Here is a 71,565-nt window from a genome sequence, read left to right as displayed (position 1 = left end):
ACTCTAAGGAAAAGAAAAGTTTGTACAGTAAAGGACATGTGTTCCAAGCGTACTACACGACATGGCAGTGAATACATTTACATACTTATAAGCAGTGAATACTGACGTAACAAAAAAAAAGTGATCTAATTTTATCAGGATAATAGGCACAAGAGACAGTGTAGGTATGACTAGAGGGGAGTTAAATTTGATTTTCAAGTAAAATACCAATGGTGGATTTTCTTTCTAGGGCTGCCATACAACGGACCACAAACTGAGTGGCTTAAAAACCAAAAATGTATCATCTCACAGATCTGGAAGCTAGAAGTCCAAGATCAAGGTGTCGGCAGGGCCACGCTCCCTCTGAAGGCGCTAGGAAAGGCTCTGTTTCAGGTCTCAGCTTCTGATGGTTCTTTGGCTTGTGCAGCATAACTCCAGTCTTCACATGCTATTCTCCTTGTGTGCGTGTCTGTGTCCAAATTCCCCCCTTTTTATAAGGATACTAGTCACATTGGATTAGGGTCCACCCTAATGACTTCATCTTAACTTGATCATCTGCAAAGACCCTATTTCCAAACAAGGTCACCTTCACAGGTACTGGGGATTAGGGCTTCAGCATCTTTTGGAGGGGACACAATTCAACCGATAAGAGATGGATAACGTCTAGGATTAATATATCAAGAAATAACAGCATCAGTGCGCTATTTAGAAATAAGAAGGTCAATATGAGAAGAAACAGAGTGGAAAGTGGTTCCTTGTGGGTGGCAGAAATTGGGGTGGAGCCAAGTGAGCTGCCGCTTTTTCTTTATAAGCCTGAAAGGACTGCCCGACTATTGAAAACATGCACATTTCTCACCCACCTCGATTATCACACTCATCACGTGTCATTACAATATGATTACTCATCTGGGGTCCACACAGGACCATAAACTCCTGCGGGCTGATACCAATCATAGCCAATATTTACATAATGCTTACTGTGTGCCCCGAACCTCACTATTCTAAACAGCTCACAACAACCCCGTGAAAAGGTACTGTTATTATCCACCATTTCAGATGGCAAAACTGAGGCACAGAGAAGTGAAGTGATTTGCCCAAGGTCACACAGCTAACTGGAAGAGCCTGGATTAGAAAGGCAATGTTACTTCTACTTCCGATTCCTTTTGGCATTCCCTATACTGCTGAGTATGGAATCATACCATAGTACCTCTACCTGTTAGAAGTAGGAAGAAACAGGTGGATGAGCCTCTTTGTCTGCTCATCTTTGATGAGTGTGTGGTTGTCCTCTTTCCTGGGCCAGCCGAGGCTCATTATGTCTGCAACCCATGCTCCCGTCTTTGGGAACCTGTCTGCCCTCACACTCTCCCGTCTGGGTTGCCATATTCTTTTCCATATAGTCCATCCCACCCCATGACTGCAGGTGATTGGGCTAAAAGAGGCCACTGACTCGGGACCAGCCAATCAGAGGCTGCTCTGGGAGCCAGGGCGTGGTGTGGTCCGCTGAGGAGACAACTTGGTCAGTCCAGTTCCTCCTACTGGAAAATGTTTCACCTAGCTGCACAGAGAATCCAAGCCACGCAGCCATGGGCAGAAGGCAGCACCAGTCTGTTCAGGGCTGGTTAAGTTGTGAGAAGCAGAGAATGGCGGACAGGGGGAGAACAGAGAGAAGCAGAACCACGTCACGGCCCCAAGAGAGTGGTAAAGCCAATGCCTGGGGCTCCCTCAGCGCCCATGGACTGTCCAGTTCTGGACCTAGTGTTGCCTCACAACGAAACCCCCTGTTTTTTGAGACACTTGAGTCTCCTCTGATCTTGTAAATAGCTCCCATTGTCTACGATGGCCTGTGTCTTACATCTGGGCATTTCTCCTTTCCAGATGTTTCCCTCTGCATGTCTTCATCTGTTTCTCTCTTCTTACCTCTTTATTGCCATCACTCCCCCTCTAGCGCTCTGGCTAACCAGACATTACATTTTGACTGTGCATTGTTTTTCATGAAGTCATGGACCGTCAGCCCTATAAGGCACCTTTTACATTAATGCTGTCCAATAGAACTTTCTGTGATGATGGAAACGTTCCACATCTGTGCTGTCCAAGACGGTGGCCACCAGATACATGTTGCTATTAAGCACTCGAAAAGGGGCCGTTGTGACTGAGGAGCTAAATATTTTATTTTATTTAATTTTAATCACTTTAAATTTAAATAGCCCCATGTGACTAATGGCTATTAAGTTGGGCAATACCGTTGTTCTATCTTCTGATCCATTACCTCTTTTTACAGACAAGTCTCTCGTTGTGAGTGTAAGAGCTGTGGATCATGTCCTTCCTATTCTGGTGTGTGTCTCCTCAAGTCACCACCCAGCTACGGGACACAGCAGCACAGGGACTGGGGTGACGGGCTCCTACTGAAAGACGAGTAGTTGCACTCTCAAAACAGCAGACCCAGGCAGACCCTCAGAGGCTCTCCATGCAAGGGCCTGTGTGTAGTGGGGGGACAAGTCAGGTGAGGGCTGAAGCAGGACAACATCATAACCTCAAACTCAGGGCCACCTCTCTGATTTAGGGGACCTCATCCGAGGTGGTAGCCCCTGGGACAGAAATGAGCTAGATGATAACAGATGCACACTACTGTAAATAAAATAGGTAAACAACTGAATCACTTTGCCGTACACCTGAAACTAACACAACATTGTAAATTAACTATACTTCAATTAAAAAAGAAAAAAAGGAATGAGCTAGCTGACTCCCAAAAGTGCTTTTGCTGGACTACAGATGTGGCCCAGATGTGGCCATGTGACCTTGTTCTGGCCAATGGCATGTAACCTGAAAAGATGGATGTCACATTCAGATCTGGCCCATAAAAATCTCCCATGTGCTCTTTCCCCTTCCACACCTTAGTACAGATGAGTCCAGCAGAGCTACAGGATGGAAGGAACCTGGATCCCTGAATCACTCCTGAGACGAGAGCCTCCCGTCTTTCAGGGTCACCCATTTTGGACTTTATATCAGTGATAAACAATCCTCCGTTGTGAGCTGTTGCACCTTGGGGGGTGATCTGTTGCAGCAGCCAGCGTTTCCCTGACTGTTACACACCCAGGAAACACACTTCCTCCTGAACATGTCCTTACGTTGTGGGTGGCGGGGACTGGGATGACTCTGGCAGTGAGTGCAGTGAGGGTGATGTGGTCTTGTCAGTTACCATCCAAGATCTCAGAGCACAAGGTGAAGCAGTGGTGCTCGGCACTGACTGAGTCTGGGTGGGGCCTTCCTGTTACTCACAGCCTACCCTCTGTGTAGCTGCGGCCAGACAGACCTGTGCTCCCCTTGGTCTCCTAGGCCGCTGAATGGAGTTTCTAGCGGATGCCCACAAGGGACCAGAATCCCTCTGGGGGAGCAAAGGCCTACAGAAAAACCTCTCTGAGGAGCTGATGGCCTTCACTCTCCACAGGGATAATACACGGGCCACATGGGGCTTCCCTCCTCCACTGTCCTCAGGCTGGGCCAGTGGGCCTCAGTGTGAGGGACAGGGAGCACCTTAGCACCCAAGAGCTCATGTGACTTATTCTACTGTAAGCAGCAAGCAGAAAGTCAAAGAAACTGGAATCACGATTTGAGCGAGGCCCACGGTGGCTATTTCTTGGCAAAGGAATGAGGAACTTGGCCAAAATTCCCTGCCAAAATTTCCCCGGCTCTGAGAGTCACGGATGAAGGGCGCAAACACTTTCTGCCTCATTAACCAAACTAGGGAATACAAGAGGAGGGTCAGGCTTGGGAGGGGAAATGTTGAGACCACTTTGGAGCACACGACGTCTGAGGGGTCGGTGGGGTGCCCACATAGATGCTTCTAGCATCTGGATGGGAATGGGGACCTGAGAGGGTCAGATCAGGGAGCAAGCTTGTGTCTGGAGACAGCTGATGAGGGAAACCACAGGGAAGGAGGGGATTGCAGAGAGAGTCAGAAGAGGAGCTCCTTCTCCCTCTCTCTGAGAGAGGGGTGTGGAAGGAGCCACCATGGGGGGAGAGCGTGAGGGAGGAGGGTGTGGTCAGCCAGGTGGGGCAGCCAGAGGACAGGAGGGCAAGGGCTATGGAAAGGCCATTGCATCTGGTGACATGAGCTCACTGGCGGCCCTCGAGAACAGGAGTTAACCCAGAAGGACACTCACTGGTTGGCAAGGGGAAGTTGGGTGGAGATTTAAAATTTATGGCAGAGTCTGCAAAAAGGATAAATTGCCCCTTAGGGACTGTAAGCTAATTGTATCCCGTGGTGCGCCTGGGGCAGGGACGGTCTAGTGGCACAAAACAGAAGCCCCCTTACACAAGCTTAAGTAAAAAGGGAGAATTTATGGGAAGACCATGAGGCTATCTCCGAGATTCAAGGACAGGAAGTGCAGCCGGCCTTAGGGGGCGGGAACTGGCAACTGGGGAGCCAGCAGGAACCTTGGCAGCTCTGTTCTCTCCTTCTCTATCTCTGCTTTCCTCCCAGATGGCTTCTTTCTTCTCTCTCAGCTTTTTCTGCCACTCTGTGCACATGGTGGAAAATGGCTGCCTCAGGTGGCCTTCCCTGGCCTGTTCACGTCCGTCTTCTCCGGGCTCACACTGCACCTGGCACAAGGCATTCAAACAGCCAACAAAGACTGCCTAGGACCACCAAGGTGTCCCGAGGCCCAGTTCCTGGGAGAGCATCTGATTGGTCCATTTGGGTCAGGTGCCCATCCCTTGTCCAATCAGCTATGGCCAAGGGGAGGGTCTTGTGCCCTCGGGCCCCTCAGTGGGGCCTGGGGAGCAGCATCTTCGGAAAGGCAGCCCAGGCAGGTTCTTGAAGAGGAGACTATGGGGGCTGTCATACTGTCTTGTTCCAGACAAGCCAGACAAGCTGCAGGCCTCCTCTGATCCTCCTGGAACAGAGAGAGGCTCCTGAGGTCAGCCTCCACTTTAAATAAACAATACCACGAAAGCCACGAGGAATGGGGCATGTGCACCCATAGACAAGCGGCAAATGACGCTGTACCGTGTGCCTCCTCTCTCTCGTCCATCTGCACATTCAAGCCCAGGTACACCACCCAAAGCGCTCATCAGGGCCTCTTGCGACATTCAGGAGATTTCCCCAAGCTCAGCTGTCATCTACTTTGTTTCCCTCCGCTCCAGCCTGAAATGGGAAGAGCTAAATTGGAGGGGCCTGCGGGAGAGGGGGCCGCAGTAGTTGCCCTGCTTGGAATGGCCCTGACCCCACAGTATGTGGATCAAGCAGTCTCCACGGGAAGCAGTTAGGCTAGTTTGACAAGTATTTAGGTACAAAGGGGTGATCGACAAAGATGTGGGTGTAGGGGAACCACAGGGATAGCAGAAGCAGAAGCTGTTAGCAGTGGAGATTTTTTTTTTTTTACCACCTCAGATCCAGAGGTGAGGAGAGAAGGCCACCTTAAAAGGAGCAGGGACATTCAGTGGGAGGGTCAGTCAGCCCAAGCCAACTTCACAGGGAGGAAGTTGGGGAATAAACTTCACCTCATTTCTCCTCCTGCCCTCTGAGTTCTTGACACCTGGAAGCCAGAGGGCGGGGGGCCCTTTGAGATGGATGCAGAGGCGTCGTCTTCCTGGGGCACCGTAAACCTGAGGGGGCAAATGGAAAATGTGACCATCTGCTTACACATGGGTCATGTGCTACACTGTGGGCTCCTCCAGGGCAAGCCGCTTGGCTCCTTTCTTTTTGTCGCCAGCACCCAACCCAGTGCACCTCTTAACAACCCTGTAAGGTACCCTGTATTCTTGTCTCAGTTTTACAGACTAGGCTCAGAGAGGTTAGGCGACTTGCCCAAGGTCACCCAGCGGGTTTTGGTGGGATCACAGCTAGGACTTCAAGTCCATTTTGACTATCATTTACAGTCTGCCATCCATTGTCAGAAGGCCTCTAAGGCTCGTTCCTGGCTGTGCAGGCTGTCCAGAATTGGAAACTCTGACTTTCAAGAGGCTGAAAAATTGAGCAGGAACCAGAGCAAAGAGGGGTCAGAATTGGCACTGAGGAACTCAGGGCACGGGGTGGGGGAGGGAGGGTTTCTGCTGCTGTCTCCTGGGTTATTAACACCCTTTACTTCTACCCATTCTTTGCTTCAAATACAAGCAGAACCAGGGAAGAGGGGGGCAGGGGGATGCCCTCCCTACTCATTGCAAAACTGAATACTAATTTTGAAGATTTTAAAATAGAATTCACTTAAAGAGGAAGGAAATTCTGACACATGCTACAACATGGATGAACCTTGAGGACATACTCAGTGAAATAAGCCAGTCACAAAAGGACAAATATTCTATGATTCCAGTTGTTTGAAGAAATCAAAGTAGTCAAATTCATGGAGACAGAAAGTGGAATGGTGGTCACCGGGGCGCTGGGTGGGGAGGAGGGAATAGGGAGTCAGTGTTTAACAGAGACAGAGTTTCAGTTTTGCAAGATGAAAAAAGTTCTGGAGAGGGATGGTGGTGATGGTTGTGCGACAAGGTGAGTGTACTTAGTGCCACTGAGCTGGACGCTTAAAAATTGATTACAATGGTCCGTTTTATGTTATGAGTATTTTGCGCAATTGTAAAAAAACTGAATTTGGTAAACATTTAATGAGCACCTACTGTGTGCTCTGCACGAGGAATTCAAAGCCTTCAAAGCCTTCAAAGCCGTAAAACATCCGCCCTAGTGGCAAGCTCAGCTGCGTTGGGCAAAGTGATGTAAATGAACTTTGTGCTGGGTGGGAAGTACAATAATACAGTGTGGGCGGGACCGAGGGAGCGATGGGGAGGGAGGGTGGGCTCCGCTGCAGTGGGGATGGAGTGAAGCCTTCTCGAAGGAAGTAGTCTCTTAGCTGGGCTTATCCAGAGACTGAGAGGACTTCAAGGGTGAGAAAAAGGTTGGGCAGGAAGTGGAGGAGCGGGGAACACACAGAACTTTCCAAGCAAAGAACTCTTGCACAAGGAAAAATGTAGAGGTGGGAAATAGCATGCTGTTAAGCCTCTTCTCCTTTGTTTGTGGGATGTGACCAAATCCACATCCCCTTATGCTACACTGATAGGTCTACGACAGTGCGTCTCAAACCAGTCCCTCACAGACTGACATGTGGCTCTACTGTATATGACGATTATGGAGTTTATGCCATATGCCACTCACCATGGAAATTTGAACCAATCTATTTCCTGTTCAACAAGAGTCCACTGACAAGCAGCAATGGATGTCACAGCAAGGTCAAGTTGCTTTCAGGTTTCCAGAATGGATACTTTCCATTTCTGTGCTTTTCTTATTGTGGACCAGCACTGGTCCACGGACCACACTTTGAGTAGCGCTGGTCTATAAGACCGTGAGTCCCTTAAAGGGAGGAACCGTTTCTTTTTATTTTGTCCATCCTTCGGACTTGTAGCAGACTACCCCAGAGAAGTCCTCTTCTTTCCCAGAAAGGGATGCCTACCTGTTAATTAGCTAGTGTTTTCCCTGTGTTTTGAATATGGAAAGCTCTGCCAGTATTAAATACTATTATTATTATTAGCCTTGTGTCCACTATAGTGGATGTCATTTAATTAAAACTGCATAATAGGCAAATCTGCCTTAATTGGCTGGGATGTGGCTAGGAAACCATTTCGAGTCTGTGTCTGCATTCTCTGTTCTGTGGCCATCACATCACATTCTCTGGCGATGGGTCATTTTGGAGACCTTGGGCAGGGTTCAGGGAAGGTTATCTGGCTACTGATTAACACTTAATTAGCACCTTTTTCATGTAGCACAGCAGTGACTTTGTAAATTTAAAAATTTCAGGGGACCACTTAATGTGGAATTAAAGTACAAGTGCAATATTTAAGATGCATGAAATTGTTTTACGCATTACAGCATTAACTAGCTCTTAATTTATGCAGTGCATGCCAGCGAAGGGCAATTAAAGTGTAGCAGGGAAAAAAAAATTATAGATCTCTACGTTGTCCTGTCTTTTTGTCTAACAATGCTTCTGAAAGCTTTTGCTACATTCATATCTCAACTCCTATTCTAGATTTAGAAGTAAATGCTAAGTTCTGAAACTTGTTTGCCCGATAGGAATTGGCATTATCTTTAAGCTGAAACTACGTCCAACCACTAAGTCCCTCCAGGGCCCAGAAATCCACCCGGCCTCAGTGATTGGTCCAGGGATAGGTACATAACCCCAATATAGCCAATGAGATGTCAGGAGACATTTGCTGGACTTTAAGGGAAGTGATGCTAAAAGTGTCTTCTTTCATGTCGGAAGGAGTGGTTCTCCTTGCCCCCATCAGTGTGGGGCAAGGATGTGATGTCAGGAACGGTGGCAGCCATTTTGCAAGCAGTCTGCAGCTGCAGGGGGGTCATTGTTTAGAATTTGGTGATGAATCCAACACCATGGGAGGCCATATGGCAAGATGAAGACAGACTCAATCCTTGAAGATACTGTGGGAGACACTTGATTTGGACTAGTCTGAAGGCCATCCAATTTCTGAATTATATTGGAACCTATAAATATGCTGCGTATTCCCAATTCCCTGACTTATTCATGCTGTTCCCTTTGGAAGGCTCTTTCCTTCCTTCTCCATCCTTCAAGACCAAGTCCAAAAGCCATCCTTCTAAGAAGCTTTTCTTGAGCTGAAACATGCTCGGGATGGTCAGAACCATGCCCAGATCCTCTAGGGTGCTAATACCCCTTACTTGAAATTCTCCTTCTGCAAGGAGCACGCGCTTCCCTGAAAAGCGTGAAGCTGCAAATGTGACTCTCCATCTCCCCCGAGAGGACCTAAGCTTTTGCTTTTGTCCCCAGCGTTAGTGTTGCACCTGGCACACTGAGTCCGCAAAATGCTGCAAACCCGTTCCTAGAAAGGAATGTTAGTGATATCAGGATGGTGTAGTCAGAAAAGAAGAAAGCACATACCAGCATATGGTCTTTTTAGCTAGAGCCAGAAGGAAGAAAAAAAAAATACTGGGTAAATGCTGCAGCTGGGTGGATTCCTGGGCCACTGCAGCTGCTGAGAGCAGACGAGGACTTGCAATAAGAAGGGGGAGGAGTCACAGATGCAAGCCAATCAGAGTATTTGTCTGTCCCTCAGTTTGTAACTTACATAGATGGATACAGTGTCTAACTACAAAGTTGAGGGCTAGGAAAGCAAGAGTTTCCCGGTCACCTCCTTGTCCCCATGCCCCGTGTCCTCTTGGCAGACATGGAGCTGTACTGTTCTGATCCCTCTCCAGCCACTCAGAATCTGGTCAGCTGACAGCCTTATGGTCCACCCAGCGCTACTCGGAGTAGTGGCTCTAGCCAACGGTGGCACTCAGGGTTGGCCATTTCCACCCAAATTGGGGCTGCTCCAATAGGCACCATTCGCTGGGAGCTGTTCAGATCTGCATCACTGCCTGCTCGCTCCCTGCCCAATCCTGCTTCTGCCCTTCTCCTTTCAGGGATGCTTCCTCAATAAACCCTTGACACTCCTGACTCTATCTTAGCACCTGCTTCCCAAAGAACCTGCCCCAGACATAAAAACTGCTAACTCATGAGTGTGTATTCTTCCAGACATTTTTCTATTCATTTACATACATGTATGTATGTATACTCCCTAAAGATTTTTTTATAATTCATTTTGTTTTTACATAAATAGGATTGTACTATGTATATGAATTATTCTACAATTCAAATCATTTTAGCACATCTGCATGAACAGTAGGTATCAGTGCACAGAGGGATATCTTTTTTGCTTGCTGTATACTATTCCACAGTATGGCAAGCCCACTGTTACGTAACTTATACTGATGGATATTTGGCTTTTCTATCTCCTATAATTATTAATAATGCTGCTAGGAACATGCTATAAGCAGATTTCAAATAATAATAATAATAAACTGAACATTATTCTAGATAGTTTATAAACCTGAATTAACCAAGCCTTTTTTTTGTGTTCCGATGCTGCTCTGACGTCTAGAGATTTTGCTGACCCTGGAAGGATTGCCCCTCCCAGGATTAGCCAGTTCCTGGAGATAATAAACCAGCAATTTGCCTGGGTGTACCTTTCAAATGCAAACCAACCAATCCAGAGCCCACACCCCTAACCGCCACCTCTGTCTGGCTCTCACACTCCAGGCCCATCCTCCTGCCCTAATCGGACAGCTAGGGGCAGCCCCAGTGCCCCAGAGCCCACTGAGATCATTCAAACCTTGCCCTGCCTTGCCTGTTCCTTTTCACGGAAACCATAATAAAGGTTCTTGCCCACCAGTTTTCCCGCTAGCTCAGCTTGCTGACCAGCTCCAATGCTTCCTTGTGTGCCCTTCCTCCTGGGGCCTAGCGCGGCCCCTCCTCTGGGGATGTGTAAGTATAACCAATTATCTTTTCTGTGGCCATCATCTCCTGATCTGTTGGCATCACCAGACCTGAATAATAATAATAATTATTCAAAACAGGAGGCTCGCATCCGCAAGGTGGAACAAACATTTTCTTTTTCTCCCAATGGTTCCAGAATGCTTTCATTTGTGAACTCTTTCTGGGCAAAGTGAAGTGCTAAATGTGCTGAGTTACTTAGGGCAGACACAAGAAAGAACTTCCTGCTAGTAAGCAAGGCCACCTGAATAATCGTACTCTGGGAGCATCTTTCAAAGAGCGGCGTCAGCGGCCACAGCAACAACCCTGTGAGCCGATTCCCCGCAGAGCAGAGGCAGGGACCGAAGCAAGGCAGGCAGCTCCTGCCAGCTGCAGGCTTCGGGAATTTACCGCCCACCCGGGCACAGCCCCACCCCTTGCTGATGGAGGCAAGGTTCCCTCCGGCCCACCCCGGCAGACAGCTGAGGTTATCCTCACCTGAGGAGGGAGGAGGGCTGGGATTACCGCCTTCTCTGTTGCCCCGGGGCTCTGGGCCCCCGACGCGGGGCATCCTGGCGGAGGTTGGCCTGTGTTCACAGCTGCCTGCCGGGAGCCGGAGCCTGTCAGCTCGAGCGGCGGCGAGGGAAGACGTTTCTGACACAAAACCCCAGGGGAATCCACGGAGGAGCTGGGCTGTCATTACTTATTAACAATAGGCCTGATCCCCAGCCCGGCAGGCCCAGGGAAATAGCCTGCAGGGAGGCCGGCCTCCCCGCTACGAGGTGGTTTAACACTTTCAGGGCAGGAGGAAGCTGTTTGGGGGGTTAATTGTCACATTTTTGCATGTAAGAGGGGCCATTCTTTACATATTCTACACCGGAGCCCTCTTCCTCCTCTTCCCCACCCCCTCTCTGTGTCCGCATTCTTCTCTTCGGTTCTCCTGCCCCCTCAGGTTTTAAGCCGGCAAACCCACAGGATGTGGCAGGCTGTGCTTATAAAGAGGAGAAAGATTTGAGCATGCACGCAGCCAGACACCTGGGACTAATGTCCTCCGAGAGGGCGTGCAGGGAGAGGCGGGGAGGGGAAGAGGCCGATGGAACTGGCAGCTCCTGGTTGCAGACCCGGAAAGGTCAGCAAACTAGCTGGTCGTTAAGGCTGGTTATTGCCTCTTTTCTCCCCTCAAGGGGACCTGGGCTCCAGCGCCAGAACACTGTGTCCCAGCTCCGCCATCTCAGGTGCGCGAAGCCACCCACCCGTGATGTGGCGGGTCGGGTTTCCCGGGGAAGCAGATGCGGAGACGCAGATCAGCATGCAGGCCACCTTTTAGGGAGGACTTCTAGGCTCAGCACCTTAGTCTGGTGTGGATCAGCCCCTGGGTGTGGGCGGCTTCTTTAGCTTGGGGGAAGGGCCAACAGCTGAAGGCCGGCTGCAGGCAGCGCTCCAGCCGCAGAGGGTGAAGTCCTTCCTTGCGGAAGGGGGAGCACGGCCACCACCACCCTGCTTCCCGGAGGACGGCTGAACTGGGAGCTCTCCAAATCGCAGCGGGGGCATTCCTCAGCCTCCCCACCGAGGCCAGCCTGGCCTCCTTTCCTGCTGCATCTCCTCCCGTCCTTCCTGCTCCTCCTCCACCCATCCCTCCTCCCATCCCTCTTTGATTCCCTCTTCCCTGCAGGGGCTATCCCGAGGTTTTCAAAGTTTTTAAAGGCCGTCCAATTCGGTGGGCCAGTGCAAGTTTACGAGGCAGCGGAACTGCCCTAATTGAGGTGGAAGGTCAGGGAGCCCCTCCCTCCGGCCACCGTTGTCTTGCTGTAAAACACTTTGTAATCTGTAAAGAGCTGGCTGGCTGGCTGAATCCAGAGCATTTTTTTCCTCTCTAATTGGGCGGTTCCAAACTTCACCACAGGGGGTGCTAAATTGTCATAGGCTCTTTTATTTGTGTCAACAGGAGCAGGAAGCGTACAGTTGCTATCTGTCTGTGATGTAAATTCCATCTGCTAGGTTCCAGCTACTTTAGGAGAAGGTAGTGGGTCTAATTGGGGACATGCATTTAGGAACAGTCAGTTAGCATTTTATCACAAGTCCACGCTCCAGAGCCCACCATGACCCGAGCTTCCATCAGCACCAGAGGTTTTGTTCATTAGCATAAAAGGGCCTTAGAAATGAGTTCCCACTGGTGGAAGCACTTCGAGGTGGGTGGATGGATCAGGGATAGGAGCGGCACTTCAGCTCTTGCAGGCGCAGACCGGGAGAATCTGGTTCGCTCCGTGGCTGGTCCTCGGAGGGCTGGCACCGTGGGCTTGACTCCAAAGTGGTCCTGCGTGCGCTGAGCGGCTAATTTGGTGGATTTGTGCCCCTGGAGTCGGACTAGAAGGTTAGAGAATCCCGCTGCAAGACTCTCCTAGCATTTGCCTCAGGCAAACTTTCCTGCCTGGCGCTGTTGGAGCTCTTAAAAGGACGGAGGCTTGAACTTCACGGAATTTACAGGACGAGTAATATGGCTGCTTGGCGTAGCTTGTTCAGAACTTGGCCTGAAGACTTCCTTTCACAGTAACCTGGTGGCACGGTAGGGAGAGGGGCCCTACGCCCTTACCCACTTCTAAATACTAAAAACTACAGAGATTTATCAAAAGGAACCTAATCTTTTTTGGGGGAGGGGCAAGACCGAACTGGTTTAGGTCAATTAGCGCCAGCCTAAAACCCCACCCCAGAGCCTCTATAAAACCTTCATCAGCTGTGAATTCCCACCTTCCCACAGCAATAACCACTGTGTACCCCTGTGTTTTCTCACGGGTGTAATAGGGGTCTAATCCTTGTGTCTTCTGTCATAAGGAGTTACAAGGACTAAATGGATTGTTTTGTTAAACCCTTCCAAAACAGGTTGGATTCACAAATTGAAGACTGATGCCTTGAGGTTGGGGGAGGTAAAAAAAAAAAAAAAAAATCAGCGCTCAGAAGTGTTCAGAGCAAGGAGGCCCCTGGTGTTCCTTATCAGCAAAAGTGTTTATTGAGGGCTGGTGTGCATGTGCGCCACGAACTACACTGACACGGGCCCTCGTGTCTCCATGTTTCTAGCGCGTTTCTAGCGCAGGTGAAGCTTGATTAGGAACAGGGTCCATCAACTCACAGATCCTGCACACAAACAGATAATCAGCACAAAACTCCGGTGAGGAGATTAGATTAGATACATTAGATCTGACGGCTCAGAATGCTGGTTGCCTACTGAAGAAGGGAGCCAAGCACTGTGATTTCTCAACTTGGGTTAAATCTCTCCCTGCAGCCTGGCCCTGAGAGGCGGAGTCCAATTCACCAGGAAGGGAAATGGATGGTTCTCAGCCAGCAGTGACCAGCCCACCTGTATGAGGTAAATCCCCGTGCTCAAGACCTCAGAGCACAATTTTGGTTCGGAGTGGCCTCCGGTGCCCTTTAGTGGATAAAGTGTTTTCACTGTCAATATCTGGTTGGAACTTCATAGCTGCGGAAAATGTGAGGGTTGTGGGGCAGACGGCTGCATCTCCTTGAGATTGTTGATAGCTACCTCCCTGGTCCCTTGCTGATGAAGGTCTAGATTTTTCCCGATATTGGATGGCAGTGTGTTGTTCATGGAAGGCGGACTTAACCCCAGGAGATGATTCATATGTACCCTGAGCAAATCATGGTACAAACATTACTTCTTTTTCTTTCTTTTTTTTTTTTCCTTTTTTTTTAATTGAAGTATAGTTGATTTACAGTGATGTGTTAGTTTCTGGTGTACAGCAAAGTGATTCAGTTATACATAGTCTTTTTCATATTCTTTTCCATTATAAGCAATTACAAGGTATTGAGTATAGTTCCCTGTGCTCTACAAAAGGACCTTGTTGTTTATTTTATATATAATAGTATCTGCAAATCCCAAATTCCAAATTTATCCCTCCCCACCCCCTTCCTCTTTGGTAACCATAAGTTTGTTTTCAATGTCTGTGAGTCTATTTCTGTTTTGTAAATAAGTTCATTTGTATCGTTTTTTTAAGATTCCACATATGTAATATTATATGATATTTGTCTTTCTGACTTCACATAGTATGATAATCTCTAGGTTCATTCATGTTCCTGCAAATGGCATTATTTCATTCTTTTTCATGGTTAAGTAGTATTCCATTGTATATATATCACATCTTTATCCATTCATCTGTTGATGGACATTTAGGTTGTTTCCATGTTTTGGCTATTGTAAATAGTGCTGCTATGATCATTGAGGTGCATGTATCTTTTCAAATTAGAGTTTTCACCTTTTCCAGATACATGCCCAGAAGTGGAATTGCTGGACCATATAGTAACTCTATTTTTAGTGGTTTTTTTTTTGTTTTTTTTTTTTACAAACATTACTTCTTGATGATTTAGTTTAGGGACATCCCTGTCCTGGCCTATAGAATCTAAGAGGGATCTTGGTAGGAGGTTTCTGAGAAGTATTTTTCTCCACGAAAAAAAGAGAAATGCTTAAGGGGATTGCTGCCACCATCACCCATCCATGTTATTCTTGCTTTTGAATTCTGTTGTAAGGATATCAGATATTGGAGTAGCAGCAGCCATTTTGTGACCGTGAGGGGATGATTGAACAGAAAGGTAAAAAGAGCCTGGGTCCTTAATGACTTCTTTGGCCATCAAAACAGAGACCACCTGCCTCTGGGCTTCTTATAATATGAAATATTAGTATATCTTTATTGTTTAAAATGCTTTTTATTAGATATGCTGCTGAGAGCATTGTAATGGGTATAATCCCAATTTAATAGTGGAGAAGTCTAGGAGAAATTAAGTCATAGAGTTAATTAGTGGCAGAGAGGGGCCTAGAATCCAAGGGTTCCAGTTTCACCCAGAGTACGCTTCTCTACCTCTGAACTCTACAGAGTCTTAGGGAACCTCGGGAGCCTCCTCAAGGCCAAGGGTGCCAATGTGCCCCTACCTCCCTTCCCCAACCCAAGTCAGAGCAGCATGGCTTTTATCTGATTTATCTTACTGGCTTCCCACTAACATTCTGTTTGAAACAAAAGACTGTGAGGCTTTAACATATTTAAAAACCACTGTCCCACCTCTTATCCTTAACAACAGTGACCAGCTCTTTACCCCACCGCAGCAGAAACTGTAAAGAAAATGTCTTTTCTAAGAGGAAACATCGAGAGTAAGGGTTGTATTTTATTTCCCAGGTGTAAGCCCAGAGATCCCAGCAAACTGTTCACTCACGTGTGTGCACACACACGCTACAGACACACACGTACTTCTGAAGCATATACACGCAGACGCGCTGTTTTGATTTTTCATCCTATTAGCCGCTTTCAGGTTGTGAGGCAGAATGAGGCACAGTGAGGCTAGCACGGATGCTGGCGTTGACGAAGCCCCTGGAGGGCCGACCGAGCAAGAGCTCCTGACTTGGTTTTGGAAACAGCAGCAGCCGAGGCCACACTGATCATCTGGTCTTGTCCTCGACTGTTCCAAACTCCGAGGCCACCTCTATTCTCAAGACCCAGCTTCTCTTGGCTTCTCCCACTTGCTCTCAAACTGCTCAGGATTAGAAACCTTCCCCTGAGCAGATCTGATCGGGTGGGCTCCTCACTGCACCGTGTGGACCCCCCAGCCTCGCTCGGGCCAGACAGAGTTCTCCAGCCAGGGTGCCTCATGCCTTTCCCGGGATGCAGATTCCTGACCCAAACAGTGGTAACAGGGTAACAGAGTTCAGCGACACAAAACACAGGTGGCAGCTTATGCAAAAGGAACCTGGCTCTCCTCAAAATAGGGTTCTGAGCAATGCAAGTGCCTGACGTTTAAGCAGCTCCGATGCAGCCTCCTGAGAACCACTGGGCACTGCCTTCCTTTCTTCCTTCTGCTCCTCTATGTGCCCCTCCCCCGCCTTCCTTTGGTCCCTCATCCAAGAAACATTTCTTCAATGCCTAGGATTCCCATGATCTATTGCTGCTTCATAGACAATTGCAAAACCTAGTGGCTTCTGAAGAAAACCATTTTATCATATCTCACAGCTTTGGGGGTCAGAATCCGGGCAGGGCTTGGCTGGGTGATTCTTTTGCTTCTCTTGGCATCTGCTGTGATCGCTCAGTGGTATTTGCTGGCAGCCTGGCTGGTCTGGACGGTCAAGGTGAACCATGTCGAGCGCCTCAGCAGGAAAGGCTAGAAGGCTTGGGTCACTGGGCTTCGCATCCTCTTTTTACCACTCAGGGTCCTTTCTGTAGATGAGTATGACTCTGTACATGGCAGCTCTAAGAGTGAGTGTTTCAAGAGACAGGAAGTGGAAGCTGCCAGTCTCTTGAGGCCTGGGCACCGAAATTGGCACAGTGTCCCTCCTGCCATATTCTGTTGATCAAGATGTCACATAGCCCACCCAGATTTAACAGTGGGGGGGGGTTTGCAGTCCCTCTCAACGAGAGGAGTGTGAAGGCATTGTTGGCCATCTTTAATCTGATGGGAATTGTGAGAGATGCTGTTAAGTAAAAGATCGAATAACATGAGTACTGCTGTGTCGTTTGTTCCCTTTTTACTTCCTCTGGGTTAAGTCCAGATCTGAGGATAGATTTTCCTGTTTCCCTAAGTTACTGGAAAAACTCCGTTTGATATTGTGATGGGGGTGAGTGGAGCAGAGAGATGAGAGACAGAACCTGGGCAGTGCGGGGCTGCTCTTAGGAAGTCAGGTGGGCTAGGGGTGAGATCCAGGAGAAAAGATGCCGCAGCTGAGTTGATGAGGCTGGGAAGTCTGGGGCAAGGGGAGCAAAGAGGAAGGCACCATTGGCACTTGTCCGGGAAGACAGGACCTTGACATTTTCTGAGTCTGAGTTCCCTGGAAAAGCAGAGCCTGAAAATGAAGACTTGGGCTCAGGTAGTTAATTGGGAAGGTGACCCCAGGCAGCACAGTGAAGGGCTGGGGAAGCGAGGTGGGGAGGGGAAGGAAAGCAGTGAAAGGTGAGCTGGGGAGCGGGTGGGCATCTGCGGCCCCCTGGGAGACTCTGGGGGAGCTGCTCCAGAGTTGTCAACCCGAGAGCAGCAAAGCAGCACTATTTATATACCAAATTCCTTCCCTCGTTCATCAGGAGTGGGTCCTAGGGCCTTAAGCCCCCAGTGCTTTTGCCCTGCTCTGCACCAGTGACCATCCTAGGATAGTCATTGTGTCCAGGAACTGCCTGTTGGTGGCCTCCAGGGTGGCTGAGAGGGTCTGGGCAGGGCCCTGACCGTGACTGCTGAGACGATTTGTGATGAGAATTTCCATTCCCTTTGCAGTGGGACAAGCGCAGGGCCTCTGCTTCACACACCTCCAGGGGGCGCCTGTCACACTATGTTCCATGTTAAGGACACCCCCTGCCTCCCCTCTTCTCGTAAATTCATCCTTAAAACCCGCATGGCCTGCAAATGCTTTGGGAACCAGCAAATTCTCTCTGAGGTCTATGAAGAATGCCATGTCCTAAGTCAAGGTCGGCTCTGGGCCAGAACAAAGATGCTGGCAGGGACAAGTGGCGCGTGCGGTTACCCTGTACTTGTCTCCACGCAGCAGAGAGTACAGGAAGTAGGGAAAAGAAGCACCTTCAGAGACACGATGCCAGCCTCTGGGACCCCTTCTCGTGTCTTCCAGGGCTTAAGAAATATATGAAGGTACTTTGTCCACTGAGTCCAGACCAAACCAGCAGGTTCATTTACCCTTCATGGAGGAAGTGACTTGACCCCTCTGAGTTTCTGGCTCCCCATCTAGAATCATCTCTCAGGCCTCTTAAACCCTCAGAAGCTGTGATCTGATTCGATGAGGATGGAGTGAGATGAGGCGTTTTGGTGATCACTGAGTTGTTAAAAGTACTGTACAAACTGAAAGCTGTCACAGGATCGCGACCGTTACGGCAATGCAGAACTTGTGGAAACAGCCTCCTCCCCTAGGAGCCCCCACCCAGTGCCCCGCCGTCCTGCTCCCCACACTCCTAGCAGGAGCCCTGTGTCCTTGGTTACTCCCTGAAATCTATGTTGAGAGACTTTGCTTTCCTAGTGGTCTCTTCTCAAAAGGAGAGGATGGTGCCCCAGGCCCCTAGCTCACTCATATGCCCTAAGATGCCTTGGGCTACACCATGGGGGCCCCATTCTGCATAGACTCAGATGGGTGATTGTGTGTTGAGACAGGCAGGTCTTTCTGTTCAAATTGCCTTCAGTTAGGGGGCCTTTTCTGCTATTCTGGTTCTAGAATTATCTCTAGGCTGCCTCCTTAGGATGCTCTTGGTTGCAAGTGACAGAAAGCCCCAACACAGGAAGATCCCCAAGATGATACTTCAAGGTTCTTCTCCTCTGTGTTCCTCTTGGCTCTGCCTTTCTGGGTATGAGTGTTTGAGTTTCAGCCTCTAACTGGTCCCAGAAAGGCTGCTGCAGTTCCGGGCATCACATGCAGGTACACAAGCTCTAGTAGCAAAGAACTGTTCCATCCAGCCAGAGATGATATTCAGAACATCCAGCAACCAGTACAGCAGGGTATGGACCAGTGGGAAGAAACTCCAGCTGTACTGGCATGGGCCTGCTGAATATCACGTGTTTCCAGGGTTGCCTTCCAAAGAGGAAGGTAGCCCTCCCAACAGAATTAGCTCACAGCTCATTGGCCAGCACTGGATTACATGACTCCATCCCCAAAGCCAGTTTCTGAGGATTAGAATGGTAAAGATTTTGCCACAAATTGGGGATGGAGTCCCATTTCTTGAGGGTGGATATGGGAGTTAGATTTGTGTTCCTGTAGCAGGTTGGAGGCTGGGGAAACGATCCGTCTCACCTGCTTCCCAGGCTCAAACCTCCCCGCCACCACCCCTCTGAAATCAGAGGCTCCTTATGCTAGCCTCAGATCCACTGTTAAATCTGACCTGAGCATCGTATGTGTGTGTCCTTTAAACTTTTTATTTTGAAAATATTTCAAATCTACAGATTTGAAACTGTAAGAATAGGGCCACAAACTCCCATACACACTTCATCCAGATTCACCCATTACTGACATTTTACCATATTTACTCTCTCTCTCTACACACACACACACATACACACACACACACACACTGTTATTATTTTGGTTGAAGAATTTGAGTCAGTTGCAGACATTAGGACTTTTACTCCTAAATCTTGAGTGTGATTCTCCAAAGAACAAAGGCATTTACTTACATAACCACAGCCCAATAGTCACATTCAGGAAATTCAACATCAATGCAATACGACCATCTGATACACAGCACATGTTCAGATTTCACCAGTTGTCCTAAAATTGTGCCTTTTAGGGATTTTTCTGCTCCAGGATTTAATCCAGGATCACATATTATTTTTGGCCACCTGGTCACTTCACTCCCCTTCCGTCTGGAACGGTCCTCCAGCCTTTGTTACTCCTGATTCTGACAGTTTTGAAACGTACAGGCCCGTTTTGCAAAATGTTGCTCGATTTGGGTTTGATGTTTTCTTACGATTAGATTCAACTGAGCATCTTCTTTTTGCCCCCTTGCTTCTTCAACTGCAAGTGCTTGAAGCTTTTATGAAAGTTATCTTTATAATGTCTGCAGAGTATAAGAGAAGTGCTGTTTGGTTCAGTTAGGCCCATTTCATGGATGGACAAACTGAACCCTTCTAAATGAGTCATTTGGGAGATCCTAGGATACGGGTAATCGAAGAGGGCTTGTGACAGACGAGCAATTTCCACTCAGTTGCCTGCCTTTCTCCCTCTGTTTGCTCGCACCTCATCTCCCCTTCTCTTTGGTCTTAATTATTAGGCAAATTATCAAGTGTTTGGCCAGGCTGCGGGCCAGGAGGCTGTTGGTAGCCTGCAGATCTTGCTTTTCAGGTGAGGTGGGGATGAGTCTGCCAGCAGCCTTCCCATGACAAGGGCGTGATGGATTTCACCCCATTCTTTGATATCAGTGCTTTTGTTAGTTTGCATTTTATGCAGTGCCTTTCCCCTCGGCAACTCAAGGCCTTTTGGAGAGTCTTATGTAATGAAAAATAATTCTGCAAGGTAGGCAGACCGGGCAAGGCCAGGATACAGAAACTGCATTCCTCATATGCGTGCGCAGCAACCCTGCTGGGGCCCTTCAGCATTGGGGCAGCGACATTTAATATTCTTGGCACTTGGAGACCATAAGGGAGCAAAGATGCAGGCAAAGGGGGATGCAGTGGCCTTTGCTAAGCTCCAGGGAGACCCCTTTTCCTGTGCTTTGGTGACTGGCTCTTAAATAAGAAAAGGAGGGACTTTAAGAGAGCGAGGTAAGGGAGGGAGGAATGGGGACAGTGATCAAGAGGAAAAAATCAGTAAGGGCAGGAAAAAGTGCCCCGAGATCATAGTACACCCATCAGAATGACTAATACATCAAAACTAGTACCAGTGCTGGTAAGGATGGGGAGCAACTGGAACTTCATAGGCTGTTGATGGGCTGGAACTTGGTGCAGCCATTATGGAAAACTGTACGGATGCTCACCGCGTCACCAGCAGTTCCTCTCCTGGTGACACAGATGAGCACATACGTTCACTAAAAGACCTGCAAAATAATATTCATCACGTTACTCCATTCACCAAAATCGAGGGACTACCAAATGTTCACCAGAAGTAGAATGGATAAATAAACTATGGTGCATTTATACTATGGAATATTATGCGGTGATGAAAAAGGACAAACTACTTATTTGTACAATATGTAGACAACTCTCACATACAGAATGTGGAGTGAAAGAAGACAGACGATAAGGGCTGAATTCTGTATCATTTTGTCTATATAAAGTTTTAAACCAGGCTAAAGTAATCTGGGGGGACAGAAATTAGGAAAGAGGTTACCTACACACCGGAAGGTTGAAAGGGACTATCTGGGGTGCAGGTAATGGTCTGTATCTTGGTGTTGGAGGACACATGAGTTTACTTTGTCAAAACTCATTGTGCTGTGTGTTCATGACATGATACTTCAAAAAAAAGTTTGCAATGAGGCAGGGAGGAGGAGGAATAAGGAAACACAGATGTGCCTCTGTTGGTGAGCAGGTTGGATTCTGATAACTGTCCTTGAATCTGTTTTTTTTTTTTTGTTAATGCAAAGGGACCACCACTCACTCCCCCAGTTTGTGGCAGTAGTTAGGATACATTCTTTTTCCCCTGGTGCTTAGCTTTCTATCAGAGTTTGTGGGTGAAAATTTCAGAAGCAGAGAAGCTTCTAATTAGAGCAAGGCTAAGGGCATTAGTGATTTTGGACTTCATTCATTCACTCATTCATTCATTCAACCATCAAAAACAGAACAAATTATTGTGTGATTCTGAAAGCTTTTGGCCAGAACTATTCATTTCTAGAAGTCTTCCTCTCAGCAACAAGACATTTCAGCCCATCTGGGGAAAAAGTTAGAGGTGGGATGGGGGCTGCCACTGCTGTAAAAACTGCCTTCTCTCCCTTTTCCCCTAGATTTTGGGACTAGGGGGCCTAATTCCAGCCAGAGTGGAAGGTGACAAGGTAGTGATAACCTTGAAAGAAGGTGGATCAGTTTCTCAGGGCTGCCAGAACAAAGTACGGTACACTGGGTGGCGTAAACAACAGGAATGCATTGTCTCACAGGTCTTGGGGCTAGAAGTCCACGATCGCGGTGTGGGCAAGGTTGGTTCCTCCTGAGGGTGTCAGGGAGAATCTGTTCCCGGCCCCTCCCCCAGCTTCCGGTGGTTTGCTGGCCGTCTTTGATGTCCCTTGGTCTGTAGAAGCATCCTCTCCATCTCTGCCTTCATCCTCACATGGCGCGCTCCCAATATGCATGTTTCTGTGTCCAAATTTCCTCTTTTTATAAGTCATCCTGGAACAGAGCCCACCCCCATGACCTCATTTTCATTTGATCACCTCTGTAAAACCCTATCTCCAAATAAGATCACATTTGAAGCATGGAGGGAGTGGATTAGAACTTCAACATACAGGCATACCTCATTTTATTGTGCTTCATTTTTTTAATGGGCTTTGCAGATATTGCAATCTGTACAAATTGAAGGTTTGTGGCAACTGCCCGTAGAGGAAGTCTATTGATGCCACTTTTCCAACAGCATTTGCTCGCTTCATGTCTCTGCCACATTTTGGTAATTCTGGCAATATTTCACTCTTTCATTATTATATTTGTTGTGGTGATCTGTGATCAGCGATCTTTGGTGTTATTATTGTAATTGTTTTGGGGCGCCACCAACTGTGCCCATATAAGATGGTAAACTTAAACAATATATGTGTGTGTTATGACTGCTCTACTGACCAGCCGTTCCCCCATCTCTCTCTCTCCTTCTCCTTGGGCCTCCCTATTCCTTGAGACATAACAATATCAACATTATGCCAACTAATAACCCTACATTGGCCTCTAAATGTCCCAGTGAAAGGAAGGGTCTCACCTCTTTTACGTTAAATCAAAAGCTAGAAATGATTAAGCTTAGTGAGGGAGGCCTGTTGAAATCTGAGACAGACTGATGGCTAGGCCTCTTGCATTAAACAGTTAGCTAAGTTGTGTCTGCAAAAAAAAAAAAAAAGTTCTTGGAGAAAATTAAAAGTGCAACTCCAGTGAACACATATGATAAGAAAGCAACAGAGCCTTATTGCTGACATGGAGAAAGTTTTAATGGTCTGGAAAGAAGACCAAACCAGCCACAACATTCCCTTAAGCCAAAGTCTAATCCAGAGCAAGGTCCTAACTCTCTTCAGGTCTGTGAAGGCTGAGAGAGGTGAGGAAGGTGCAGAAGAAAGGTGTGCAGAGGTTAGTTCACGAGGTTTAAGGAAAGAAGTCATCTCCAGAACATCAAAGTGCAAGGGGAAGCAGCAAGTCCTATGTCGAAGCTGCAGCAAGTTATCCAGAAGACCTAGCTTAGATTGTTAATGAAGGTGGCTGCACTAAACAAACAGATTTTCAGTGTAAACAAAACAGCCATCTACCGGAAGAAGATGCCATCTAAGACTTTCATAGCTAGAGAGGAGAAGTCAATACCTGGCTTCAGAGAACAGGCTGACTCTCTTGTGAAGGGCTAATGCAGACCGTGACTTGAAGTTGAAGCCAATGCTCATTTACCATTCCAGAAATCCTAGGGTCTTTAACAATTATGCTAAATCTACTCTGCCTCTGCTCGACAAATGGAGCAACGAAGCCTGGATGACAACACATCTGTTTCCAACATGGTTTACTGAATATTTGAAGCCCACTGTTGAGACCTACTGCTCAGGAAAAAAAGATTGCTTTCAAAATGTTGCTGTTCATTGACAGTGTATCTGGTCATCCGAGAGCTCTGATGGAGATGTGAAACAAGATTAATCCTATTTTCATGCCTACTAACACAACATCCATTCTGCAGCCCATGGATCAAGGGGTCATTTCAATTTTCAAGTCTTATCATTTAAGAAATACATTTCTTAAGGCTACAGCCACCATGGTAGTGATTCCTCTGATGGATCTGGGCAAAGTCAGTGGAAAACCTTCTGGAAAGGATTCACCATTCTAGATGCCATTAAAAACATTAATGATTCATGAGAAGAGGTCAAAATATCGGAGTTGTTTCTCATGGATGAACAAAGAAAGTGGTTTCTTAAGATGGAATCTACCCATGGTGAAGATGCTGTGAAGATTGTTGAAATGGCAACGAAGAATTTAGAATAGTACATAAGTGAAACTTAGTTGATAAAGCAGCCAGCAGGGTTTGAAAGAATTGATACCAATTTTGAAAGTGTGGTGGGTAAAATGCTGTCAAGCAGCACTGCATGCTACAGAGAAATCATTTGTGAAAGAGAAAGTTGATGGATGTGGCAAACTTCACTGTTGTCTTATTTTGAGAAATTGCTGAGGGGAGAGTATAGCTCAGTGGTAGAGCACATGATTAGCATGCACAGGTCTCGGGTTCAATCCCCAGTACCTCCATTAAAAATAAATGAGTAAACAAACCAACCAACCAACCTAATTACCTTCACCCTCCTCCCTAAAAAAGAAACTGCCACAGCCTCCCCAACCTTCAGCTACCACCACCCCGATCAGTCAGCAGTTGTCAATATCGGGACAAGACCCTCCACCAACAAAAAAGTTACAACTCGCTGATGGTTCACATTTTTTAGCAATAAAGTATTTTCACCTTAAGGTAGGTGCACTGGTTTTTTCTTTTAGACATAATGCTATTGCACACTTAATAGACTACAGTAAAGTGTAAACATAACTTTTATGTGCACTGGCACTCTGGGCTGGCTGGAAGTAAGTGTCCAGGAATGAATGCCCCTCGCCAATGAGGGGCTGGAGCTGGTGGATCAATACCCCGGTTACCTAGTCCCTTAGTGGCATGATCCTGAGGCATGTTTCCCCCAGGCTCTCAGCGGGTCCCCACAGGACTGAGCCCCAGTTGCCACGGCATTTATTGACACCCCTCCCGCCCTGTCTTGCTTCCCTCTTCCCTCACTGTGCTTCCTGGATTACCTCCCAAATGCACTCAGATTCTTGTCTCAAGGTCTGCTTTGGGGGAAATCCAACTAAGACTGGGATGATATGGTCACACACTGGTCTGCACGGAGCTTTCTTCAGCCAGGAGTGTGGCTCGCAGACTTCTTCCAATCAGCACGTACTGAAGGACTTTATTATTCTGTAGTCCGGGTGTGCCATATTTAAAGTAGCCAGTCCTCTTCTGGTGGACATTTCGGTTGTTTCCGGGTTCGGGCTGTTATGAACAAGGTGGCAATGAGCAGCTTTGTGCCTGCATCTTTCTGCAAATGGGCAAATCCATCTGAAGGAGTACTTTCACGAAGTCCAATTGCTAAGTCAAAAAGCTAAGGGAACAGTTTTGATCAGGACCCAGGGGTGGCTCTGGAGCTCCAGATTGGTGGTGACAGGAGTAGAGAGGATCGAGCCTGGGGATGCTGTTCGCAGTGGGGAGCCAGCGTGCCTGAAGAGGGCCTGCCCGCCTGGAGATTTTACCCAGGGGTCTCTGTGCATTTGGTGGTGGTGGGGGCTGCTGTGTGCTGGGCCTTCCCCCAGAGTCAGTGTCTTCAAGAAGAACCTCACCATCCCATTTCACATGCCCATACCCCGCTGCCACGTTTATGCCAAAGATAGTTGTTTTTCAAGCCAAATCCCCCAATTTTCAGATGAAAAACAACTTGTTTTGAGAGCACGCACTCCTGAGATCTTCAGGCTCTTCCTTCCGGCTGATGAAATTAATTTTTAAAGTAGGAGGAATTGGGGAGGAAGCTGGGAACAGATCCTCAGTGCGTGCAGGGAGTGTTTTCTCTAATTTGATCGCTCTGCCCACTCGTGAGCACTTCCAGTGTTTACCTGATCATCAGCCTTTGCAGAAAACAAATTTTAAAAGCATTAAAATACTCCTTTGTTCTCCTCTTGAGTTATTTTCTGCCTGCTGACTGCTTACATGATCTCACCTAAAGATGCAGAGAAAGGAGCCCCAGACCTCGCTCAGGGGACTTGAGCTATTGGAGAGATGAGACAACAAAGGCTGGAAGCAGCAATGGTGGCCACTGTCCAGAAGGTCAAGGTGAAGGACGGAGAGGAGAGAAAAGAGTCCTCTTTCCCTGTCTTTTCCTTTTTCCTCTTTCTCTTGCCTTTCCTTTTCATCTTTTTTGTTTTCCTTTGTCACTAGGAGGTAGGGAGCAGGGCCAGAGATGTCACGCACGCACGCACGCACACACGCACACACCAGTTCAGGATCTGAGCCAGCCCTGGTGAGTTTCTGACAGCCACACCCCACCTGATTCCAACCCCAAGGTCCCCCATGGATGTCAATCCAGAAAAAGCAGGACAGATGGTCAGCCCCCTCAGCAGCCACACTTAGGAGGGGTTGCTCCTGGAGAGGTCTGCCTTCCCTGCCCTCGGGGAGGGCCCAGGACTCAACTGGCCTCCCTAGGATGTCCTCTCAGCTGCACAGGGATCATCCTGGAGGTGTGGGTGGGATCTGGAAAGAGAGGTGTCGCAAAGGGAGCTGGTCCTCCTAGGCACTCCAGCAGAAGCGGGGGGTTGCATTCTGACCTTGTTGCCAAAGGTGTGCCATGTGAAAGAGTGACGCGGCCAGGAGCGATTGGGAGGGGTAGTGATGCTGACCGGAGACCTTATTTATTGAGCACTTACGCCAAGCCGGGTCCTTGTCATCAGATAGTCCCAAGTTCTCATCCTTTGTATCCAGGGGAGGCTCTTATGCCTGAAGGATGTGTCTCAGATGTGTAAGGTCTCCTGGTAGTTGTCCCTTCCCCGGCTCCCACTGTCTCCAGTCCCTCAGCACCTCCTCCCCATCCTTCACACTCCTGCCTCCTCGCTTTGGGGAAGCAGCCTAGCAGAGAAGCTGTGAGTGGGGGACTCCGGGGCTGGACCGTCTGGGCTAGAATCCCAGGACGGTCAGTGACTGGCTCTGAGACCTTGGGCAAATTTCTGAAGTGCCCTGTGCCTGTTTCCTCATCTGGTGGTTGTGAGGGTCAGTATTGGGGAAGCAAGTCTAACAGTACCTGATACATGGTAAGCCCTGAGTAAGTGTCTGTTAATTTAAAACGGGGGCAAGTCCCCCGGCCTATGGAATGCAGCAGCCTTTTACTGAAGGTTTGGGGGTGATGGTGGGTAGTTCCCATACAGTGACCAACAAGGGACCCATTCAGGATGTCATCCAAGGTGGCGCCGTAAGAAGATCCTGAGCTCACCTCCTCCCTCAGACACACCGAATCTGCAGCTACATATAGAACCATTTCCTCTGAAAACTGGCTGAGCAGCTCCTTCACATCAGCCAATGAGAAGAGAGCCCCATCAAGGTGGGATGGAGAGGCAGAGACATGGTCTCACCATAAACCCCACCGTGGCATGGCAACCCACAATTGGGAGGGAACTCACACGCCCAGAACGTCTCCCCCTGAGGAGTGAAGGGTTTAAACCCCACATCGGGAACCCCAACTTTTAAGACCTGTTCCAACCTCTCCATTCTGGATGCTGCCCTGCTCTGATCCTTCTTCAGGGAAACGTTGATGTGTTTTCCCGAACAAAAGCACCAGCCTTAGCGACCGATACGTGATCTTATTTAATCCTCTGACAGCCTTGTGAGCTGAGAACTGCTAACACCCATTTCCTAGCTGACTAGATAATGGCCTAAAGAAATTGTCACAAAGCCCGTTAGTCGTGAAGCTGAGATTCGAGCCCAGCTCTGTCCACCTGCTCCTAACCACTACCCCGCATTGGCTTCACATACGAGAAATTATTTTAAAAGAGACCACAATTTCTGTACCTGACTCTCTGAGTGACCCTGCTCTAGGTTCGGCTACAAACTACTGCTTCTACCATTATGGAAAATAGCATGGAGGTTTCTCAAAAATTAAACATAGAACTACCGTATGATCCAGCAACCCCACTTTGGAGGGGGACGCAATCCAAGTGTCCATCAATGGCTGAATGGATAAACAAAATGTGCTCTATCCATACAATGGGATATTACTTGGACAAGTTTCTGAAGTCCAGCCTTAGGACGGAAATTCTGACATGCGCTACCACATACATGGACCCTGAGGACATGATGATACTTAAAGTAAGTCAGTCACAAAAAGACAAATACTGCATGATTCCCCTTATGTGAGGTCCCCAGAATAGTCAAATTCATAGAGACAGAAAGTAGAAGGGCGGTTGTCAGGGACTGGGGGAGGAAGAAAAGGGGAGTCATTGTTCAATGAGCACAGAGTTTCAGTTTTGCAAGATGAAAAAGTTCTGGAGGTCTGGGGCACAGCGATGTGAATAGATTTAACGCTACTGAATTGTACACTTCAAAATGGTTGACATCCAATTTTATATTACGTGGCTTTTACTACAATGAAAAACTTCTAAAAATTAAAAATAAAAAAAAAATACAATTTTAAGCACTGTTGCTTCTCAAAGGCTCAACGCTTCACGCACTCTCTGACCGTGCATGATTATTTTGAAATCTCTGCAGAACACAACTCCTGGACCAGTAGATCTGACTCCTCCTGGGAAAGTGCTAAAGCTTACTCAGGTTACCTCCAAGCAAGGTTTCTTTACCCCTGCTCTGCCCAACTGGGCCAAGTTCAGAGACTTGTAACACTTTGGGGTTGCTAGGACCCTCTTTAGAATCTGATAGAAGCTGCCACACTCTCCCCACCTCCACACCCCAAACGCACATGTGCATTGACACCAATCATTTTCATTATGAGTCAGAGGATGCCTGGATATCCTGGGGCCTCTCCGTGGACTTCCAAAGACCCCAGAATGAGATTCCCTGTGTCAAATCACAGAACTTCCTCTGATTGGCTCAAAGATTTTGTTACCTGCGAGTAGGTTCTTGTCTTGCACAGGAAAGAATTCAAGAGCGAGGCATAGTAAAGTGAAAGCAAGTTTATTTAGAGAGATACACGTTCCACAGACAAAATGCAGTCCGTCTCAGAAGGGAGAGTGGCCTGAGGTGTGGGGGTGGTTGGTTTTTATGGGCTGGGTAATTTCATGTGATGATAATTGGGAGGATCATTCCAACTGTTTGGGGGAAGACATGGGGATTTTCAGGAATTGGGCCCCCACCCACTTTTTGGCCTTTTATGGTCAGCCTGAGAACTGTCATGGTGCCCGTGGGTGTGTCATTTAGCATGCTCATGTATTATAGTGCACATATAATGAGGCTTAAGTTGTACTGGAAGTTGAATCTTCTGCCATCTTGGGCCTAGTTGGTTCTAACCAGTTTATGTTGTATCCTCAACCGCTATGTCATTCTTTTAATGGTTGTGCCCTGCCCCCCTCCCTCCTGTCTCAATTTCATTGTTAGTCATTTGCCTTCCCTCTCAGCCAAATCAAGGAAAGGGAGAGGTTCTTGTAAAAAGGTCACATGTGGCATCTCATTCTACCAGAATGGTATTGTATTATCTGTATGACAATTCACTGTAAAACCTCTCTATATTTACAGGGTTTGTGTGTGTGTGTGTGTGTGTGTGTGTGTGTACCTACCCTAGGGGCAGTTAATTAGCATTTGGAAAAACCTAATCAAGAACCCACACTCTAGAAGTAGCTACTCAAGTACTTCAAATATCCATATCTAAATCCACACCAGAGGGTCCCTTAATTAGCATAGGTATCTTGGAAATATTAAGCTATATGGTTTAAGATTACAGGCTTTTGGCACTCCCAGCACAACACTCTAATCTGGAGTTCTGTCTGGCCCCCTACCATCTCCCCATCTTCAGAGGACTGTGGTGCCTGATCCTTTCAGAAGTTTGTCTGTCCCCACCAAGAGAATATCACTGCATCTCCCTCAGAGCAAGCCCTAGCTGCAGAGTGCCTATCAGAGTGCTTGAGGACAGAATGAGGTATTACCAGGCCTGCAGGAACAGGTTACAGCACCGTCCTTGTACCTGCTTTGCAATAAATGATCATACAGCTGGTTGAATTCCACCTGAAGTTTGCTCCCATTCTATTAGGCCACGTAGCAGTGAGTGGTGAGGAAGGACAGGTAGAGCCCCAACCTATTTTCCTGGCACAGGATCAGCTCAGGGATGCCCACCAGGGATGTCCAAGTCGGATGAGACTTTGCTGTATTCAGGAATTAAACTATCATTTGGATTCAGTTTCTCTCTCTACCTCCTCCTGGCCCTGGCTTCAGTCTTAGGCTCCATACTGATGGCAAGATGGCAGCAGCATCTCCTCATATTTGCTCTGGTTCAAGCTTGGCAGGGAAAGTAAAGAGGATGTTTTCCTGAAAGCTGTAACCAAAGTCCCCAGAGTGAGTCTGATTGCCATTTTGGCCTGACTTGTATCAGGTGACCATCCCTGATGCAATCACTGGTGCTGAGGGTGGGGGAGATGTTCTGATAGGCTGGGCGTGAGTCACATGTCACTTTAGGCAGGTGTCAGCTCCACCTGAACTACATGGCTTGAAAGTAGTTAGGGGTGAGTGGTGGATGACAGTGGCCCACAAATTCTTTGCCAGTCCTCCCATCAAGAGGTAGAGTCCATTTCCCTTCCCATTGAACCTAGATCAGCCTTATGCCTTGTTTTGACCCCAAAAGTATGGTAGACATGACACAGTGTAAATTTCAAGGCTGGGCCTTAAGAAATCTATGGATTCTGCTTTTGCGTGCCTGAAACACACCATCACAGAATGCTGTAAAGAAACCCAAGCAGCCGTGTGGAGAGGCCCATGTTGGGGAGAATCTTAGAGCCCTGGCCAATACCTGGTCTCCTAGCCAGCACCCAGCACTACCTGCCAGCTGTGTAGGTAGAGCCATCTCAGACAGTCCAGACCAGCTGGGCCTCTAGACACCACACGGAGCAGAAGAATCACTCAGCTGAGCCTAGTCAACTCACAGACCCGTGAGGAGTAATGAGCAGTTATTGTTTGAAGTCATGGAGTTTGGGGGAAGTTTGTTACACAGCCATAGATAGCTGATACAGAGTGGCTCCCCAGATGAAAATCAGGTTTCCCTGGAAATTAAATGAGTGAATGCTAGATGGACAACACACAGGAGTCCGCCACAACCACCTACTCTGTGTAGTCAGCTCTGCCTGGCCACTGATGGGCTCTGGAAGGCATGGAATTTTCTGTAGCAGCATTCCAGTGTCCACTCACCAGTTTCATCAGTGTCCAGCTACAGCTGCTACAGCAGCAGATGCAGTTTCCTGATTCCAAGCTCACAGCTCCAGCAATGGGTTTTTAAACACAGCTGCTCCATTGGTGGCTCCTGGCCTTCCCGTATGTGGCAAAGATGGTGGCTCCCCAGGCAGGTCAGTATTACAGGATTCTGGGAGTCATTTCTGGAGACCTGGCCTAGAGTTTTCACAACAGCCCTTCTGTAATGGATTGGATGGTGGCCTCCCAAAAGCCATGTCCATGCCCTAATGCCTGGAACCTGTACATGGGAACTTACTTGGCAAATGAGGCTTTATAGATGTAATGAAGTTAACAATCTTGAGATGAGATCATCTTGGATTACCTAGCTGGGCCCTAAGTTCAATGATAGGTGTCCTTATAACAGACAGAAGGGGATAAAACACAGAGGGGAAAAGGCCACGTGAAGACAGGCAGAGATGAGAGGGTTGCAGCTACAAAGAATGCTGGCAGCCACCAGAAGCTGGAAGAGGCAACGATTCTTCCCTAGAGCCTCCAGAGGGAGCATGGCCTGACCTTGATTTCAGACTTCTGGCTTCCAGAATCCACATCTGTTCTTTTAAACCACCCAGTCTGTGGATGTTTGTTATGGTGGCTTCAGGGAACAAATAAACCTTCCAGTGATTCTGTTAAGCACCGGCTTCCCTGAATTAAACCCCTTTCTGCTTAAAATACCTAGAGTAGTTTCTGTTCCTTGCACTGAGCCCTGAGTGGTACAGCTCCTTTCCTGTCCTGGCAATGGAAGAGCAAGGAATCTAAATGCATATAGTGAGTAGGACCCAGGGACACTCTTAAATTTGGGGCTTACAAAATGGTACCATCCGTGGTTCTGCCGTCAGCCTCACAGGCAGGTGCATTGCTACCAGTTCGGCAGAAGCATTGATCCTGATAGAGTCTTCTTATTGCTAGCGTGGCAGCGAGAGTTTATTTTGCCTTTAAATTATTCTGCTGCCAGCCTCCCTGCTCACCTCTGCTGAGAGCCCACGACCTCTGCAGTAGGGAACACAGAGCCAGACGGGGCCCGGCAATGCCCACCCCTCTTTCCTTTATCCCATGGAGTCCAGAAAGAGCTGGCAGCCACCAGAATATGATCAAGAGTCTTTATCCCAATACCAGTAAGAGGCTCCATCCACAGTCACTTCCTAAAGACCATGTTGTCTTGCTCTGCTTTCTTTGTCCAAACCAGAACTCTCCATTTCGTCAAGATGTGTGCACGTGGATGTCTCTGAATCCGCGTGTCCGTGCTTCTGTGTGTGTGTTCGTGCATACATTTCTGAGAGTTTGTATTTGTGTTTGGTGTTTGGATGTGTGTTTGTGTGTGTGTATTTATATATTTGTGCATATGTACCTGTGTATATATGTGTGTGGCTTTTAAAAAATCTTTTTTATTGAAGTATAGTCGATTTACAATGTTAGTTTTAGGTATACAGCAAAAGCAATTCAGTTATACATATACATACATATATTTTTTTCAGATTCTTTCCCATTACAGCTTATTACAAGAAATTGAATTAGTTCCCCGTGTTATTTATCTATTTTATATATAGTATATTTTATCTAGTTTATATATAGTAATGTGTATCTATTAATTCCAAATGCCTAATCTCCGCCCCACCCCCAACCCCCCGCTTTCCCCCCTGGTGACCACAGTTTGTTTTCTGTCTGTGAGTTTATTTCTGGTTTGTAAATAAAACTTGCATCTTTTTTTTTTCTTAAGACTCCTGTATGTGTGTGTATTTATATGTGTGTGTGCTTACATGTGTGTGGATAGGGTGTGTCAGAAGAAGTGAACTGTTCATACCATAAACCTGAGCTATCGTTTTCATAAATAAGAGGCTGGAGATGGTGTCTTGTTGCGTCTTACCACTGTGCTGTTAAAATGACATTGCTATGGAAGAATTGTTTCGTTCAGCAAGCGTAACCACGTAAACCGGGATGGGTAAATTCTGCTCCATGGAAACCCGGGCGGGATCTGCTTTGTCCGTGGCGTTCCTAAGTGGCCTTTGTGTTGGGGATCAAAACAAAAACCATACAGTTCTCTGCTGGTAAAGGCGACATCACTATAATGCTTCTCGGTAAATTCCCTGTGGCTCCTGTGTTGATGGTTATTTATTAAGGACGCTGTTCCACCTGGAGCTGTTCTAGCCTCTGGCTTTGCTGACAGAGTCCATCCCCGTCTGGGCCCTCAGGAAGCTCTTGACCTGACATGGTGCAGTAGACACTCAGCAAAGCAGGGGACAGGGAGTCCTGAAGCTGCTGGTGGCTCAGGCCAGCTCTGTCCCTCTTACCTTGAGCCCAGGTCTTCCCGACCAAGCCCTCGCCTCGGATGTGGGCTCCCCAAGTTGGAATTCTGCTTCCGTGCCGCTTGCTTCATCCCCTGGCTACTACCAAAGGGACCAGAGGGCCACCGCGATTTCGGCACGCCTTCAGAATCCTCACTCTGAATTCCCCTCGTGGGGTCTGGGACTCTGCTGCCACCCACCCTTCTACATCCTCCATCGGCCAGGCCACGCTGGGCCCCTGACACCTGCCCGGCTGGCTATCCCAGTATTTGTCGCTGCTGCTGCCGAGGCTGAAGTGCCTGGCGCTTGGGGTCTGGCCAAGCACACCGTCCCATCTGGATATTCCCCAGCCCTGGTTCTGACAGCTGCTTTGGCAGACGGCCCATATCAAACTTCAGCCTTCAGATCCCTTCAAACCTCTGCTCACTAGCCAGAGTGCTCCCCAAAGGGCAGTGTTGCCTGGAAACCATTGCCACCACACCGAGCATCGCCCAGGGCTAGGTGAGCACTGCGACCCTGGGACTCAGCCAGGCGATGCAGCAAAGCTAGTGTTTCCAAGTAGACCCAGAGCAAAAAAGGTGAGGACTGGAAGCCAAGGGATGGGGTGGGGGCTGAGGAAGGTGGGAGGAGGACAGCTGGAGCACTCATGGCACCCAGTCCTCCGGAACCTCACCTCCTCGGGGGGAGGGTAATAGCTCAGTGTTAAAGTGCACGCTCAGCATGCATGAGGTCCTGGGTTCAATCCCCAGTACCTCTATTTTTTTTAAATGCAAAAAAAAAAAAAAAGCAAAAAAAAGAACCTCGCCTCCTGGAGAGGATAATTAGTGGCGATGCTATCAGTTTTTGAGCACTCACTGTGTACTAGGTTAGGCGCTGGATGTGCATCTTTGCACCAGGAGTCACAACAGCATGGATTATTCCTGCCTGTTAAGTGAGGAAACTGAGAAACACAGCTTGAGGGACCTGCCCACAGGTAGGAAATGCGGTCTGATTCCTGTGGGTGCCCTCGGGCCACCGCAGCTGATGCTCAGCTATGGATTTATCAGACCTACTGCTGGTCAGGGTCCCCTGCCCGAGTCTGGTCAAGTCTGGAGCTTGGCAACATGTACAACCAGTTTCGTCCCTCCTCCAACCCTCGGTTCTGTCTCTGCTCAGTGACGCCTGGGCTCCGGCCCCTTCTTCCCCCTCGCTTTGAGGCTCAGAGCATGATGGTTGCCATCAGGGCCGGGGCTCCAGCAGCTTCTGTGCTGATTCCTCTGCCATTCATCACAAGGGCTCTCTTGGATGACTGCATTGAGAAACAAATGTTTTTCCCCTTTAGTAAATCATGTGAAACATCACACACGGGGACAGCTGGTTAGAACACAAGCTACTACTTTCCTCCAAGGTGACGATATCAAAGGCACAAAATGTTCGCAGGGCTGCACATGGGCAGTGCCCAGCCTGCCAGCTCAGCACATCCTGGCTTCCCTCCCTGCACCCCTCTACCTTGGGCTCCAAGCCAGCTGGGCACCGTGTCTCCCTCCCCAGCCCTTGAGGAAACAAGGTCATCTTTCTGGCCAGTTACCTGGACACAAGGCAGGCTTGGCAGAGACAGCTTCTCCAGGTGCCTCCCCAAGAGCTCAACTTGATTGGCCTCTTTGGTTCTTGAAACCAGAAATCTCACCAACATGGCTCCTGCATCAGAGCAGGGAAGCAGGGGGACAATGGTGTACAAAGCAACACTGGGCGGCAGATTAATCGTGCTATTGGACCCTTATAGCCTCTGCTCTTTGGGATGCTTTTTCTTCTGTCTTCAAGCTCCTAGACCTAGGCTCCCATCCTTTGAAAAACGACTCAGGAATAAATTTCGTGTTAGTCATTTACACCTTAGTATGAATTTAAGTCAGTTAAGTAATTCTCAGGAGGATTTGCATTTAAATATTTCTGGAAGGAAATCGTTCTGCAATGAGAGATTTGTCCCCATTAAAGGGATTTTGACTCATAATCTCATAAGGCAGAAAGATATTGGTCAGGGGATGGGGTATGATGCTTCTGTAGACTGGAAATCCTGCAACTTTATCCACTGGTTCTGTTTCCAAACTAACTTAGGTCGACTTCTTCCCTCTGTGCTCTCTTACCCTCTCCAAACTGAAGCTGATCCTGGGGTTTCAGAGGTTTTGTTGACTCATCTAAGAATCATAAGATTTCAGGTCTTGGAGATCAAATAATGCAGGTTTCTAGATGAAGAAACAGACACTCAGAGGGAGAAATGAGATGCCCAAGACCCCATAGCAAGTTAGAGCAAAGCTGGGACCGGACCCCACATTTCCTGGCTCCTAGCGATGTCTCTTGCACCAAGACCCAGAAATACCTTTTAACCAAATGCCGGCACTGTTTGCAGAGTGAAGTCGGGGCAGAAGCTCTCTACTTTGCTGAACCACAGAGCATGGGCCTGTACCAGGGGTCTGGCCCTTCCAGGGTTGATGACACCAGCAGCTTTGGTGCGACTTGGGAGGAATGTTCCTAGAAGCATTCGGTCTAGAAAAGGAGGCACAGAGATCTCCCCTTATGGCTACAGGGTCTGCAAGGTGTAGAGGCGGGACAGATCTGAGTAGAGCTCAGTATATTCACTGTCCAAACACCTCTCCTGAATTTTGCAACAAGGGGCTTTAGTTCTGTTTTCCAAGTAGCCCAGAGTCCCTCGTACAGCCAAAGCAGAGCCACTCTCGGCCATAGCCACCAGGGTATGTCACATCCTCCTCACCAGCCAGCACAAGGCCCCCTCATCTATTTGAGATCAGCCTTGGCCTAAATTTGCTCTGAAAATATCCCAGAAGTATAGGCCAAAGGCCGAGGACCAGAGTCAGTAAGTGGTCAAGTAGATTAACAGACCCTGGAAACAGATTGTCTGCGTTCAAATCTCCCCTCTGCCACCTCCCAGCTCTGTGTCTTTGGGCTGTCTTCCTAACCTCTCCATGCCTCAGCCTCCTCATTTGGCAAGTAGGGATCATTCTGGCACTTGCCTCCTGGGTTGTCGTGATAGTTCAATGGAATCGATACGTGGAAAACACTTAGACCCTAAACACTTAGAACAGTGCCTACACATAGTAAGTGCTCACTTAAACTTACCCATCATGTCTTTGGTGCCTCCTCTCAGAACCTCCCACATGTCTCTTCACCTCTCCCCCTGAAACTTAGGACTCCGAGCTTTGGTTTAAAAGGGGATGGGGTACATTAAAAGGAACCTGTGTGGAAATTTCTGAGATTTATCTGAAAAATTGAAATATACTCACCATACCCAGTTTCTCCTGCCATCAGGCTAAACCAAACCAAGAAAACATAAGATAAACAAGTCCTGGCGTGATGTGGACAGAGACAGAGAGAGGGAGAGGGAGAAGCAGGTGGAGTGTGGGGTCCTCCCCTGCCCCCTGCTTGAAATTAACACTTTTCTACATCAGGTCGTTATTCCATAATCACTTTTTCACATGGTCTTTGTTTCTAGTGTCCAGGTTAGTGCTGAGAAACAAAGTAATGAGGAATAGAAAGTGGAATGCTCTGAGGGAGCCAATGCTACATAAATATTTTCACTTCCAAACAAACTTGAATTCTGTGCACACTACTGCCTTCATTCTCGCCCCTTACACTGTGGAGCACTAAATCTGGGTAGCTCTGAGTTGGCCACCAGCGTGATCTGGAACCATCACCTCTTCCCCTTCTGCAGGCTGGATACTGATTGTCAGGGATAGCTGGGAAACCACTGTGTGGAAGCTGCTGTCCAGGCTGCTTTGGGAGCCCCAGTGGCCACAGTTTGGTGTTTATGGGCTCAGGGCAGATTGAACAGCCAGCTGTCTGAAGCAGGGAAGTCCCTTGGCTGAAAAATATATCCCCTACTGTCCTGTGGTAAATGCTTGAAATTCCACCATTAGCAATGCATTCCTTTGGTTATGTCACACCATTCTCAGGCCACAATTTTCCCGTAAAAATTTCCCTCAGGAGGGTAACACGTGAAGACCCTGACACTTATGATGAAAGAGTGTTTCAGATCTTTACAGAGAGAGGAGGGGAACACTGGCTGTCTTGCTGGTGGGAGAGCAGCCAGGGACAGAGGAGGAGTATGGAAGAAGGAATGGGACATGAAAGGCTGAGGGCAAACTTGGACAGCTGGACCATTATGACACTTTTAAAGTATGGCCCTTTTAAAATATGACCTCAAGTCTTTGACACTCCATCCAATAAGAGGTGGGGTTTATGGCCTCTCCCCTTGAACCTGAGTGGGCTTATGACTGCTTCAACCAGTAGAGGGCGCTGAAGCATCCGATGTAACCTCTGAGGCTTTACAGTCATAAAAGGCCACGTAACTTCCTCCTGGTTCTCTGGACCACTCCCTTTTGGGGCCCAGGGTTATAATGTGAGAAGTCCAACTATCGAGGCTACGTGCTAGAAAGCTCACTCTGAGTCCAGCCAGCCAACCAGCTCTGCCAAGGTTCTAGATATGTGAGGGAAGCTGCCAGAACAATCTATCTTGCCAGCTGAACAACGCTGAGAGACCTCCCTCCATGCCTCCGGAAGCAGGGGAGTTGTGCAAACACTGCCTGAATTCCCAACCTATGAAATCGTAAAATACAAGGAGTCGGTTTTTAGCCACTCAGGACTGTGGTAGTTTCTCATGCAGAAGGAGCCGACCGGAACAGCTGGGCTCCAGGAACTGGACTGACTAGAGTCAGCCTCGCAGATGGCTGATGTCCATGCTTCTGGGAAAGGCGGCCGGAGGGGTGGGGCTGGACTCCCCCATAGAACAGCCTGACCCAGCAGAAACTAACTACCTCAGGTCCCTGGAAAGAATTCTAGGCCCACACAGGCAGGGGCCTGTGCCTTCCGGCCCAGGACAGGCCATTTACCTGCTAGAATATAGAACCCACCGCACATCCAGGGTTGGGAGCAGAAGACTTCGGGGAGTCCTGCCCGCCCTCCTTTATAGATGACAACAGTGACTGTCCAAGATGCGAGGCAACCCGCAGCTTCCCTGGAGTCCATGACAGGACCTCTTCAGACCCCTGGAGGAACAGTGTGAGGTGTGAAGGGAGAAGCATAGGCATGGGCTCTGAAGCCAGAAAGGCCTGGGTTTGAGACCTGGCTCCTTCACCTCTTGGCTTTGGTCAAATGACTCAGTTTCCTCCCATGTGAAATGGGGACCACAGATCCCTGCTCACAGGGCTAATGGGAGAGTTACATGAGATGGCATGGGGGCAGCCCTGGCACATACGGGAACCACCTTCCCCTGGTCTCCTCCCTCCCCCTCCGCAGCCCTGTCACCTCACCACGCAGCCCCACCCCCACCCCAGCCAGAGAGTGTCCTCAGGCTCCCTTCTCACCCTTCCTCACTCTCTGGCCTCCTCGCTTTGGTGGGCAGGCAGAATGGAGATCCCTGGGGAGGGGCCACCCCCTTCTGAGTGCTCCTCTGGGGTCCACAAGCCTCACCTTGCTTACCCCTGAGCCCAGACTGGCTCTCTCAGAGTGCCCTCTTATCAAGAGAGCCGCAGGGTACAGGTGTCTTATTTGCAAAATCAGTAGGTTGGATTTCCGGCCCCCAGCTTTTCCATTTCTGCCCCGGGTGACCTCTGAAACAGCTTAAGACTAGGACAGGAACTAGAGCAAAGCCATCAGAAGTCCTCCAAACCAACCACAGCCAATCCCAATGGCGGCCCCTGAAAATCTGTCCTCCAGACGGCCAAGGGCCACACACCCAGGGAGGGCCCGTCTTGCAGAAGGCATCCAAGGATTCCAGATCCCCGACTTTGTCTAGAGGAGAGTGGAGGGGTGGAGGGAGCGAGGAAGGGCCTGATCCATACAGCGCACCGGGCCCAGCCCAGGGCTGTCAGCAGCACAGGGCAGCCGGAGACACTCTCCCGGCTGGGCAGGGCCGGGCTCCTGTCACCAGGAAATCTTGTCACTCACAGATGGGTAAGTTCTGTTAGTACCTTGTCTCTGTTCTGGAAAAACAGACTGTTCATACAGGAGAGAGAGTGGATTGAGGAGTTTAAAAAAAAAAAAAAAAAAAGAACAAAAAAGGAGACTTTGATGGCCGTGAACGTAACACCATTTTTCTCCTAAGTGGTAACCACTCAGTTTGTTTCTGCCCCTCCTGCGGTGTTTCCTAGGCTCTCGCTTCCTCAGATCCCTCCTTTCCATTCTGACCTAGTTCGGGCTCCTTCAAAAGCAGACCCTGAGACCAAGATTTGAGCATCACTGGTTTGTTCGGGAGGAACCGCAGGGGCGTCGGGGAGGGGAGCCTTGGAAGGGAAGGATACATTGTCAAGAGAGTTACCGCCACGGGCCACGGGGTTCAACACGGCTGCCTTGGAGTCTCCCACCTCGGGGCCAGGAGCCGAGTAATTATCTTCTAACTCCTGCTGTGCTGCTGAGAGCTTGGCCTGCGTGAGGCCTGGAGCAAGCCCTCCGGCGGAGGTCACCCGAGCGCGCAGTGGACCCCGCTGGCGCGCACAGAAACTGAAAGTGCCGGGGACATCGGGGACGCCAGGGCCACGCCTGCGCCTGCTGCAGGCTGTTTTCCTTCAGACCTGTCCTCAGCCTTCTCTGCCAGCTCTTTATTTACACGCGATCAGCTGAGGATTCATGCTACCATCTCGACATCCATCTCCCAGGAACCTCAAATTGAGCCAAAGTCGCCTTGATCCCCAGATTCTCCCTCTGAGTTTCGGAGAAGAAAGCAGTCAACCTCCCTGCCTCGGAGACAACAGAAGCAGCCTCAGAGATGGGGGATTGGCACCGATCCATCCCCTCAGTGTGGGGGCAGGACGCCTCTCTCCCACCCCACCCCCCATTCCATTCAGGCCTTTAGAGGATCCCGACCCTGGCTGCAAACTGCCCTTGGCTGTCTTTTGAGAAAGGCCCTGCTCCATCTTGCACTCTCCCTCAGACCCCGAGTGCCCCAGAGCCCAAGGGTGGGCCTGGCGTCGCCTCCGCCTTCGTGCCTGTGCGCCCCAGGCCTCACCTCGCTTTGCTAAGCCTCCACGCTCGGTCGAGTCAGGCCCAGCTGTCATTGCTGTGGCCAAGCCTTGACACTGAGCGCTGAGGTTTGTTTTTATTTTCCGTTTCCAAGGCTCCTTCTCTCCCAGGAGCAGGAGGTGGCGGGGAAGCTGTAATTTGCTAAACAGGCATTAATCTTCACATCAGTCCCGAGAGGCAGGTAGAGCTTCTCAGTCAAAACACACAGAGTTGTGATTAGACGTGGCTGGCAGGATAATGCGCAGAGATTTGCACCTCCCTGGCCCAGCCCCGGCCTCCCCCGGGGGGCGGCTGCCGACCTGGCCCCTGGGCCGTGGCTCACAGAGAATTTTCTCTCTGCAGGAGGGCAGGAGAGCCAGGCATCACGGCCATGCCACGGCTCCCCTGGCCCCCCTCAGTCTCTCTCCAGCCCTCCCCTCTTGGACAAGGTCTAGGGAAAGTGGCTTGGCCTTGGAGGAAGGCAGACCTGGGTGGAAATCTTGCTCTGTCACTTTTTCCCATTCCACAGATATTAATGAGTCCCTGTTATGTTCCTGGCACTTTGGGGTTCTGGGAATACAGTGATAAATGTTGGGGTTTCAGGAGGATCAATTAATAACGCTCCTCTCTTCTCCTCCCGGCCAAATGAGAAATAGATGTAGAAGTCCAAAAGGTGGAGTTCAAAATGTTCTCTCCTACAGAAAAGGGGATATTGGCAGATGGGGCTTGAGATCTGTCGCAATTGTCTCGCTGAGACTTGCCCCGGCATTGATCTGACCCGCTCAGCCACGGGCAGAGCTGAGGCCCACCGGGAGCTGAGATGGTGTGCTTTTCTGGGTGGGCTGCCTCCCAAAGGGGACCCAGAAGGGGCTGAGACCCCCCCGGAGCCTGGATTCTTTGCTCCAACTCATCAGATAAGTCACTCGCTTTGTTGGGGTCCTTTGAAGGTGGTCCCTGAGATACGGATGTGAGTGCACATGGCGTATTTGGAAGGGGACGCCAGGGAACTTGGGGAGAGCACGTGGCCATGGGCCAAGAGTCACTGAGCCTGGCGCATACTCGGTTCTCAGTAAATGATGTGTTTGTTCATTCCTCGTTCTGGACGCAAGGATGGGTGACCCTAGGATGTGGCAGTTTGGCTGCCCTGTCGTTCTTATGCTTGGGAGGGTGAGATGGGGAACAGGTGATATTAATGGCAGTGGAGATGCTGGCAAAGATGTGGGTGAGAGGAACAAAGCGGGGGTGATCAGAAGGAAGCCGCAGCCCCTGCTGTGACTCAGGGGGGGAATAGAATTACTAAAAGAATCTCAAGGACACTAAGTACCAGATTTTACCTCTGGTTCCTAGGCCTAGAGAGTTCTGTGACCCCGACTTGGTCTTCCCTTGGGGCGAGAGATGTCACAGGGTAGATAGGTACACACGTGCTTTCACAAGTATACACAAATACAGACACGTGCACACATACACGGGTGCACACAACACACCCACAAGTTACTCACATTCACAAATACACGACGCGTTCTCACACATATATACAGAGGCACACACACATTCATTCACCTACACATACCTTTTCTGCTGGTTTCTGTGAGCCCATCAGGCTGGAAAGGTCTCAAAGGGCAGCCCTGGGGATGTGACCTCTTCAAAAGGAATCAGCCTCTGTTGGTGCAAAGGTCTGTGACCTCCCTTCTACCCACCGCCCCCAAGAACTAGTCAGGAGGTGGGTGCTGGCTTCTGTCATTTTCCCCACAAACTCGCATCTCCAAGGGTATCCAAGTTGAAGGCCTCTCCCCTTGAACATGACCTGGAGGCCCAGTGGCTATGGCGGGCACTCTCCCCCGGGTCAGGGGCGCCCCTATTCAAGGGAAAGGTGAGATTGGACAAGGCAGGGCCGGGGCTCCGTCCTCATAGCACACTCGGAGGCCGATGCGTCTGCCACTGGACAGTGGCTGTGGCTTCAGTGCAGGCAAACGGTCCAGGCACACCTCATCCAATGGGCAGGTCAGCCTGGCACAGAAAGACCCCATGACCCTCATGGCCAATTTGGCTTCAGACAAGAGAAGGGCATTTCTGGGGGCTGGCAACTCTGTGGATGGCCAAAGGGAGAGAGACGGATCGTGGTCACTGAGAGGAAGCGGGGCAGAGGAGCCGCTGGTTTTAGAACCGTGGACCCTGGTGTCTAATCATAAGTGAGGAGGGAAAGGGCCATTTTTTTCTAGATCCAACCGTCTCAGTGTTCCTCCTCTTGAATGGCTGCGGTGGGAGCTCCCTGTGGCTTTCAGGCCGGCAGCAGGTGAGGTGGAGATGGAGTCTAGAACATGCCAGGTTGGGCCAACTCGGGGATATCGTCCATCAGCCCGGCAGGAGGGGAAGCCACCCAGCTCAGGCACTGGCCCAATAGCCAGCTCCTTCCCAGCACGAAGGATCTGCTCTGTTTGCTTACATTAAACTCAACCCCCAGGGAAGCCTCCCCATCCATTAAAACGAACTTAACAATCTGGCAACTGACCTCAACTTAGAAAGAAGATCAAAGCTTTCTGAGTTCAGCTCTTACCTCCATCATCAAAAGGGCCCCAAAGGGAGTGGAAAGTGAACTTACTTTTGCTGGTAGAGCATTAAGGTCAAGGTCAGGAATTTTTCTGGGCTGGGAATCAGCTTGACAGTCAACCATAGTCGCCTCCCCGGGAGCTCCGATGGGGGCTCCTGGTGGGGATCACCAAAAGCTGAGAAGTGAGGTCCCCATAGGGGAGGATTGCACCCAGGTGCCCTAACGGGGACCTGCCCAGTGGCATTTCCTTTATTGACTGCCTCCCATCACTGGCCCACGGCCCGGGGTCAGCCAGGGAGCTCTGCAGTTGGGGGCTGGCGGTCAGCCGGAGCAAGGGGCTAACTGGACCAGAGCTCTTGTCCTCCAGCAGGCTGGCCTGGCCCTGATTATGTGGGGACCGAAGATTCCAAGAGCAGCAAGTGGACAAGCACCACTGTGCAAGTGTTTTTTAAGCCTTGGCTTCCCATACTGTTGGTGATATACCAAACCCAGTCAATGTCCAAGCTCAAGGTCAGCGTGGGAGGGCACTGCCAAAGCGCAGGGAAGAACTGGGGGCTAATTTTGCAATCCCTCCCAGGCAGCGGTCACCACCCAGCCTGGTGCGGAGGGTCTACCAGCACAGTCTTCCCCAGGCTACACCTCTGAGGGGGCTGTGGGCTATTCAGGACAGACTTATATTTGCAGCTCTGGATCGGAGCCCCGGGCAGGAACGTAGAAGATGCTTGTTGAGTTCGTGGATGAATATTGAATGCACATCGCTTCTGCTGTCTGGGGAGCGGGGGTGGCGGGGGCAGCAAGAAGTCTTCAGCCTCATCCTGACTCTCCAAAGCCCTCTGTGGCCTGGGGGCCTCATCCGGTGTCCTTGTTCCAGACTGGGGACACCTAGGGCTTGTGCCGACAAATGATTACTTTCACCTCTCTCTTTTGAAAAATGGCCCATGTTTAAGGATTCATAAAACTTAGGGAATGCATCACTGAGCCTATAACGCCGTGAGAGCTCCATGTAGGGAACAACTTAAAAAGAAGATTCATCAAACTAATTACTTCTCCCACCCTGCCCCCACCCCACCCCGCCCCTCTTTCCGCTCGGCCTGCTCAGAAAGATGTACAGCCGCATCGGCTGGGCTGCTACAAAGCCAAACTCCCCAGCCTGCTCGTGTGGGAGGGGCAGAGCAAGGCCAGGACACCTAAGGAGTAAGGGAGGGGCGGCAGGGGGGATATTGGGAGGCAGGAAGGCTCTCTGTCATCCGTCTCTCTGAGGCAGTTTACACATCCCTGTATGATGCCTCATGCCCTGTCCCCTGGACCACCTCTGGGTTCGCTTGCAGCCACGGCGGACAGTGCCTGAGCCTGCTGACCGGGTCCCACCTCAAGTACCTGCCTCTCCCTCTATGCCTCCCTGCCTGGGGCTTTCTGTAAAGGCACAGGAGCTTGCTTGCTAGAGGGCAAGGCTCACTGCTAGGGTTTGACACCGCCAGAGGCAACCCCAGGCAATGGGGGATGAGAATCTTTGGATAAGTACTCCAGCTTCACAGCGGTAGCGGGCTGAATGGTGGCCGCCGAAAGATATGTTGGCCCAGAACCTATGAACATAAACTTCTTTGGAAAAAGGGGTCTTGTAGACATCATCAGGTTAAGAATCTTGAGATGAGATTATCCTGGGTTATCCAACTGGGCCCTAAAGCCAATGACAAGTGTCCTTACAAGAGAAGAGATGGGGAGAAGACACACAGAAGAGAGGGGGGCGTGAAGATGGAGGCAGAGGTTGGAGCGATGTGTCCACAAGCCAAGGAAAACCCAGGATCGTCAACAGTCACCAGAAGCTTGACGAGAAGCCTGGAATGGATTCTCCCTGAAAGTCTCCAGAAGGAGGCGACCCTGCCAACACTTTGATTTCAGACTTCCAGCCTCCAGACCTGGGAGGCAATCCATTTCTGTGGTTGTAAGCCACCCAGTTTGTGATACTTTGTTACAGCTAGCACACTAGTACAGGTGCCCTCAGTGGGATGAGGCAGAGATGTGTTTAAAACAGTGCCTACGAGGGCCCCCAGTGGGATAGAGCCCCAGTTGCCCATAGGGGCAACCAGCTCATCTATACACCCTTATCAGCCTTTATTCCTTCCCTGTCTCACCCCCCCACTGCCCTACTGGGGTTTCCTGGGATCGCTTCCAAGTAAACCACCTGCACCCAAGTCCTTGTCTGCTCTGGGGAGCACCCAGACTCAGAGCACGCAGTCCCATATCACTTGTTTCTTCATTAATTCATCCCATCACCATTTATAAGGGAGGCTTTGAGGGGGAAGGTATAGTTCAGTGGTAAAGTGCGTGTTTAGCATGCACAAAGTCCTGGGTTCAATCCCCAGGGCCTCCATTAATAAACAAACAAACAAACAAACCTAATTACCTCCCACCCCCAGAAAAAACAACAACAAAAAAATCTTGAGATGTGAGGCTCATCCAGGCTTACCCGAATTGGCCCCAAATGATCCCAAGAATCCTTCTAAGAGGGAGGCAGGAGGCCAGAATCGGAGGAGGAGAAAGTCACGTTGACTATGAAAGCAGAGGTTGGAGTGACGCAGCCACCAGCCAAGGAGCAAAGAATAGATTCTCCCTCGGAGCCTCCAGAAGGGACCAGTTCTGTCACCACCTCGATTATAGCCCCATAAGACTCATTGCAGGCTTCTGACCTCCCGAATTGTAAGGTGATAACTTTGTGTTGCTTTAAGCCACTAAATTTGTGGTAATTTGTCACAGCGGCCAGAGGAGACACATCTGGTGGTTAAGAATGCAAGGATTGGGATTGGGCTTAACCAGGTTGAAGTCCTGGTTCTGCCACTCTTTGCTGTGGACCTTGGGCAAGTTACTTACCCTCCCCAAGCCTCAGTTTCCTCAGTTGGCAAATGAGGATAGTGGTCAGTAGACCTGCGGCTGTTGTGTGGGCCGCGGGAGGTAGTGCGAGGGGCGGGCCGTCAAGTCACCGCAGAGCTGATAATTCACTGAACGTCTTACCAGGAGCCGCTCACTGTGCTCCGCCTGTTGGGAGACAAGGTCAGACGGGACACGGTCCTTGCCTTTGGTAAACAAGATGTGATTCTGGTCTTTAAAGGGATTTCAGCCTAGAAGCATGGATGAGACAATGAACGCCTGTGAAAAGGGGATTCCTGAGCCGTTGCCCAAAATGGAACAAATGTGCTCCTTGGCATCTTGGGCCACAGCCGTTAGGATCTCGGAACTGCGGCTCCTCCACACCGCCCAGCTGGTGCAGAGGCTCCAGTGGTCATAGTAGTAATAATGACTATCGCCATGGTTCTGACAGTACTGATGCGCCAGCCCTTGTGTTCCAATGTGCATTCAGTGTGGATGCTCGGCCTCCCATCTCAGAAGCCCTCCTCCTTGTCCCAGAGTCACTCAGAATAGCAGCTATCTTGGGTTCCTAAACCCAATTCCAGTGTCGGGGGAGGGTTCCCTCACACCAAAAACAAGCAACGCTCTGGACACCAGCTGGGTGTCTTGCAGCTCAACTCAACTCTGACACAATCTGCCTGGAGACAGACTCAGATCCCACAGGCTAAGGGCTCAGTGCCACAAGGCTGCCTGCCCCCAACTTCAGATGCCAGTCACAAGCTCATGTAATCACCTGTGCTTCTGAATAACCAGCTACAAATTGGAAGTTCCAACAACTCCCTCCTGGGAATTCAATGCCAGTCACCAAGTCCGGGTTGTCACCTGTATTTCTGACCAACTGTCTATAGAATGAAGGTTCCCATTGACCCTCTCCTTCCTTGGGTTCAATTAATTTGCTAGAGCAGCTCATAGAACTCAGAGAAACATTTCACTCACTAGATCACCAGTTTATTACAAAAGGATATGAGTCAGGAGCAGCCAGCTGGAAGCGATGCATGCGTAGGGCAAGGTGTGGGGAAGGGACATGGAGCTTCAAAGCCCCCTCTGGGCTCACTGCTCTCTCCACATCTCCATGTGTTCACCAACCTGGAAGCTCCCCAAACCCTGTCCTTTTGGGTTTTTGTGGAGGCTTCATTGCAAGACACAATTGATCAAATCATTGGCCGTTCATGATTGATTCAAATTCCAGTCCCCTCCCCTCCCCCTGGGTTGGGGGAGTAGAGCTGAAAGTTCCTACCCTCTAATCACATGGTTAGTTCCTTTGGCAACCAGCCCCCATCCCTGGGTTACCTAAGGGTTGTGTGTGGTGTGGGAGAAACATAGAAGTTTCAAGATGGAACTTAGAGCTGCTGCTTCTCTCTCCTCCTCCTTTCTCTAGTCAAACACCCATCTCCTCCCTGCCCAGTGAGTCTGCAATGTGGCTCCTTGGAGAGCTGGGGCTTGGAAACTACATGGTACACAGTGATGCTTGCTTTTGTTAAATGAAATGGTGCTGTCATCTTAAGAGACAGTTCAGCCTAGAAACAGAAATAATGAAACCGAGCTGGACCCTGCAGGGCCTTCCCAGGTACAAAAGCCCTTCCGTGTCTCTTGTTTCTTGTTTGTAGAAAAAAAGCTTTTGTCTCCTAGGCCTTCCCTGAGTTCTAAAGAGTGAACTCAAGCAGTTACTAATTAGGGAAGTGATGGAACTCAGACACAAGGGAAAAACAGTTAAGCAAGCAAAGTAATGACAATATACAGAGTCCTAGCTCCCCCTCAAGGGATATTCAGAACAATCTGTTGCACGTCTTTGAGTCGTTGGACAGGAGCTTAGACCATCCACCCAGGTGGAGGATGGTGACTGTATGCTGGCCACAAGCAGGTGGCAACCCCAGACTGGTTAGAATAAGAAGGCTGATGATTAAGATTCCTGAAACATCACCCTGTTACCTCACCACCAACCAATCAGAAGAAAACCATGTACCCTGTAGCCCTCACCCCAAATGTTGCCTTTAAAAAACCCTTCCCTGAAAGCCATTGGGGAGTTCAGGTTCTTTGAGCACCAGCTTCCCATTCTCCTTGCTTGGAGTCCTGCAGTAAATGCTGTACTTTCCTTCACCACAACCTGGTGTCAGTAGATTGGCTTTGCTGCTCAGTGGGCAAGTGGACCCAAGTTTAGTTTGGCAACAATAAACCGACAGCACCAAAGTCCATGAAAAAGGATTGCCAAGCCACAGGCCGGAGGAACCCCTTCCATCTGGAATCGGGGCAGGCTCTGTGGAGGAAGTGGCGTTTGTTCGCACTGAGGACGTCCAGGGATGGGGGCAGGGGGGTCCTGGAAGCTAACAGGAGGAACAGAGGCTGAGGCGGGAAGGGGTTTGCGGAGCCTCAGGAAGGAGCTGTCCCAGGTGACCTCCGCTGTGTCTGGTCACAGAGGGAGCCCCCTGAGCCCATCCCCAATCCTGGCCTCACACACCCGAAGCCCCGGCCACGCCACGCTCCACCATGACAGCAGGGACCCTTTGCTGGGGGCTGGGAAGAAGGGAGCACCCCAGGCAGCCGTCTCCATTTTGCCTGGGGCTAGTCTTTCTTGGGGGGTGGGGGAGGGGCTGGGGTGTAGGGGGAGTAGGGGTTGGGGCTGCTGTGGAGGTCTTCAGGAAGGGGATACACTGACTACAGGACTGAAAGTGTGCCTGCTGCCTGGGGTTGGCTTCCCTCCCTCTCCCCTTCCCCCCACTGCCCCCACTCTGCCAGGGTAAATCCGCACAAGCTTTGTGGGGCGGGGCGGGAGCAATTCAGCCATGGGTTGGAGACTTTCCAATTGTCCAAGCCATCATCCCAAGTCATTGCGATGGAATACCTGACACAGGTGAGCTCGCCACCATGTAGTTCCTAATAGTGAAAAATTGCAGATGACCTAAACGAACCATAAGAAATACATTTAATAAATGACAGTGTTTTCATACAACAGAACACTGGGCAGCCATTTAAAAACTCAATGTTGATCTGTTTTTATTTAGGAAAATACTCAGATCCACTGTTAAGTGAATAAAGCAGTTTTGAATTAATTTGTACAGTGTATCCTAATTTTGTTTAAGGAAATTTTTTTTGGTTTTTTAAAAACTGAAGTATAGTCAATTCACAATGTTGTGCTAGTTTCTGGTGTACAGGGTAGTGATTCAGTTACACATATATATTGTTTTCATATTCTTTTTCATTATAGGTTATTACAAGATATTGAATATAGTTTCCTGGGCTCTACAGTAGAACCTATTGTTTATTTTATATATAGTAGTTAGTATCTGCTAATCCCATACTCCTAATTTATCCCTTCCCACATTTCCCGTTTGGTAACCATGAGTTTGTTTTCTATGTCTGTGAATCTATTTCTGTTTTGTAAATAAGTTCATTTGTGTCATTTTTTTTTGAGATTCCACATATAAGTGGTATCCTATGATATTTGTCTTTCTCTGACTTAGTTTGATACCCTCTAGGTGCATCCATGTTGCTGCGAGTGGCATTGTTTCATTCTTTCTCATGGTTGAGTAGTATTACATTGTGTGTGTACGTGTGTGTGTGTGTATACACCACATCTTCTTTATCCAGTCGTCTGTCGATGGACATTTAGGCTGTTTCCATGTCTTGGCTATCATAAATAGCACTGCTATGAACATTGGGGTACATGTATCTTTTCGAATTAGGGTTTTTGCCAGATGTATGCCCAGGAATGGGATTGCTGAATCATATTTTTAATTTTTTAAGGAAGCTCCATACTGTTTTCCATAGCGGCTGCACCAAATTACATTCCCACCAACAGTGTAGGAGGGTTCTTTTTTCTCCACACCTTTTCCAGCATTTATCATCTGTGGACTTTTGAATGATGGCCATTCTGACTGGTGTGAGGTGACACCTCATTGTAGTCATGATTCGCATTTAAAGAAGTATGTTTTCATGTGTCTATTTGTAGAGGTGAAATTTGATGAGATATACACTACCCTATGTTAACAATGGCGATCTTTGGGTGATTTTGATTTTCACTGTGTTGCTCACGTATGTTGTTGGTTTGTAGTGTTTGTTGTTGTTGTTTTAAAATACAGTCAACACATATGACTTATTATCACTTTAAAAGGCAAGTGTTTCTTTACCCGGACTTCTTCCCTCGCGGTGTTACTTGGATTCTCCTACCTGGGCCTGCGTGAGCTCCCTGGGGAGGAACACCCACAATGGGGGACACTGAGAGTCCTGGGTGGCCGGGGTGTATGGTCAGGACAGCCCACAGCACCAAGACACGGAATCCCTGCTGGGGAGAAGGAGGGTCAGGGCGGTCACTATTGTTTGAGGGGCAAGCCCAGGTCATAAACTCAGAGAGAGGCCTGAGGGCAAAAGGCAGAGGCTGGAAAGCAGGGCAGGGGGGCCCCGGGGCTGTGACCAGCCATAAGCGCCAGAGAGCTCCATTGTGGTCACGCTGGGAAGCTGGGGCCTCAAAGCAGCCACACAGGCCCAGCACAAAGAGCTGCTCAGTGCTGTTTGAACTGGGTACTCTCCATCCCTTCACGGTGGGAGAGAAGGAGTTAACATCTGGAATCTTCCGATGGGAGCCTCTGAGAGCGCAGAGCCACATTTGTGAAAAATAGGCTCAATTTGATATTTGGAGAGCAATGAAATTGAACTCATTTCAAATTTTAAATGCCCAACATATTGAGCCCCACCCTCTGGTAGATCTTCCAAATGAGTTTGCAAGCTCTCCATGCCTGGTTCCAGGAGGGGATTCACTGCTTTGCCAAAAATGTTCCTCTCCTTGAGTTGGAAGACTGGAGGCTCCGGGCTGGCAGGTGTCCCTGAGCCTGTGAGGCCTCGAGGTGCTGCCGAGCAGGCACCTCCTGCCCGGGGCTGGAGGAGGGGTGGGCTTGCCTTCCTCTCTCGGGTAATGAATTTGATCTAATGGGACTGTCTAAACGTACAGATACCGTGGCAATAGACACCCCATAAACACAGAGATAAACAGGTAGAGGGAGAGATGGAGGCCAGGATAATTTGCTTCGAAGTGCCTTTTCACTAGTATAAATAAAGCAAGAAAATAAAGTTGTTGGAGGCCCTTGTAATACTAATGCAAGGAGGAAATTAAGTGCTAATTACAGCATTAAGGATAAATGAAAGGACGTGTGTGGAGGGGGCAGGGGCGGGAGAGGTAAGAGAAAAGGTAGCCGCAACCATCGTTCTGGGCTCCACCCCGAGGTCATCTGCAGCCAGTTCCCAACCACCTCCACTTCCTGTGTCTCTGCCAAAAGGCAGTCTCTAGTGGAGGGGGAGGTGGGGGCACCAGGTTGGGCTGGGAAGTCGGGGCAGGCTGGGTGTCTGTGCTCCAGGAGTCCAGGAGGGACCTTCAACCAATGAGGAATGGGAGTTGAAGGGCAAATACCCGAGCTTCCTGGTCTCTCAGTGGAAGGCTGACTTCTATGTAGTCCCCCAGCCCCCACCCCCACCCCCGGGCCACATTGCATCCCAGTGACCCACGGGACAGTCCACCCATTAACAGCCCTTAATTGGCTTTCCCCACTTCCCTTTCTCACTTTCTCACCCCGTCACTGTGCTTCCTGTGATCACCTCCTGGCTAACAACTTGCAAACAACTTGCACCTACATCCTTGTCTCAGGGCCCATCTGCTTTGAGGGCAACTCAAATTAAGACAGGCAGTTTTGCACCAGCTGACCAGTGAACCGGTCAGAAGTACAACCCGACGCCTGCAGACAGCGTCCGCAATAGCACGGGGCCCGCTCTCAGAAGGACCCCATGCTTGGTTTAAGCCGTCTTGAAATTCTTAATAATCTTTGAACCTGTGTTTCATAAGTGCCATTTGATGGGACAATGGAGCGCGTGCGCATAAGCAGCACCTCTAACACTGGGTAGCAGCAGCTCTGACTCTGCAGACGGCACAGCCCAAGTGATTCCCTGGTGACCCCCGGCACTAATGCACACGTCCGGTCAGTCCGGGTCACCGCAGAGCCCTGAGGCCCAGATTTGGTGGTGCTGATGGTGGTGGCAGCAGCGGAAGTAACAGCTGTGGCAGAGGAGAGAGGAGGGGCTCGTGTGGGGTTAGCCCTGGGACCTGCGGTGGGAGGCCAGCTTGCCCATCGCTACCTGGACCCCATTCCTGCAGCATCTGCACGGACATTAACTCTCCAGCCTGAGGGCCTGGACAGGAACTGCCCGAGTTCAGACAGTACACTTGGTTAGTAAATTATTAAAAAATAAAAGCGTGCGCATGGATGTGGCAATGAAGCGTATCAGGGGGTTGTTGGAGGTTTTCAAAGAGTTTAGAAACTCGAGTTTTGAAAACCACCGCAACATTGCATGACAAATATCCACAGGCTCAGAAATAGAAAATTAAATGTAAAGATCGTCAAATTCAACAGAGAAGGACACAATTTTCATAGGAAAGTTCAGATGAACCAATTATTAACAAAAAGGGCGATTTTTAAATTAAGTTTTCCTTGTAACTGAAGATACAATAATAGAATGCATAAACAGGCATTTGTGAATTAGCTATAAATCAGGAGGCCACTTCCAGTTTCTTCTGTGACCTCCACAAGTGATAGGAAATGTCGGGCAAAAATCTTAAAATGCCTTTGTACAAATTTACATTTAAAATTAAGTTCAGAATGGCCTGAAACTAATTTGTATAGAGTTAAATTTTTTGGAAAAATAAAGTTCCATCAGAATCAGCAGCTCTAGATGTACTGAAATTTTTTGAATTTCAAAACATATTTTGAAATAATTGATTAGATGTGTATCCCAATGTTGTCACAGCCTACGAAAATATCCTTAGCAGATCTAGTAACAGTTGCATCAGCAGAAAGAGCCTTTTCAAAATTAAAAATTACCAAAGTTACCTGCAATCTCCCGTTTGCCAAGAGTGACTGATGTTGCTTTCAATTTGAATTGATTGAAAGTGCAGGTGCTAAAAGTATACGTTTTGATGACCTCAGAAATGAATTTGCAGAAAAGTGAGCCAGAAAAATATGATCAGTCAAGATCACATTCATAAAGCATTATTTATTGTACTACATAATATTATGACACCAAAAATGTTATTGTTTGCAGTTTGTAAGTTTACATTGTGTATTCATGTATCACTGTTACTCCTATTGTGTTTTACAAGTAATAAGACATTTTTAAAGGAAGAAGCTTTATATGTGTGTAACTTTAACAGTACATTTTCCCTGCTTCCGGAACAAGGGCACTGCACTTTGATTTTGAATGGAGTCCCACGAGTTTTGTAGGCAACCCTGCCTGCTGACTTTGCTTACCAAGTTTCCCAGGACAGATAAGTTAGGCCCCGTGGCCTCCAGGCCTGACACTGACTTTCACTCTTCTTTTTTTTTTCCTGTTCTGAAATTAAAAAAAAAAAAAAAAACTTTTTAATTGAGGTATAGTTCATGCACAATATTATGTAAGTTACAGGTGTACACTATTATGTAAGTTACAGGTGTACAATATAGTGATTTAGAATTTTTAAAGGTTATACTCCAATTATAGTTGTTAAAAATATTGGCTATATTCCCTGTGTTGTACAATGTATCTTTGTAGCTTATTTTAAACCTATTAGTTTGTACCTCTTAATTCCCTACCCCTCCATTTCCTCTCCCCCCTTCCCTCTCCCCACTGGTAACCACTAGTTTGTTCTCTATATCTGTGAGTCTGCTTCTGTTTTATTATTTTCACTAGTTTGCTGTATTTTTTAGATTCCACATGTAAGTGATACACAGTATTTGTCTTTCTCTGGATGACTTACTTCACTTAGTATGATCATCTCTAGGTCCATCCATGCTGCTGCAAACAGCAAATTTCATTCTTTTTTACGGCCGAGTAGTATTCTGTTGCATATATGTACACCACATCTTCCTTCTCCATTCAGCTGTTTGATGGACACTTAGGTTGTTTCTGTATCTTGGCAACTGGAAATAATGCTGCTATGATCATTGGGGTGCATGTATCTTTTCGAAGTAGTGTTTTGGTATTTTTCAGATACATACCCAGGGGTGGAATTGCTGGCTTATATGGTAGTTCTGTTTTTAGTTTTTTGAGAAACCTCCATACTGTTTTCTAGCCAGTAGCTAGAGCAACCTTAGTGAGAGAGAGCCCATGTGATGAGGCCAAAAGTACTCTCCGTCCCTGCTGCCATAACTACTTCATTCACATGCCTGTTACATCATCATGCCTGCATTGGGCTGGCCAGTGACATAGGATGGCTGATGTCAGCTGGCGGAGGCATTTTGTCTACCTGGTTGTGTAGTGGCTCTTCTGCAGTCAGTGCTCTCTGGTGCATATTCACATGTGATCAAAGATCTTCGTATTTTGTGCATACCCCCATAGGGCCCTCCCTCTGCATGCCTCTTCCCCAGATTTGTTTGTCCCTGATCTTCTAATCTGTCTCCTTTCTGGACTCTGAGCAACCAGCCTGGCCATTTGCTGCTGCCTCTGAGTCTATATATTTTCTTACCTCAGGCTACTTCTCTTTCTGCACATGGTAAATCATCAGGCACATTAGCTAGATCTCTGCCCATTGAGAGGATGTCGCCTCACTTCTGTCTTCAGGGCCACCACCTCTGACTGAGTCTACAAAGGGGCAGCAACCTTCTGTGGCTTATACTATCGAACCCAGTAGATCCATACTGGACTCAAGCTCAGCCTTTCCCCTGATCCATCAGCTGGGCATTAGGGACCTGCCACATGTGGCCCTTTGAGGTCAGCTGGAGGAAGGATGCTGGAGCAACAGTGATGGATGGCATGACATCTAGCTCACCTGTTCGTGCATTTTGTGCTCTCTGCTCCTACTTGCCTCCAACCCAGGAGTACCGTTCTCAGCACACAGTGGATTGTGCTCAACCTTGGGGTTTGGTAGATCTTACAGTCCCAGCTCATAATGGGTGGTTGTAGTCACAGGGTCCCTTGATATCCCATGGTCAGATGCTCCATCTCCGTCAAGGCCCAGTAGCAGGCAGGGAGCTGCTTTCTGAATAGTGTGGCATGGCCTTGCTCCAGAAGCAAGATCTAGGCACCTGCAATGTGACTCTTCTGTCGGAGCTGGCCATAAACCCTATCCAGCATCTTTTCCCACTATGCTTATCTCATGTATCAGGCCGCAGAGTCCAAGCTACAGGGATGCTGGCACCTCAGCCTGAACTGGCTGCAGAATTCCTTCCTGCTCTGGGTCCCACTCAAAGCTGGCAGCCTTCTGGATCACTCACTTAATGGATATCCCCTGGGGAGACTTACCAAACATGGCACTCCTTTCTTAGTGGTGGGACGTGGCGAATGTGGCAAGTTGTTTTTTACTTCCTAGGGGATGTCCCAGCTCACTGGGTCCCTCAAACCTTCACCAGTGATGGTGGGGCCCTAATTTTCAGAGAGTGTATCTCCCACCGTCTGGAGCTCATGTGTCTTATCAAGACCTCCGACCTACCACTTCTTGCCCATCTGGTAAGATGAACGTGATGTTAGCAACATGGTACATCCGTGCCGTGTTTTGCAGGATGTCCAGATGGTCCAGAGCCCTTGAGGTTATGAGAGAGGGTGGGAAAGTTAACACAGCTCTGAAGCAAGACCATCCACGTCTACTGTTGTCCATACCACACAAATATAAGCCATTACAGGTGGAAAAAAATATATTTGGCAGATCCATGGCAGATCACATATGTGCGCTGGAAATAAAGATACCACATTGGGCAATGCAGCTTCTACTGGGGCTGTTGCTTGATTAAGTGATCGACTCTCGTTCAACATGATCCACCCAGTTCTTTGAGGGGCTGGACTAGTGAATTAAATGGGGATATTTGGGGACCACCAACCCTGTATTCTTTAAATCATTGAGGGTGGCCCTAATCTACCCAGCATGTGCTACTGCTTATGATTGACTGTCTTGGCTTGGTATGTGAAGGGGGCATTTCAGAGGCTTCCTCCTTGCCTTCCCCACTGTGATCACCCTTACTCCATAGGCCAAGGAACCAGATGGATGGGGGTTCTGTTAACCACTGAGTATATCCATTCCAATTAGGTACTTGGCGACTGGAGAAATGACCACTGGCTAGGTTCACAGACCCAATGGAGCTACCATCAGTCAGACCTGGGCCAGAACTCCATTTATTACCTGGCCCCCTTGTTCTTCTCATTCTAACGGGGCCCATGGTGGTGTTTTGTGTCCCTGGTATCACTGTTTGTACCAAAAAAATCCCTGAAAAGTCTGCATAGTCTCATTTTTCTAAGGCTCTGTTACCCAGCACTCTTCAGAAAAGGAAGGAGCCTCAACCAGTGAGAGGTGGGAGTTGACGGATAAGTCCCTAAGCTTTTTTGCTCATCAGAGACGACAGTTCTGCTCTATACCATCTTCCAAAGAGTCCCCAGTGCGATTGTGCCCCACTTGGCCACAGAGGTTACCCACTGTTCAGTTCACCCTCGATCGGCCTTCCTCCCTGCCCCGCCTCCCCTCTCGGGCCATCAGTGTGCTTCTTGGGACATTGTCCCAAGTGAACTACTTGCACGCACATCTGCGTTTCAGGGTCTGCTTCTCGGAGACCCACACGAAGACGACATTGCCGAAATGAAGCGACCTGAGCGGTCACCCGTCTCCTCCTGACTGTTAAGTGCTTCCAGTCTGCTTGCCCAGCTCTGCAGGAAAGGGTCCATCAGCCTCCATGGTAACCCGGTCTGATGTGCAGTTCCCATCGTCAGGCCCTGGCTTTTTATTCTCGACCCTTAGTCCCTCCCACTGGAATTTCAAACCACTTCATCATCTTAGGATTTTTTGTTTTTCTTTTTCTGAGAGGTGGAGAACAGCTGACCGCCAACACTGGTGTAAGAGCCGCTTGTATACTTGAGCGTGGGGAATCATCTTCACTTCTCTGGGCTGAATCATCCCAGTTCTTTTCGAGAGTGCCCATCAGTCCCATTTTCCAGGCTTTCCATCATCTTCGCAGCAGTGAGCTGTCACCCCCAGCTGCTCACTGTAGACCAGCCTGCAGGCTTCCGGAGACCACCAGATGCGTGTTTTAACCTGAAGAAGTTCACCCGGGGTGGGGGAGGTACCCCAGCTGCTGTAAATCACCTCCTCCCCAAAGCCAGAGAGCAGGCCGCAGCTTGCTGTGGAAGGCCATAAAACTTCTCTTCTTTAAAGAGCCCCTTTGTTGGGCATGTTCATTGTAGCAGGCGTGCAAGTCCACCAAGGGCCCATAAAACTTCGCCAGGCTTTGTACAGGTGACCCCACATGCCTGCGCCTTAGCAGTCTCCCCCTTAAGCCCACAATGCAACTGCGGCTGGCTTCGCCCAGCAACAGACTGGACTCAATTTGCCTTGTGATTTGTTTGTTAGCTTTACAAATGGCTTTTGAGGCCAGACCACCCCTCCAACCCCTGATGACTTAGGTGGAAGCTCCAGGACGTCCCCAGAAACTGGAGTTGGGGGGGGCGGGCTCTCGAGTCTCCATGGAGATTTCAAAACAATTAACCTCAGGGAGGAAGCGTGGCTGCCCTTCAAGGATGAGCCAGCTTTCAGATGCAGATTGGCTCTCCTGTGGGCAAAGGTATTTCGCCTCTTGCCCGCACCTGCGTGGTCCAAAGCCTGCGCCCTGAGAAGCCGCAAGGCCCTCACCTGCTCCCTGATGACTCCACTCCAGCCACCCGCCCAGCGTTGGCAAGCCAAGTCCAAGCAAAGCCAAATCGCAGGAGAAGGACACTGACCTCATACATAGCTTAGTGGTTAAGAGCACAGGCTTCAGACAGCCGAAGTGTCCATCCGCAGTAGAATGGATATTCATACAGTGGGATAATAAAAGGACCAAGCAGGAGAGTAGTTCTTAAAAGTCCTCATAATAAGAAAAAAAAAAAAAGTGTAACCCTGCGCGGTGACGGATGTTAACTAGACTTATTATGGCGATCATTTTGTGACTATATATACATTGTGGCCGTATACACAAATATCAAATCGTTATGTTCTACACCTGAAACTAGCATAGTGTTCTATGTCAATTACACCTCCATTTAAAAAAAATCATGATATGTGTTTTTTAAAAAGAACAAAGCATGGATACACAGAACTACATGGGTGAATCACAGACGTTCTGCCGCGTGAAAGAAGCCAAACATATAACAGTAAATACTACACGCTTCTATTTACATGAAGCTTAAAAAGGGGGCAACATTTAATCTGCGGTAGTAAAAGTGACACTAGCAGTTACCTCTGGGAGGCAAAAGGAGGTGGTATTAACTGGAAAGGGACACAGGAGAACTCTTTAGGGGGTGATAGAAGTCTTCCAGATCTTGATCTGAGTGCTGGTCACGTAGGTATCTACACATATAAAGAGGAATTGAGCGCTTAAAATCTGTGCTCTTTCCTGGATGTAAAGTTTACATTAGTATAATATTGGGGGGGAAAGCTCTGACTTCTGACCGACAGAACTATGAGCTAATAAATGGCTGCTGTTTTAAGCTGATAAATTTGTGGCCATCTGTTACAGAGCCATAGAAAACCCACACACCTCTAACACTGGCTCTGCCTCCAGTTTCCTGTGTGACCAACGGTATGTCACTTACCCTCTCTGAGCTTCAGCTGCCACAGTTAATGAAAGCAATAACTCATCTCCTGCCTGCAGGATTCATGGGAAAAAAATCAAATTACTTAATGTACGGGAAAGCACTTGCAAAGTTATAAAGTGGCTTATAAACAGAAAGTTTATTATTGTCATGTTAAAAATAAACCCCCAACTTTGACCACAGGAAATGATTTAGAATCAACCAACTCAGGGCTGATAAGCTCCTGTTTTGTTACAGCCATGGCAGCTGGATGTGGGTGTGTTCCGCTTTGGATCTGGTGAGCTTGGGGGAGAAATGTTGTCAGATTCACTCCTTCTGAACACTGCCACCTGCATGCCATTTTGTCTCTGCCCAGATTTGCTATAGGCAGATGCCTTCACATTTATTTACTATTTTTTTTAACCTTCCAAAAGTAAATTACATAGGAATTTTCTTTTTCACTCGCTAGAAACTTCTACGCCCTCTGGAACCCTGCAGCTCTCCCTCTGATAGGAAAATACTGCCCTGTCAGATGACTCTGAACTAGAACCAAATCTTGTGGTTGTCGCCCTCTTAAAATATTATTATCACTGTATCTTTGTTTCACGAGTTAAAATCTTTAATGGATTAAAATATCTTTCACTTACGATGATCAAATTAGAGCATCATACTTAATCCATGAATCCATTCTTTTTTCTTTAAATTTTTTTCCTTTCTCCTCCTGCCCACACATGTCCCCCTCCGCCCCCATCCCCATGCTCCCAATAGAGTTATAGTGTACTTTTGATCGGATCACTATTCAGTGTTTATCTTATTAAATGTTTAAATGTTTTGTAAATATTTTGCACAGCTAATCCATGTAGTGAATGATGGTTATTACTTTTTTTCCCCTTGCACAATCCTTCCCCTGGAGTTAATAGTCATCTGGCTTTTGGGGTTCTTGGTTTTCTATGTATTTATCAGTAATGCAACTGTAAACTTTGCCAGATGTCTGAAACTACTCTGAAGACATTCAGACACGTCAAATATTTGACCAAGTTCATCTTGTGGAAAATCTCTCTCCTGGAGCCTTCTGATCTGCCTTGATCTGGACGTATTATATACTGAGCGCGTGTTCCGTGCCATGTGCTATGATATGTGAAGCTCACAACAATCTTAGGGGGTTCATATTTGTACACCCAGGACACTAACTCTTAAAGAGGTTAAATAACCCCATCAAAAGATGGCTAATCAGTGGAAGAACCAGGCTTTGGCCCATGATGGTTTAACTCCAAAGCTCTGGGTTGGTTGATTCCAAATCATTTCCTGTGGTCAAAGTTGGGGGTTTATTTTTAACGTGACAATAATAAGCTTTCCATTTATAGGCCGCTTTATAACTTTGCAAGTGCTTTCATGTACATGAAGTAATTCGATTTTCCTGTGAATCCTGCAGGCAAGAGATGAGTTACTGTTTTCATTCATTGTGACAGCTGAAGTTCAGAGAGGGTAAGTGATATACCGTTGGTCACACAGGAAACTGGAGGCAGAACGAATGTTTTAGAACCACCAAGGTGTAGGGGTTTTCTATGGCTCTGTAACAGATGGCCACAAATTTATCAGTTTGAAACAACAGGCATTTATTAGCTCATAGTTCTGTAGGTCAGAAGTGGGGGCCCAACGTGTCTGGATTCGCAGCTCACAAGGCTAAAATCAGGCTGTCGGCGGCCAGAGCTGTGATCTCGCCTAGAGCTCAGGGTTCCCTTTCAGGCTCATTCAAGTTGCTTGCAGTATTCATTCCTTGCAGTCGTACGACTGAGGTGCCTATTTTCTTGCTGGCTGTTGACCAGAGGTCACTCTCAGCTCCTGGAGACCACTTTCAGATTCTTGCCACGTGGCCCCAACCCCCTTCAAAGCCAGGAATGGAGAATCTCCCTGACACCAAGTGTCTTTCAGATGTTGGACCCTTCTCAGTAGAAGCCCTGTCCCTTTTTAAGGACTCGTCTGATTAGGTCAGGCTCACCCAGGATAATCTCTCACCACCTCCCACCTTATTAAATTGAAGTATAGTTGATTTACAATATTATGTTAACTTCAGGTGTACAGCATAGTGATTCAGATTTTTTACTTTTTTTGCAGATTGTATTCCATTATAGGTTATTACAAGATATTGGGTATAATTCCCTGTGTTATACAGTAAATCCTTGTTGCTTATCTATTTTATGTATACTAGTTTGTATCTGTTAATCCCATACTCCTAATTTGTCCCTCCCTACCTCCTTCTCCCCTTTGGTAACCACATGTTTGTTTTCTGTGTCTGTGAGTCTGATTCTGCTTTGTATATAGATTCACTTGTATTATTTTTTAGAGTCCACATATAAGTAATACCATATAGTATTTGTCTTTCTCTGTCTGACTTATTTCAATGAACATAATGGTCTCTACATCCACCCACATTGCTGCAAATGGCAATATTCTTTTTTATGGCTGAGTAATATTCCATTGTATATTTATATCACTTTTCCTTTTTCCTTTTTTTTTTTTTGCAAAGACTACAAAGATTTAATTTAAAATCACAGTGTCTTAGCCAGGATGCCCACCTGGAGGGGCACTCCCCAAACCCAGAGTTCCTCAAGGGGCCCCTCCAGGCTCAGTAGGGAGGGGTGGGCAGGGCTGACACTGGGCCCCTCTGCTTCCCTCTGGAGGGTGAGGACCAGCTCTCATGTGTTCACTGGGGCAGGCTCTGCTGCTACCGCCACTGCCGGCTCCTTCTGTGCCAGCTCCAGCTCGTCCTCCTCGTCCTGGGGAGGGTAGACCAGAACCTTGTCTAAGATGCCAAACTCCTGAGTCTCCATGGGGCTCATGTAATGGTCCCTCTCCATGGCAGACTCGATCACCTGCAGGCTCTGTTTGGTGTGCTTGGCGTGGATGCTGTACAGCTGCTTCTTGAGTTTCATGATCTCCTCCGCCAGGATGGTGATGTCTGTGACTTGGCCCCGGGTGCCCCCGCAGGGCTGGTGGTTCATGATGTGGGAGTTGGACCCGTCTGCTCTACTGCCATAGGAATGAGCCCGAGAGCCCAGGCCATTGTCACGTGCAGGCTCTACTGCAGGGCCAGGCGGTTGTCCCACGTCCGCTGCTGGGGAAATCTGGCCGCGAGGCGAGGCCCCAGCGTGGGGCACCAGCCTGCTGCCATCTGGCCCCCACCACCAGTATTTGGGGCCACATCACACCGCACATCAGTCCTGGCTTCTGAATGGTGGCGGGACTACGACTCTCTGCATGCTTTGCGCCCACGGCACTTGCTCACATGACCCTATACTGCTTTTTCTTAAACTAGTCTGTTGATGGGCACTTGGGTTGTTTGCATGTCTTGGTGATTGTAAACAGTGCTGCTATGAACAATGGAGTGCATGTATCTTTTCAAATTAGAGTTTTTGTCTTTTCCAAATATATACCCAAGAGTGGGATTGCTGGATCATGTGGTAACTCTATTTTTAATTTTTTAAAGTAACCTCCATACTGTTTTCCATGGTGGCTGCACCAATCTACATTCCCACCAACAGTGTAGGAGGGTTCCCTTTTCTCTACACCCTCTCCAGCATTTATTTGTAGACTTTTTGATGATGGCCATTCTGACCCCTGTAAGGTGATACCTCATTGCGGTTTTGATTTGCAGTTCTCTAATAATTAGCAATGTTGAGAATCTTTCCATGTGCCTGTTGGCAAACTGTAGGTCATTATTGGAGGAATGTCTATTTAGGACTTCTGCCCCTTTTTTGATTGGGTAGTTTGTTTTTCAATATTGGGTTGCATGAGATGTTTGTATATTTTGGATACTAACTCCTTGTCAGTTGCATCATTTGCAAATATTGTCTCCCATTCTGTAGGTTTTCTTTTCATTTTGTTGATGGTTTTCAGCTTGCTATGCAAAAGCTTTTAAGTTTGATTAGGTCCTATTTGTTTATTTTTGCTTTTATTTCTTTTGCCTTGGGAGACTGATCTAAGAAAATATTGCTATGATTTATGTCAGAGAATGCTTTGCTTGGTTCTCTTCTAGTTGTCTTATGGTGTCATGTCTTATATTTACGTCTTTAAACCATTTCGAGTTTATTTTTGTATATGCTATGAGGGAGTGTTCTGACTTCATTGATTTACACGTGGCTGTCCAGCTTTCCCAACACCACTTGCTGAAGAGACTCTCTCTTCTCCATTATATATTCTTATCTCCTTTGTTGAAGATTAATTGACTATATTTCTTTCTGGGCTCTCTATTCTGTTTCATTGATCTATATTTCTGTTCTTTTGCCAATACCATACTGTTTTGATTATTGTAGCTTTGTACAGTATTACTGTATCGTCTCAAGTGTGGGAGGGTTATGCCTCTAGCTTTGTTCTTTTTTTCTCAGGATTCTTTTGACAATTCTGGGTCTTTGTGGTTCCATATAAATTTTAGGATTGTTTATTCTAGTTCTGTGAAAAATGTCATGGGTATTTTGATAGAGATTGCATTAAATCTGTATATTGCTTTGGGTAGTATGACCATTTTGACAATATTAATTCTTCCAATCCAAGAACATGGATTATCTTTCCATTTCTTTGAATTGCCTTCAGTTTCCTTTATCAGTGTTTTATAGTTTTCAGCATATAGATCTTTTACCTCCTTAGTTAAGTTTATTCCTAGGTATTTTATTTTTTTGACATAATTTTAAACAGGGCTATTTTTTAACTTTCTCTTTATGATATTTCATTATTAGTGTAAAGAAATGCAATAGATTTATGTATATTAATCTTGTGTCCTGTTACCTTGCTGAATTCGTGTATTAGTTCTAATAGTTTTTGTGTGATGAATTTAGGGTTCTCTATATAGAGTATCATGTCATCTGCAGATAGTGAGAGTTTTACCTCTTCCCTTCCAGTCTGGATATCTTTTATTTCTTTTTATTGTCTGATTGCTGTGGCAAAGACTTCGAATACTATGTTGAATAGAAGCAGTGAGAGTGGGCATCCTTGTCTTGTTCCTGAACTTAGCAGGAAGGTTTCAGCTTTTCACTGTTGAGTATTATGTTGACTGTGGATTTGTTGTAAATGGCTTTATTATGTTAAGATATGTTCCCTCTATACCCACTTTGGTGAGAGTTTTTATTGTGAATGGATGTTGAATTTTGTCAGATGCTTTTTCTGTGTCTATTGAGATGATCACGTGGTTTTTGTCTTTCCTTTTATTAATGTGGTGTATCATATTGATTGATTTGTGTATGTTGACCCATCCTTGTGACTCTGGAATGAATCCAGCTTGATCATGGTGTATGATTCTTTTTATATATTATTGGATTTGGTTTGCTAATATTTTGTTGAGGATTTTTGCATCTATATTCATCAAAGATATTGGCCTGTAATTTTCTTTTTTTGTGGTCTTTGGTTTTGGCACCAGGGTGATGGTGGCCTCATAGAATCAATTGGGGAGTGCTCTTGCTGCTTCAATTTTTTTGAATAGTTTGAGAAGGATGGGTGTAAGTTCTTTGTATGTTTAGCAGAATTCTTCAGTGAAGCTGTCTGTTCTTGGACTTTTGTTTGCAGGGATTTTTTATTATTGTTATTATTACAGCTTCTATTTCACTTCTAGTGATTGGTCTCTTCCAATTATCTGTTCCCCCCTGACTCAGTTTTGGCAGGCTGTATGTTTCTAGAAACTTGTCCATTTCTTCTAGATTGTCCAATTTGTTGGCATATAACTGTTCATAGTATTCTCATGATATTTTTTTTATTTCTGTGGTATTTGATATTTTTTTCTTCTCTTTTATTCCTTATTTCACTTATTCGAGTCCTCTCTCTTTTCTTCATGAGCCTAGCTAGAAGTGTGTTGATTTTGTTTATCTTTTCAAAAAACCAGCTCTTGGTTTTATTGATCTTTTCTACTGTTTTTTAAATCTCTATTTTTATTCACTTCCTCTGATATTAATTATTTCCTCCCTTCTGCTGACTTGGGGTTTTGTTTGTTCTTCTTTTCCTAATTCTTTTAGGTGATAGGTTGGTTGGTTTATTTGCAATTTTTCTTGTTTCTTAAGGAAGGCCCATATTGCTATGAACTTCCCTCTTAGAACTGCTTTTGCTGCATCCCATAGATTTTGTAAAGTTGTGTTTTCATTTTTGCTTATCTTGATGTATTTTCCAACTTCTTTGATTTCATCATTGACTCGTTGGTTTTTTTAGTAGCATGTCGTTTAGTCTCTACATGTTTGTTCTTTCCTCTTTTTTTCTTTCTGTAGTTGATTTCTGGTTTCATACTGTTGTGGTCAGAAAAGATGCTTGAAATAATTTCTATTCTCTTAGATTTGTTGGGGCTTGTTGTGTGACATAGGATGTGGTCTGTCCTAGAGAATGTTTCATATGTGCTTGAAAACAATGTGTATTCTGGTTGTTGTTGGTACTGGGTTTTTTTTTGTCGGGGGGAATGGTATGTAGTGCCCTGTAGATATCAAGTCCAAGTGGTCTATTGTGTCATTTAGGAACTCCGTTACCTTACTGCTTTTCTTTCTGGATGATCTGTCCATTTATGTCAGTGGGGTGTTAAAAATCTCCTACTATTACTGTGTTATTGTCAGTTTCTCTCTTTACATTTGTTAGTATTTGCTATATATATTTAGGTTCCCTATATCAGATACATATATGTTAATGAGTGTCATATCCTCTTCTTGTATTGATCCCTTTATCATTATATGATGCCCTTCTTTGTCTTTATTTCCTTTTTAAAAAAATCTTGTCTGATATGAGTATTACTACCCCCCCCCCCTTTCTTGTCATTTCTATTTCCATGAAATATCTTTTTCCATTCCTTCACCTTCAGTCTGTGTGTGTTTCTTTCACCCCGAAGTGAGTCTCTTACAGGCAGCCATGTGGAGGGTTCTTGTTTTTTTTATCCAATCTGCCACTCTGTGTCTTTTGATCAGAGCATTTAGTCCACTGACATTTGAAGTAATTATTGATAGGTATATACTTATTGCCATTTTAATCCCTGTTTTCCAGTTGTTTTTATAGTTCTCTGTTCATTTCTTCTTTTTGTCTTTCCTTTTGTGGTTTGATGATTTTCTTTTGTGGTATGCTTGAGTTTGTTTCTTTTTGGGTTTTGTGCATCTGTTGTAAGTTTCTGATTTGTAGTTACCATGGAGTTCAAGTATATTGACCCATAACTATATCTACTTGCTTTAAAATGATAGACATTCTAAGTGATCTACATTTTTATACTCCCCTTCCCCACATTTTGTGATTTTTGATGACCTATTTTACATCTTCCTGCTTATCCTTTTACTGTTTATTGTAGTTATAATCACTTTTGTAATTTGTAATTGTTTTTTCAATCTATGTACTGGCTTATTTAAGTGATCATCAATCTTTACTATATATTTGCCTTTCCTATTGTGATCTTTCCCTTTTCTATAGCTCCTGCTTCTTTTCTATTTAGAGAAGACCCTTCAATATTTCTTTTAGGGTAGGTTTAGTATTGCTAACTTCTTTTAGTTTATGCTTGTCTGAGAAATTCTTTCTCTCTCTTTCTATTCTGAATGATAATTGTGCTGGGTAGCGTATCCTACATTGCAGATTTCTCCCTTTCAGGACTTTGAATATATCATGCCACTCCTTTTCCAGCCTAAAGTTTCTGCAGAGAAATCAGCTGATAGCCTTATGGGGGTTCCCTTGTAACTGACTCTTTGTTTTTCTCTTGCTGATTTTAGAATCCTCTCTTTATCTTTAACTTTTGCCATTTTAATTATGATATTGGTGTGGGTTTGTTTGGGTTCACATCTTGTTTGGAACCCTCTGTGCTTACTATTCCTGGATATCTGTTTCCTTACCTAGGTTTGAGAAGTTTTCAGCCATAATTTCTTCAAGGACATTTTTAATACTCTTCTCTCTCTCTTCTTCTGGAACCTCTATTATGCATAGGTTAGCACATTTTATATTACCCCATAGATCTCATATGTTGCTTTTTTTTTTTTTTCATTTATCTTTGTCTGCTGTTCTGATTGGGCGATTTTCACTATTCTGTCTTCCAGATCACTTATTCATTCTTCTGTGTCATTTAGCCTGCTATTCATTGCCTCTAGATTGCTTGTTATCTCGGCAATTGAATTATCTATTTTTGATTGGTTCATCTTTATAGTTTCTAATTCCTTGTTACAGTAATCTGCATTTCTATCTATAATCTTTCTTAATTCAGTTAGCACTTTTATTACCACCTTTTTGAACTCAGGGTCTGGTAGACTGGTGAGCTCTGTTTCATTATTTGTTCTTTCAGGGGATTTCTCCTGCTCTCTTAATTATTACTAGTTTCTCTGCCTTTTCATTTTACTTAGCTTTCTCTGTCTCTGTGAGCTTAGGGGAAACAGTTACCTTCTGTGGTCTTGAAGGGGTGTTTTTATGAGGGAGCATCCTTGTGTAGACTGTGTGTGTCCAGTGCCTTTGGTGTCAGGGCTGGTTTTAATACTGATGCCTAGCCATGTCTTTCCTCAGGATGTGCTGGCTGGTATCCCCTTAATAGGGGGTGTGGTTGCTGTTGGGGGATATAAAGCCTGTGCAGGGTGTGAGGCGGGACTTCTCTGCTCTGTGGCTCTCATTGTCCTGTCAGGGCTGTCAGGGATGGGGTCTGCTCCCCAGCTGTTAAAGTAGAATTGCTGGCGGTTGGGCTTGATAAGGCTCCATTGCCCTTGAATGTTTGCCCGGCCTCAAAAGAGGTAATTGCTGAAGCAAGTGATGCTCGTGTGCTCACAGAAGAACCACGCGCCATCTATGTAGGCATCCACAGCTCCACTCAGAAGCGGCCCAAGGTCACGTCCCTTCCTCTGCTGTGTTTGTCTGAGATCTAGTGGAAGCCTGTGGTGTGCAGCGGGCCAGGGCTGGAGGTGGGGCATTGTGGCTGCAGGAATTGAGGTGGCTGCACTGCTGCCTGCGATCTGGGCTGCCTCTGTGGCAGTCTTCTCCCAGGACCTGTCTGTCCCAGGTCCAGCGTTAAGCTGTGGTTTGGAGTAGGTGGAGCCGGGGTGCTCTTGCTGGGAGCTCCTGAGCACACTGACAAAGGCCATCGCTGTCCCACATGGACCGTACCCCAGGCCGGCTGTCTCTGCATAGCTAGATCGAGTCTATTTCCAGGGCCCAGTTGGCCCAGATTATCAAGCTGTAGTGTGGAGTGAGCGGGCTTGCCCCTTTGAATTGGGAAGTGTGGTGAGGCAGCAGCCACCAGTGCATGGCTGTCTCTGCCCTAATTGTTGGAAAGCTAGCATGCACACACTCCTTGTAAGTACAGTCTAGGCTTCTCCAGCCATTCCGTTTGTCCCAGTGGTTCTCCCAGCAGCCAAGGCGGGGCTAGTCTCCTCTGTGCAGGACCCCAGGACAGGGATGCCCAGACTGCGGCTCAACCTGCTCACTCCCCAGGGCAAAGGTCTGCCCATGTGGACCTTATCTTCCTTTCAGATTCCTCCCAGGGATGCAGGTCCTGACCCAATGCCTTTTTCCATCCTACCTGGCTACATGGAGATCCTTCTCACAGCTTTGGTTGTATAAGAGTTCTGCCAGTTCCCAGTTAGTTTTCCATGAGAATTGTTCCACATATAGAGGTATTTTTGATGTGTTTGTGGAGGGAGGTGAGCTCCACATCCTCCTACTCCACCACTGAACCCCTTCCTAATCTCCCTTTCTTAAGGTCAACTGTGCAATATGGCACAACCTACTCATAAGAATGATATATCCGGGGGAGGGTACAGCTCAGTGGTAGAGTGGATGTTTCACATGCCTGAGGGCCAGGGTTCAATCCCCAGTACCTCCATTTTTTTAAAAAAAGGATGATATATCAGCATATTCATAAGTCCCTCCCACACTTACGGAGAGGGGATTCTGCAGAGTTCTGGGGGCTATCTCAGAATTCTGCCCACCACACTAAGCATACCAGAAGTATCTTTTCCCCCACTTCGGTGAGGGTTTCCTTGACCACTCATTTCCAGAGTTCCATGACCATCCTGGGTATTGAAAAAGAAGATAGATCATTATAAAATCTGCTTAAAAGGACACCTCTGGGCTGAGGCATTATAGCCCTGCTATTGAGAGTGTGGAATGTGTTTGCTCATCATAGCAAAGCTTTGTGATATAATCTAGGGTCCTGTTTGTTCACTACAGATTTTGATAGCCTGAGTTTCTTAAAAGAATCATTCACCAGAAATAAACCAATCACAGAAATAGACATATTGTATGGTTCTACTTATTTGAGGTGTCTAGACTAGTCAGATTCATAGAAGCAGAAAGAATGGTGGTTGCCAGGGGCGGGGAGGGGAGGGGAGTTGCTGTTTGATAGGTATGGAGTCTCAGTTTTGCAAGATGAAAATGTTCGGGAGATCTGTTGCATAATAATGTGAATATACTTGACACTACTGAACTGTACACTTAAAAATGGTTAAGATAGTAAACTTTATGTTATGTGGGGTTTTTTTAACCAGAGTTACAAATAAAAATATATTTTAAAAAAGAATCACTCCCCAAAGCTTTTTGTGATCTGAAGTAGGAAACAGCCCTTCAAAGCAGCCTCGGAATCAGGAAAAGTTATTAGAATGTTGTAGTGGATGTGGAGGATTTGGTCTCCTGACATCCAGCCCGCCCTTTCTTCATGCCTTCCTGTACTGCAGAGCATGGAAAGCTAGGGTTCTGAGTATGAATTGGATTCTACCAATTTGATGGTCTTGTGGATGATCTGAAGGGTGGGAATGAGGCTGAGGCCACGTTCCATTGGCAAGTGTGGTCGGAGGGCCAGTGAGTTCCTGTGACAGTTTTCCAGTGCTCGACACTAGCTCCAAGAGTGTCATTTGGCAGTTGTGGCAACAGCCTATGAGTCTTCCTGATCCTTGAATCCCAGCTAAAGCATCACGCTCTTGAAGCCACCAGTTCCCATAAAGCCTTCTAATTCCCCGCCTTCACGGCTGAGGTCAAGGTAGAATAGCTCCCCTGGCAGGCCAGTCGTATTGTGGCGTCATTCTGAGAGTCAGTCCTGGAAGGCGAGCCCAAAGCCTGGTTCTCCCATCCTTACAACAATTTTGCCAGTACTCAGTACCCTGAATTAAATCCCTTCCTGCTTGAAAGAGCTGGAGTGATTTCTTTTCCTGCAACTGAACCCTGAAAGTTTGCTGTACATGATGATCAGGCCAGTGGGTGTTTGGGAATTTGACCATGCCATCATGTGAAGCTTTGATGGCACCTGATGGAGGCCCCCTGTATATTGGCGATGATTCCCACCTATTCCAGTTTCACCCTAGCCCCTTATACTGGGCCTCAAACCCAGCTGGACCTCTGCTCCTGCTGGACAATGCTCTATTTCTCTCCTTTCCCTTTCATAGCTACTGGAAAACTCTTTCCCTCTTCTCCAGCCCCCTACCTGATTGTAGCAGACCCTAAGGCTGTCCACCCAAGGCACACACCCCCTCCCCTTCCCTGCTAACTCAACCCAATTTTGTTTGGGCATTAGGTAAGGATCTCTTAATTTTAGGTAATATGTTTTATGATGGGTTTGTGACCCAGTCTTGGCTAATAAGGGGAAGTCTGGGAGGCTTCTGAAGAGAATGTTTCTTCCTGACAAGAGGCGAGAGTAGGGGAGTTTTCTCATTACCTGACTGTCCATGAGTTGCTCTCCTAAAACAGGCACTTGATGCCTGGAGCTATGGCAGCCATTTTGACACTACAAGGTAGCAAGGACAGGGAGAAAAAGTCAATCACTTAGGATGGCAGAGCAGAGGGGCTGACAGAACTGGCCCCTCCACACAATCAATGAACCCTGGACAGACCTTGAAACCACCTACCTCCAGACTTCTTGCCAGCTAATCAGTAAAGGCCCTTAGGATTTAAGCAACTGTTAGTTGGATTTGGGGGTACTCAAAGCCAAAAAGCCTTCCTAACTGACACATCCAGCCCATTCCTGATAACTCTCAGCAGAAGCCCTTTCCTTTGACTTTGCAGAGAAAACGAAGTCCACTTCCTGCCCCCCACCCTCGTGACACACAAGATTTGTCCCTCCCCTCTTGTCTCATAGCTGAGGGTCTCTTATCTGATGTGAATTCATCTCTCCCATGTGCTCTGGACACCAGCTCTTCTGCAGGGACCTAGGCAGTCATCTTTCTCTCCTGCATCTTCTATCTCCTGCCCTCCCATGGCCCCTTTCCAACTGTGGTCTTGAGTAAGCACCCAAGACTGTGTGTCCTAGATTGGGTGGACATGTCTCGCCCTAATCACCAGGTAACTGCTTCTCAAGGGCCCCTTCCCAGTGCCCTGGGCGAGCCCCGGAGGTGGAAGAAGCAAGAGGTTAAGGGTGTGGAACTGTCCCCTGTCCCCAGAGGGAGCGGATGCCCAGGACTGGGTGTGTACCGTGGGTACTCATGCCAACGCCTGCTTTCTGCCACAAGGCTTCTTTTCCTTCTGCCTTTCCTCCTTATTTTTATTGAGAGCATATTTTCTTTATCTTTAAGGCTTTTATAGCTTTGTATCTGCGCCTCATTTTAGTATATTCTGTTGTTATGATTTATGCTGCTTTTACTGGCTCTTTACCCTCAGCACATAAACATGTTTAAATTTTCCACAGCTTAAAAAAATAAAATAAAAAACCCTTCCTTGACCCTGCGTTCTCATCCAGTTTCGGCATCCTCTCTCTCTTTCTCTCTAGCTCTCTCTTGCTCTCGCTCTCTCGCTCGCTCGCTCTCGCTCTCTCACTCCCCCTTCGCTTCCCCACGAGCTCTTTGGGAGTCATTTGCACTCACGGTGTTTCTTCACATCCCACTCAGTCCTTAACTCTCATCTCCAAGACCGGAAACAGCCCAGCCTTGCTTAGCACAATGGGGGTTTTATTGGCAGGATGCTGGGAATCTCGCACGGCTGTAGGAAGAAAGGAAGGAAAGGGATGCAGCTGGGCCACCAGATCCCCCGGGATTTTTTTTTTTTTTCCTGGGGCCCCCACGCTCTCTCTACTCCCAGCTTCTCTCTTTGGAATGATGTCATTCTTTCCTCCACTTTACAACCAACTGCTCTGGAGCCGTCTACCCCATGGCTCCCTTTAACTCCAGTTCGAAAGTCCCGGGGAAGGATTCTGATTGGTCCAGCCTGGGTCAGGTCTCTGCCTGGATCAGTCAGCCGCGGCCCCAGGAGGCAAAGTCCCAAAGCCGAGACTAAATCTCAGAGAGGGGAATCGCGAGCGTGCATCTCAGCTGGCTCCTCCCTGACCAACAGCGCTTGTTTGAAACTCCTCTCACGTACTTGTCTGTGCCCCACCCGCACGGCGCAGACCTTACCTCTTCGTCCAACTGCTGGTACCCGCCGGCAGCCACGGAGCTCTGCTCTGCCCGTGTATGCAACCGGCCAGCAGTGCTGAGATGGCGGCACCTCCAGCTGACTCACCCCTGACCCTCGAACGGAGAACCAGCCCAGCTTTGTCAA

General features: G+C 47.8%; 1 protein-coding gene and 1 long non-coding RNA gene across 2 annotated transcripts in view; both read right to left on the bottom strand.

Annotated features, from left to right (window-relative positions):
• The window catches only part of LOC116150746 (uncharacterized), an 11,589-nt gene extending 648 nt beyond the window's left edge, over positions 1-10,941 (bottom strand). The window contains exons 1-2 of the long non-coding RNA XR_004134489.2: positions 10,785-10,941; positions 5,479-5,583 (exon numbers count right to left, since the gene is read on the bottom strand). This is a non-coding gene — a long non-coding RNA (uncharacterized LOC116150746). The remainder of the gene's footprint in view (positions 1-5,478; positions 5,584-10,784) is intronic.
• A 49,886-nt stretch (positions 10,942-60,827) lies between these two features.
• Positions 60,828-61,335, bottom strand: CLPP (caseinolytic mitochondrial matrix peptidase proteolytic subunit). The gene is given in 3 exon segments (XM_064483192.1): positions 60,828-61,145; positions 61,148-61,314; positions 61,317-61,335. Coding segments are annotated over 3 exon segments (504 nt in total).
• Positions 61,336-71,565: the final 10,230 nt, after the last annotated feature.

The sequence above is a fragment of the Camelus dromedarius genome, chromosome X (genome assembly GCF_036321535.1).
Source record: "Camelus dromedarius isolate mCamDro1 chromosome X, mCamDro1.pat, whole genome shotgun sequence".
Classification (NCBI taxonomy): Eukaryota; Metazoa; Chordata; class Mammalia; order Artiodactyla; family Camelidae; genus Camelus; species Camelus dromedarius.
The sequence above is the reverse complement of the archived record's forward strand: the minus strand, read 5'-3'. Positions and strand labels throughout refer to the sequence as shown.